This window comes from Henckelia pumila, chromosome 1 (assembly GCF_033568475.1).
Source record: "Henckelia pumila isolate YLH828 chromosome 1, ASM3356847v2, whole genome shotgun sequence".
Classification (NCBI taxonomy): domain Eukaryota; kingdom Viridiplantae; phylum Streptophyta; class Magnoliopsida; order Lamiales; family Gesneriaceae; genus Henckelia; species Henckelia pumila.
The window spans coordinates 180,305,529-180,365,524 of NC_133120.1; the positions used below are offsets into that span (position 1 = coordinate 180,305,529).

The following is a 59,996-nucleotide window of genomic DNA, read 5'->3' on the forward strand; positions in this document are numbered from 1 at the left end:
ATATCATCAGGAATATTAATGTAAAAGTCTCAACTCCATATTCTCTCGGGTTAAAGTATTTCATATATAGCTGTTTTTCACTCGTGGAGTTGGAAGAAAATTATACACTCTTTGAAAATGGCTAGTAAAGCAGACAATCAAATAACCTAATATTGAAAATAAGATAGGATGATTTACAAAGAATAAACCCATTTTTTTTTTGTTTTTTTGTTTTTTTGTTTTTTTGTTTTTTTTTTTTTTGCTTGGCTGCAAAATTGTTTTTACATAATCAAATACCTCCAATAAACTTTGAAAATGTAACATTTTTTTTTCAAAGTTTATTTATTTTTTTATTTTTTATGAGGTAAATCTATTACATTAATAATTATAGTAGAGATATTAATACTCTACATCTTTACAATCAAACTTCAAACAACTTTGCAGCCAATTTTCAATTTTTTTTTTTTCTTTTTTTTTTTTTTTTAAAATGGGTTTAATCTAGTAATCAACCATTTCTTAATAATCAATAAAAGCTTATAAGTTGTTTTCTCAATTCTTACCCCTCACTCACAAAATTTATGTGAGTAACTATTGCACTTTTACAAATTAATTCCCTCAATTATACATGTTATTATTTATTCAATCAATATCACTTTAATTATATACTCATAAAAGTTTTTAAAAAATATGTATTTGAAAACACACAATTATATATTATTTATAACTTATATCCCATCAATTATATATTTTTTATTAAATTGATAAAAAGAATAATAAATAAACATCTATACAAAAAGACTTCATTTTCTTAGTAGTTTGCAATTTAAATATATACGGAATATTAAAATCTAATCTATTGTGATAAAATGATAAATAAAAACTAATGCGTGTCAGGAGTTTTTGACTCCTTACTCTGCCATTGAAAAAGAAAAATAAATATTATTATAGAAATATATATATATTTTTTAAATTTTAAATTTTTTTTTTTTTTTTTTTTTTAGAGATAAACCCTCCCCCAAACCTGAATATGACATTGTTTTTAATTTTTTTTTTTTTTTTTTTTTTTTACAAGAAAAATAAAGAGTACATGATGAAAGAGATATCACCTGGAATTTATTGAAGATGAGGAACAAACACAAACCATTTCGTAACATGTTGAATCAATGATGACTTCAACGTCTTCTTATGAGTTGAGGGTTGGCTTCCCATCCAATTTTCTTATAAATTGGCAAATAGGGTCTTTTTTAGTCAGATTCCCAAGACCATTACCATGACGCTGCGCTTGGAATAGTTTCCATAAACGGAGAAGTTGACCTTGTACATATCCACTAGAATGCGTCTCAAGAGTCAATGAGATATCATCCAATGACTCTTTACTCAGCCCATTCTTAATGAAATCAATTTTATCTTCTCTATTTGTGGAAACACATCCCAAAGATCTGCATCGTTTGTTACAAGTCCATCTGGCACATTTATGACAAACATCTAACCCTTTTGCCCTCCTTTTCTTCGCATAGGTGCTTTTTCCTAGTCCGGACATATTTCGAACATATAAGAATTTTGGAACTTCGCCACCTTTTCGAACCTTGGCTTCAATTATAAGACGAATATCCTCCGGAATTCCTTTTTGCATAAGCATTCTCAATCTTTCACGTCTGCATTCATAAATCATTCTTCGAACTTTTTTAGAAACAGAAGAACAAATATATTTTCCATGTTCTTTGATAGCTTCTTCCATTTTGAAAATAAAGAAATATTTTTTTTTTTTTTGATCAGTTATTGTGGGAAACCAATTTAACCGACTGTAAGAGCCACGGAGTACCGTTATCCGCCACTTAACCGGGAAGTGTCCTAATTTCTGCAAAAATAAAATAAAAATATAAGTAACAATTAAGTTGGATCATATAAAGGCATAAACTCTTCATTAAGAACTTCATTTTCTATAAACGGTTTAAGTCTTTGCCCATTAACTTTAAATACATTATTATTTTTAGGATTTTCAACATCAACAGCACCATTAGGATAGACAAATTTAACAATAAATGGTCCAGACCATCGCGATCTAAGTTTTCCTGGAAACAAATGCAAGCGAGAATTATAAAGTAAAACTTTTTGTCCGATTTCAAAAGATTTTCTCATAATATTTTTATCATGAAATGCTTTTGTTTTATCTTTATAAATCTTTGCATTTTCATATGCATCATTTCTTAATTATTCTAGTTCATTTAATTGCAATTTTCTTGATTTAGATGCATCATCTAAATTAGTATTAAACGCTTTAATTGCCCAATAAGCTTTATGTTCAATTTCAACAGGTAAATGACAATGCTTTCCAAAAACTAATCTATATGGTGACATCCCCAATGATGTTTTAAATGCAGTTCTATATGCCCATAATGCATCACTTAATCTTAAAGACCAATCTTTTCGATTTGGATTGACTGTTTTTTCCAAAATTTGTTTTATTTCTTTATTTGCAAGTTCAACCTGACCATTCGTTTGAGGGTGATATGGAGTAGAAACTTTATGTGTAATACCATATTTTCTTAACAACGAAGAAAATGATTTATTTATAAAATGACTTCCCCCATCACTTATTATAGCTCTAGGTATTCCAAATCGACTAAAAATATTTTCTTTCAAAAATTTTATCACAACTTTATGATCATTAGTTCTACATGCAATTGCTTCAATCCATTTTGAAACATAATCGACAGCTACTAAAATATAAGTGAATCCAAAAGATAATGGAAATGGACCCATAAAATCTATTCCCCAACTGTCAAATATTTCAATAATCATGATTGGATTTAAAGGCATCATGTTTCGTTTTGAAATTGAACCCATTTTCTGACAATTTTCACAAGATTTGCAAAATGAATGTGTATCTTTGAATAAAGAAGGCCAATAAAATCCACATTGAAAGATTTTTGCAGCTGTTTTCTTTGACGAAAAATGACCTCCACATGCCTCAGAATGACAAAATTTAATGACACTACTTACCTCATTGTCGGGTATGCATCGTCGAAAAATTTGATCAGGACAATACTTAAACAAATAAGGATCATCCCAATAAAATTTTTTGACCTCTTTCAAAAATTTATTTTTATCTTGTGAACTCCAATGAGAAGGCATTTTATTTGTCACAAGAAAATTTACAATATTAGCAAACCAAGGCATAGTAGTAGCATAAAATAGTTGATCATCCGGAAAATTTTCATTTATTGGTATTTCATTTTGAGATGATTCAGAAATTATTCTTGATAAATGATCGGCTACTACATTTTCTTTTCCTTTTTTATCTTTTATTACAAGATCAAATTCTTGTAACAACAAAATCCATCTTATTAATCTTGGCTTAGCATCTTGTTTATTTGATAAATATTTTATGGCAGAATGATCAGTGTAAACAATAGTAGTAGAACCAATTAAATAGGATCGAAATTTATCTAATGCAAACACTACTGAAAGTAATTCTTTTTCAGTTGTTGAATAATTGATTTGAGCACTATTTAATGTTCTACTTGCATAATAGATCACATAAGGTTTACCTTCTTTTCTTTGTCCTAACACGGCTCCTACAGCATAATCACTTGCATCACACATTAATTCAAATGGTAAAGACCAATCAGGAGGTTGTAAAATAGGTGATGTAGTTAAAAGATTAATTATTTTTTTAAAAGCAGTTTCACACTCTTGAGTCCATTCAAATTGTGCATCTTTTGTTAAAAGATTTGAAATTGGTTTCGATATTATGCTAAAATTTTTTATAAATCTTCTATAAAATCCCGCATGACCCAAAAATGATCGAATTTCTTTTATCGTGTTTGGTGATGGTAAATTAGCAATAACATCAACCTTAGCTTTATCAACTTCAATTCCTTTTTCAGATATGACATGCCCTAACACAATTCCGGATTTAACCATGTAGTGACATTTTTCCCAATTTAAAACAAGATTTTTTTCTTCACATCTTTTTAAAACTTCTTCCAAATTTTTAAGACAGTTTTCAAATGAGTTTCCAAAAACAGTTATATCATCCATAAAAACTTCCACAAATTCTTCAATCATGTCACTAAAAATACTTAGCATGCATCTTTGAAAAGTAGCCGGGGCATTACATAAACCAAATGGCATTCTTTTAAAAGCAAAAGTTCCGAACGGACAAGTGAAAGTAGTTTTTTCTTGATCTTCTAATGATATTGGTATTTGATAATACCCCGAATACCCATCAAGAAAACAATAATAAGGATTACCTGCCACTTTCTCTAAAATTTGATCTAAAAATGGTAACGGAAAGTGATCTTTTCTAGTTGCATCATTTAATTTTCTATAATCAATGCACATACGCCAACTAGATGGAATCCTAGCTTGTAATAATTCTCCCTTTTCATTTTTTATAACAGTGATGCCTGATTTTTTTGGTACTACTTGTGTTGGACTTACCCATTTACTATCCGAGATTGGATAAATAATTCCGGCATCTAATAGTTTTAAAACTTCATTTTTAACAACTTCTTTCATGTGTGGATTTAATCTTCTTTGTGGTTGTTGATATGTTTTAGCATTTTCTTCCAAATGAATTCTATGTGTGCAGATTAAAGGATTTATACCTTTTATATCTTGCAAAGTCCATCCAATTGCATTTTTGTGTTTTTTAAGTAGTGTTATTAAATCTTCTTCTTGTTTTGGTAAGAGGGTAGAAGATATTACAATAGGATATGTTTGATTTTCACCAAGAAAAGCATATTTTAGTTCTATTGGCAAGGGTTTTAATTCAAGTTTTGGATGATCATTTTCTTTTACTTCTTCAAGTTCATTAATTTCTTCAAATAAATTTGATTTAAAAACATTTTTTGAATCAAAACTTTCCACTAAACAAACTTCAGATTGTTGATTTAAGTTTTCTTGGTGTATATTTTCTTCCACAATTGTTTCTATTGCATTATCATCTTCATCTTCATTAATACTTGGTTGTTTACATAAATTGAACACATTAAGTTCTAAAGTCATATTTCCAAAAGACAATTTCATTATTCCATTTCGACAATTAATTAAAGCATTTGAAGTTGCAAGAAATGGACGTCCCAATATTACTGGAATTTCGTTATGTACTTCTATTGGTTGTGTATCCAAGACAATAAAATCCACAGGATATATGAATTTATCGACTTGAACTAACACATCTTCTACGATACCTCTAGGTATTTTGATTGACCTATCGGCTAGTAAAAGAGTAACAGATGTAGGTTTTAAATCTCCCAACTTAAGCTTTTCATAAACTGAATAAGGAATTAAATTCACACTTGCTCCCAAATCTAACAAAGCTTTTTTAATTTTATTTTTTCCAATAATACATGAAATTGTTGGACAACCGGGATCTTTATATTTCAAAGTAGAATTATTTTGAATAATAGAACTTACTTGCTCCGTTAAGAATGCTTTCTTCTTTACATGCAATTGTCTTTTTACAGTACATAAATCTTTTAAAAACTTTGCATAAGAAGGCACTTGTTTAATAGCATCTAATAATGGAATATTTATTTTTACTTGTTTAAAAACTTCATAAATATCAGAATCATTTTTTTGTTTTTTATTATTTACTAATGCATGAGGAAAAGGAACATGTTTATTTATTTTATCATCAATTTTCTTAATCTTAGGACTCAAAGTATCATCTTTCTCGAAAGTATCAAGATTTTCATCCTTACTCTTTGAGTTTGACTGATCTTTGTTTTCATCACTATATGGATCATTAACTATTTTACCACTTCTAAGAGTAATAACAGATTTTACTTGATCAAATTTTTCTTGATTTTGATTTTTAGGATTAGGTTGTGGTTGAGATGGAAATTTTCCTTTTTCATGAATATTAAGTGCAGATGCAAATTTTGCAAGAGTTTCTTTCAAATCATTCATAGATTGAATGTTTTGAATATTGATAGACTCTTGCTTTTGAATGTATGCATGAATTTCATCTTCAAAATTTTTTCTTGGAGGTGGGATATAAGGAGCATAACCTTGATGATTTTGGTTATTTTGAAAAGGTTGTTGTGAAGGTTGTGCATTATTATCGTTCCTCCAACTAAAATTGGGATGATTTCTCCAACCAGGATTGTATGTTTGTGAAAAAGGATCTAATGTTGGTTTTTTAAATTGTTAACATAATTGGCTTGTTCATGGAGACATTCTTTAAATGAAGGCAAAGTAGGACAATTTTTTGTAAGATGATCATGTGTGTCACATATATGACAAACAATTTCTTGAACACTTTTTAATTGATCACTCTTTTTCATTTCTAATGACTCGATTTTTCTTGCTAAAGATGCAAGTTTAGCTTGAACATCTACATCATCTTTAAGATGATAAATACCACCCCCATTTGTTGAATTATTGGTTTTACTTGGTGGTTCAATTGAGCCTATATTATCCCAATTTTGAGCATTTTCTGCTAATGACTCCAAATATTCCATAGCTTCATTTGGGTTTTTATCTTCAAAAGTTCCATTACACATGAATTCTATCATTTGCCTATCTTTAGGTATTAAACCTTCATAAAAGTGAGAAATTATTCTCCATATTTCAAAACCATGATGTGGCATGTATTAAGTAACTCTTTATATCTATCCCAACATTGATAAAATGTTTCCCCTTGTTTTTGAGAAAAAGTTGTAATTTGTCTTTTAAAAGAGTTTGTTCTATGGGAAGGAAAAAACTTTTTTAGAAATTGTTGTTGCATTTCTTCCCATGATCTTATTGAACTTGATCTCAAATTTTGCAACCATGTTTTAGCTTTATCTTTTAAGGAAAAAGGGAAAAGCTTTAATCGAACAGTATCCATGCTACAATTTTGATCATTATAAGTGTTGCAAACCTCCTCAAATTCTCTTAAATGCAAATATGGATTTTCAGAATCTAAGCCATGAAAATTTGGTAAAAGTTGAATGACTTGTGGCTTAAAATTGAAATTAGATGCATCAGGAGGAAAAACTAAACAAGATGGTGTACTAGTTCTTATTGGATTCATATGGTGCCTAAGTGTTCTTGGTTGTTCATGTTCTTGATGATGATTATTATTATTATTATCATCTTGATTATTAGAATTATCGTCCATGTTTAAAATATTTTCAGTTACTCGAACAAGTCTACCACTTTGTTTACGACTCCAAACAATCATACAATTAAAAACAACATACTATTTACATAATAACAAAATTAAACTTAATTTATACCTCCCCGGCAACGGCGCCAAAAACTTGCTACAACTTAAATTGTAATTCACCCAAGTGTAGGTTGTCTGCAAGTAATATACTCGTGAGTACGAGATCGATCCACGGAGAGGATGTTGTAAGTTTAATTTTAGCAATAATATATTATAGATGAAAATATTATTATAAAACTTCAAATACACAAATTATAAAATTGTCAAGGTTTCAAAGGTTCATTGTTGGTTTAATTAAGATTGCTAAATAAAAATAAATAAAAGAAACTAAAATAAAAATAAACATAAAAGAACAATGAAATATTTAAACAAGTATATCATATAATATAGTTCTCACTATATTAATATCAGATTAACCGATATTTAATACATGGTACCCATAATATATATATAGATGAATAAATATAAACATAAAAAGAACAATTAAATATTTAAACAAGTATATCATATAATATAGTTCCCACTATATTAATATCCACCGATATTTAATACATGGTACCCATAATATATATATAAATGCATAAATATAAATTGACATAAAAGTAAATGTTAGATCAAATCACAATATTTTATTTAGAACAACCGGCAGAGCCACGCTATCGTCTAAATAAAATATATGACTTTATGTTAGATGCGATAAAGTAAATGTTAGTTGCGGAAAAGTAAAAGTTAGATGCGAGAAAGTAAATGTTAGTTGCGGAAAAGTAAATGTTAGTTGCGATAAAGTAAAAGTTAGATGCGATAAAGTAAATGTTAGTTCAAATCACAATATATTATTTAGAACAACCGACAGTGTCACGCTATCGTCTAAATAATATATATGACTTTATTATAAATAGATACATATATTTATAGTATATAATTATTGTAGTAATTATTGTATCATATTTGACAACAAATCAAGGTAACCACATTCAAGGTACCAAGCATTTGATGTAAATAGATAACAACAAATCATCCAAAATTATACCTACAAATAAAGATCAATTAGTAAAAATAAAAATAGAAAAGAAAAGAATATACAAAATATAGACAATCTTACTTGACCAACAATGAAACCTTTTCACCTTGACATAAAAAGATTTAGCTTTCCATGAACATGAAACTCAAGAATAAAGATAAAAGAAATTTCATATTTGAACTTGAGAAACTTGCACACTCAAACTTTTATTCTCACACACACAATATTTATTTTACAAATGAAGAATTCTCTACACTCTTGCACACTACAAAGCTTATACAACACATCTATTTATAGGCCAAATGAGAGGAAGAGTCCAAGGCTCATTAAATGTGAAATAGTAAAGTTGGTGGGTGCTTGTCTCCTTGAATGTCAATACCATGACCCAACTTTAATTGGCATGTTTGATGCCTTAGACCACCGATTCAGCCTTTCTTTTCAACATAGAACATGTAGGATATTTTGTGTAGATGTGTTTGGACAACTCATTCACCCCTTTTGGATAAAATATGAAATACTTATGATATTTTTACTCCAAGCTGGTCATAGTAAAAGTAAATCTATCTCCATTTTGATGTTTTATTATTTTGATCATCTTAATGAAGTTTTTGGAATTTCTTGTCTTCTACAAAGTTGAAGATGCCTCTTTTGTGATTCTACAGGTTTTGAGATTACTCCATTATGACCACTGTAGCTTGAGTAATTTTATTTTTACCAAACCTGCGCAAACCATAAAATACAACATTTTAGTAAAACATTTAAATATAAACACATAACACTAAAATAATACAACTTCATAATTTTAATTAAACTTAAATTTTAAAACACACTTTTTAACATATAAATAATTACAAATTTTAAGTTTCATCATGGTTCAAGCCAAACGAGCCCAGGAAACCACAATGTTCAGATCGGCCTCCATGGATGCGCAGCTAGGGTTCGAGGGAAGTGGGGTTCGGGCATGGTTTAGGAGGTGCATGGGGTCAGGGCTAGGGCCAGGTCTGGACCGCCCAGACGTGGGCTACGTCTGGGCGGCAGGGCTCCGGCCAGGGGCGGCCGGAGCAGGGCGGCAGCAGCCCTAGAAGGGCTGCTGCTCGCGGCCGAGAGCTGCAGGGAAGGGGGGTGATCGGGTTAGGGTGTTAGGGCTAGCTCCGGGTCGGGTCAAGGGACTGGGTCGGGTCTGGATAGTAGTGGGTCAAGTCGGGTTGGTCCGGGTCCGGGTTAAGTTAGTCGGGCTCGGGTATTTTTATTTTTAACTTTTAAGTTTAATTAAGTGTTAAATGGGCCTAATTAAATCCTAAAAATTTAATTGGGTTCCATTTAATTACTTTGGGTTAAATTTAATTATTGTTGTGCTTAATTAAATTAATTAAGTGAGTCCACTAATTTTTATGGGCCTTGGGGGCCCATGAGAATTATTGGGCCAGTCTTTGGGTTTTTGGGCCCATTGGGCCAGATTAATTATTTAATGGGCTTAAAAAAATTAATTGGGCTTACATATAATTATTTGGGCTAAAAGTTTAAGTTATTGGGCTTAAGTATGTTAATGGGCCAGTCTCAGTGTTAATGGGCCAGTCTCAGTGTTATTGGGCCAGATTTAAGTAATGGGCTTGAGAGTTTAGGGCCAGCAGTTCAGTACAACCCATGAGAAATTGCATGTGTCCTGAATATATATTTAATTATTTTTATGCATGGAAGTTATTTTTATATTTATATGTTAGTATGAAATTAAATTAAATATATATGAAGGACACACATTTTATTTAAGTAGATGCATTCATGAAATAATTTTTATGCATGATTTAATGTTTAAGGTTGAGCAAAAGAAAATATTTTATGTTGGAAGTTGAATTAGTGTGACAATTTAAGGGGGATTCGTCCCTATATGTGAACTATTGAAGGGCAGTTTACTGCCAATTTAAGAGGTGATTCGTCACCGCCACGTACGTTGGTTTCCACGCTGATCAGTATTTGATGTATGATTTAAGGTTACACTATGGATGCAACCATGCGATGTTAGAAAATACTTTGCTCAATAATTTTTATGTATTATGTATGATTATGATATTTAAGTTAATTTAAGTTATGTTATGTCATGATATTATTTTAAGCATGCTCATTCATGTATATGTTATGTATTAGTATTAAAGTTATTTAAATTATTTTAAATCCTTGTTATGTTAGCATGTTGGGCCTCTAGGCTCACTACACTGGTATGGTGCAGGTGAGTACGTAGAGGACGTAGTACCCACCGGAGGCGAGGACCTATGAGCGGACATGCAGTGATCCCCCGCGGCCGTCGTCTGAGTTTTTATAATTATGTTTTTATGAAATATTAAATATGTTGTTTTTTTTTTATTCGTTTTCAGTGGTTGGTACTAATACTTATTTTTATTTAAATATTTTCAGTGCATGCAAATTTTTATTTAATTGTTTAGAACAACATTTTTATTTAATGCATGACTCAGACATTTAATTTATTAAATGTTGCATTTTATTTAAGATATTTATTTTTAAATCTATTTATTCTGTGCATATATGTATGGGCATGTGTGTACATATATTTTAATTAGTATATAAAAAAAAATTCCGCAATTATTAGTAGTAGATGTTGCAGCTGGGGCGTAGGGATGGCAATTTTCTCCGAACCCGATGGAGAATCCGATACCCGACTCGAATGGAGGAGGGTATGGAGGTATTTTTTGGACCCGATTAAATAAATAAATAAATGGATATGGGGATCTCGTATATGGGTATGGAGGCGGATGTAGTGATATCCTACACATACCCGATCCGATACCCGATTAAATATAATATAAATATAAATTTATATTTATATTTATTTACATATTGATTTATATTAAAGAAATGCTAATTTTATTTTATTTATTTTTTTTGAATTATGTTAGTTGGATTTAACAATGAAAATTATTAATATAAATTTATCGCTATTATGTAGGATCATAATGTTGAGATAAATTATTTACAATGTTTTGTTATTTCTTATAATTCTTGGGTTATTAGGTTATTGATTTCTTTTATGAGAAAATTGGTGATAAATCCCCAAACCCAAACTTGACTTTGCCCTAGCTCCCTACCCATAAGATTCTTTGCAATAGCTCCCTAGGACCACAAAACTTGAATATTTAATTGTTTAATTTTTGTACTGGATTTATGCTTTTTTATGCTAAAATTTGAAGATTTTGTGCTTATTCATGGTACAAAGAATTATCCGTAAAAATGGGACTTTATGCTAAAATCTGAAGATTTTGTGCTTATTCATGGTACAAATAATTATTCATAAAAATGGTATCAAAGTCTTAGGTTAATTATCATGCTTTTCTTTGTTGAGGAGAAGATTTTTTTTTAAAAGATGACTTCAAACGAAGGTTTGAATCAAGAGGATTTTATTCATATGAAATCCTATAAACAAGTTAATCTATTCATAATAGATTACTTACAACAGGTTGTGATTAATGCTCTTAATTTTGAAGAGATAAAGAAAAATGATTTCTAACTTTCAATTTTTAGAGATTACCCCAGATTCCTCTAAACTCTCCGGAGATCTTAGAGAAATTCAAAAGACGGTACAATATTACAGCAATCAGCTGTATGAAATACCTCGGCAAATTGAAAAAATCCTTAAGAAACAAGAAGAAATTCTTGGAAACCTAAAGGATCTTCAAAATAAAATCATAAATCTAGAATACACTTCGGGTTCTAGAAAAGGAAATACAGGATGAAGGTTACCACTCTCATTTGGTACCAAACCTTTGTTACATCAGAAAGGTAAAACCAAAATGGTCCAAAAACCTTTAACCAATGATGAAATGATGATTAATCTTATAAAAGCAGTATCAGAGAAAAACACTATCTGATGACTACTTTAGAAATATTAAATCTCGAGGATCTACAAGATCTTGCAGATTATTTTGCGAATCTCAAAGTAGTAGATCTAAAAATGAATTCCCTTGAGGGTGAACAACCCATAGGGAATCCCCCAAGATATGTGGTTAAAACAGAATAACCACATAGTGAGTTCCAGGTTGGAGAAAATTCACATCCAGCAGGAACCAGATCGAGAAGGAGTAAAATCTCACTCCATCAAACTCCTTATGGAAAAAATGTTTTAGATCCAATACATTCTTACGGGATTATGTTAAACCTTGATGTTTTGGACTTCAAAAACAAAGAAGATCTTATAGATGATTGGACGTCAGCTATGAGAATAGCAGCAGGGACATTAGATCTCAATAAAGAAGGATTCATTAAACTTCTAGAAATGAGTCTAATGGGATCTGTTAAGATCGCATGGGAGATAACTATGCCAGAAACTAAGGAATCAATCTTAGCAGGAGAATCCCTTAGCGAGATTGGAGAAAGAATGGCCACCCTATTTAAAGCACAATTCATAGGGGTAGACTATTTCAATAATCAAGATAAAGAGAAAAAGAGAAGATATACTCAAGCTCTTTATAGCCTCGAGTTACATGATATCTGCTTAGTTGATGAATACATTATGTTATTCACTAAATACAGATGGAATTCGGGAGTCGAGGAAAATATAGCTATTCAGCTATTTTTTGCAAAAATGTCAAGTCCCTGGAGAGAAATGCTGATTAAAGAATATGTTCCAGGCAATCTTGATACATTGGCAAGACGTGCCTCCTTTTTGAAAGGAAAATTAGCAGAATGGTGCCATATGGCAGCATTACAGAAGAACTACAAGAAAATAAGGGGTATAAATAAGCGTACACCTTTGTGTTGTAGAGAAAATGATCTTCCAACGATCATTGGAAACAGATCACAGGGATTTAAAAGGAAGAGATTCAGAAATAATCCCTATAATAAAAAAATGAAAAGTTCTTGAAAACCAAGAACATTTTGGTCCAAACAAAAAGCCAGATCCTATAGATCAGGTAGAAGAAGTGGACCTACAAGAACATCCCCAGCAACAGGCTCATCACAAAGCAGGGGAAGAACACCATCAAGAAGAACTTAATTTCAGAAGAACTCATACAAGAGCAAGTGAAATTTTCAAGGATTGCAACTGCTGGACATGTGGAGCAAGAGGGCATATATCTACAAATTGTCCAGAAAACAAGAAAAAAGGAGTTAAACTCTTTGAAGCAACACCAGATATGGATGATGCGGTCTTCTTTCAAGATCTAGTCCAAGTATATCAATTTGAGGATATCCCCTCAGATGAAAGCATATACGAAGAAGTGATATTGTTTAGTCGAGAAGTTTCTGAAGATGAATCAGAATCAGAATTAGAGTAAAGAGGAAGTGTTTCGCCATGAAACACATGAAAGTTTGGCTGGTTCTTTAGTCAAACCACGATATCTCATAATATGGTCCAAAGGATTATGAGAGAAAACCAACATTACAGAAGTACCAAGGATTTTCGGCAGGACAAGTTGAAAGAGTCTTAGGAAACTTAGGGCTAAGACAAAGAAGACATAATTTGATTTATAAGGTATCCAAAAGGGAAATGGCGATCCCTATGGAACTAACTAGTAATCAAATTGAAATGCAGTTAATTCCCTTTGAAGAAATTCGAGAAGAATTACAGAAATTAAAAGCAGAAGTAGCAAAGACAATGTCTTGGATTCATATTGGAGCAATCCAGATTATGATCAAGGCTACTTTTAAAGAGGGAATAGATTTACCCATAGATATCGTAGTATGCGATAAAAGAATGGGGAATATACAAGATGCGGTTCTAGGAACTATCTCGGGAAATTTATGTGCAGGAAAAATTGTGGGAGTTATTTATCCAAGAATAGCCTACAATTAAGCTGATAGAGATTTTAGTCAAGCCTTGACTTTGCATCAAAACTTCAAGGAAAAAAGACTAATGAAGGAAGGTAATAGGTCATATTCTATTACGTATCAAATTTCATATGTTCTTTCTAATACTCACCATTCTGAATTATTTACTAGAAATAAGTTCATTGAAATTCCAGAGATCTTTGGGAAAGTTGCTCAAGCAATATATCCGGAAAGAATCGAGTTTCCTTTAATTCAGAAAACAGACATTCAAATTCAAGACAAACCGATTCTATACAGAGACCTCAAAATAGAACCCCAAAGGTTATCTTTCCAAGGAGACAGAATGACAAGCAGGAGATGGGACAAATCTCCTATTCAAAAAATTCCACCAGAAGAAAAAGAGTTCTCTATAATAGGAAAACTTAGATCTCCATAAGGACGGAAAGAAGTGAAAATAATATTCGAAATTACAAGTCATCGGAACTTGTTCCCTTGTAACTAGATTTACTATTTGGAAAAACGGAAAAAAGGAACTTACCAAGGAGTGATAAATATTGGAGAATTGGAAGTTCAAATCTGGGAAATTCCAGGAAAAGAAATAGATCAACTCATTCTTGGTCTAGAATTCCTGGAGGACCATAAACCATGGAAACGCCTTGAAAAAGGAATAGAGTTCATGGCAAAAGAAAAGACTTGGAGAATTCAATAAGAATTCTACGAAATGGAAAATCAAGAGAATTGGATAAGGTACAATCCCTTAATCAGATTCGAGAACTCTGTTCACAGACAGAGGAAGAAGCAACAGTTGAAATTAGTAAGTCATGAACATTTTTTACTAAAACGCATTGAAGAAGTAGAAAGGAGTAACCATACTCTACCTTCTGAGGCCTTAGGGAAACTAAAGGTAAATAGTCTTAATCGGATTACTGAGTTACAACACAGTCTGTTAAAAATGGCGGGGCCATTTAGTAATCCCTTTAAAAAATGACAACAAGTCCTTTCTCCATATACATTCCGATAGAGATGTTATATGAACAATATAAGGCTGAGTATTTTGCAGCTTATATTGACTCGGGAGCAGGAATTTGTACAGCAAAAAGAGGAGTCTTCCCTGAAGAATGTGAAGAGGAATTGCCAAAAATTGCTGGACGAGATTTCTCTCGAAGAATTTTAATTATTTGCAAAGGAATAAAACAAGCAGAGATCCTTATGGGAGGTGTAGGTCAAACACCTTGGTACAAGGTAAAAACACCACCAATCTATTTCCATGATACAGGAGCTGATATCCTGTTAGGAAATAACTCCTTACAAATGTTTAAGAAGTACACACAAGACAATGAGTCAAGAAGACTTATGTTCACTACAATTTGTGAGCATAAAATTATTGTTCAAAGACTCAAGGTTGCTTTTTATCGACAATTGCCGATAGTATTTAGCCAGCGTGGTGATAAAGGACAACTTTTTCACCCAAAAATGAAAGATCCAATAAGGTTTGGAGAAACCATGTTAAAAATAACAACAGAACAAGAACTCCAAACAGAGGATATGGAGCTTCTCAAGGTAACTCTAAATCACAGAAATATAGAGTTAGAGAATAAAGTATCTCTTGAAGATGTCAAAAAGAGGCTCAAAGAAAGTTACAACGAGCATCCATTGGCATGGTGGGATAGAAATCAACTCAAAGTCAGTCTTACTCTAAAAGAAGGCAAAGAGTATGAATTCGTCAGATATAAGCCTATCTCGATGAACATAACAGATCAAAGGGATATGAGAATAATTATCAAGGAACATTTGGACCTTGGTTTAATCAAAGAAGGAGTTTCACCATATAGCAGCCCAGGTTTTCTGGTTAGAAATCATGGTGAAATAAAAAGAGGGAAACCCAGGCTAGTTATTAACTACCAAGGTATTAATAAAATGCTAGAGTGTTCTCAAAATTTGATTGTAAGTCTGGATTTTACCAGATTCGAATGGAATAAGGAAGTAAGAAATTCACAGCCTTCTCTACTCCACAAGGACACTATATTTGAGAAGTTATGCCTATGGGATTAGCTAATGCACCCCAGATATTTCAAAGAAAGATGGATAACCTTTTTAATGATTATTTCAACTTTATGTTTGTTTATATTGATGATATTCTTATAGCATCAAAAATTATAGACGAACACGTTAAACACTTAGAGATTTTCTCTAAAATTTGTAAACAAGAAGGACTGGTTTTATCTGAAAAGAAAGCAGTCATAGCAACGAGGAAAATTGACTTCCTCGGTATTGAGATTGATGAAACTGGAATAATTCTACAACCCCATATTGTTGAAAAGGTAAAGAATTTTCCAGATAAACTCAAAGATGTAAAACAACTCCAGAGTTTTCTTGGAGTAGTTAATTTTGCAGGAATGTTCATTAACAATCTAGCAATGTACAGAAAGGTGTTCAGTCCTTTGTTAAAAAAGGGTGCTAGGTTTATATGGACCGATGACCATACTAAAGGGGTAAACCAATTAAAAGAGATATGTAAGAATCTCCCAAAAATGGCTATACCCGTAGATGAAGATGACCTGGTATTATTTACGGATGCCAGCGACGATTGGTAGGCAGAAGTCCTTACCAAGATCACTCCAGATGGGAAAATACCATGCAGATACTGTAGCGGTCTTTTTTCAGAATCTGAGACCATTAGATGGCATATCAACGAGAAGGAATTTTATGCAGTTAAAAGGGCTTTTGAAAAATGGTCATTATTTTTACTTGCTAAAAAATTCACTCTGAAGGTTGATAACACCCAGGTAAAAGCTTTCCTAAAAAATAAGATTGAATCTAAACCTGAGAAAGCTAGGTTATTAAGATGACAAGCATTATGTCAAAATTATATTTTTGATATTGTTATTATTAAATTTCATGAAAATATTCTTGCAGATTTTTTAACAAGAGATGGAAGGCAGTGACGTGGATTCCATCATGAAAATGCAGAGGCATCTCAGGGAACACCTTGGGTTGCTTCAAAACGAGTTCAACCAATTATCCATTAATGCTGAAATGGCCGGCAGGTTACAACAAGCTGATTGGATCAAAGTATCTAATCGAATTACAGGATGTATGCAAGCTCAAACACAACTATGGGCTGCTATTCAAGGGCCAATTTTGAAGGCTATAGAAAATCCATTGGTTTCTCATAAACAAGATATGCTAAAATCCTTGGTTTTACAAGAACAAGAAATACAACCATCGGTTATGAAACAAGATGTTGAGGAATCCAAAACTCAAAAAACAAGTGCTAATCTATCAATAGCCTTTGATGATCTGGATGAAGCAACAATTGATGAGGATAACTCATCAAGTCATCCCTCCGCCTCTGGGGTAAAAGAGGAAGAGATCAATCTTAGGCCCAACACTGATAAGGGCAAATCTAAGATTGATACTAATCCATCTATTATTTCTCCATTCCAGGTTTATCAACAAAGGTGGGAGAAATTGAATACAAGGAGTGAAATCAACCCGAACACTTTCAGGGTTGATGTTGCAGGAATATATCCAAGGGTTTGGCTAAAAAATAATGTCAATCCTAAAGATGTAAAACTCTGGTATGAATTTGGGGCTTTGGCCTCAGTTTATACAACGTCACCAAGCTTACCGGAGATATCACAGTTACCAAAATGGATCCAGGAAGCAGTCCAAGAAACATGGGCAAATAATGATCATTTGTCCAGAGGAGATGTGCTTGAGTTATACTTTTTTAGTGCAGCTCCAGAACCAATAGTGAAAGGATCACACGAAACCTTTCATTTCATCAAGCTGAGGAGACCTGATATAAACAGTCATAAATTTATCAAGGATCCTAAAACTGAAGAAATACCCTTGGTGTCCACTTTCGGGAAAAATGAGATTTCAACCAGAAGGGCAGGGGTATTTGGGTCTGTCTTACTGAGATGAAAAAAGTCAAGTTTTCATTCAAATTTTATCAGAATTCTGTGAATGGATCATTCCTGTTGAACATAATGACAGGAAAAACTACAGCATTTGCGGAAGAACTCTTCGAAAAAAAGAGAAACCCTTTGTGGAACAGCAAGCTGTCAGGGAGTAAATAAACTCGCCGAAAATTTTGTAACATGGCTCATATTGGACGATGGTCAGAGAATATCTGCCCAGAATGCCCAAATCAGAAGGAGCCAGAATTTGGAAAAACCTTTAGACCCCAAACGGATCGAAAGGATTTTTCCGAGACAAGCAAAGGTGGACAAGGACCACCGAAGATGCGTTTTCACAGGGGCCTACTTCAAAAGAAAAAGATGCCCCGACAACAATAAAGCAGGCATGTGAGGAGAATAAAACCAAAAGAAAGTGGCAGACATGTGATTCCTCCACTAGAAAAAGATGCCATCAATAATGGCATAAAAAATTTCAGACAGCTGCCTCGTCCACTAGTAAAAGATGCCATCAATAATGGCATAAAGAAATACAAGACAGCTGTGAGATTTCCTGAAGTTTCTCGGTGAAACGAGTGGAACTACAGCTATAAATACAGGCATTTGAGGAAGCTGAAGAGATCGATCATCCCTTCAGTTTTCTTACAAATAAATTGTTGTAATATTTCTCTTTCTATTGTATTAAGTTTTTTTTTTATGTATTTCAAGAACAAGGCTACTATGAGTAGCTAAACTAGTTGTCTTCTCCTCTTCAAAGGAGTTGATTTATGTAATAATATTATGTCTGAATAAATTTCCTAAATCTCTCGTTCTTCATGCTCATATTTTATAATTAAATTTATATACCATACGCCTTAAGGTAGAAAACGAATTAAGGCTGTGCTGGGTGTCGTTGAAGGAGCTTGTGCAGAAACCATCTGTTGCGACTGCGTGGTTGGAGTGTGAGGAGCACTTCGTAAAACTCGACAGGTATGACCCGACGACATTATGGTAAAAGAGGTATTTAAATTTAATTCATCTTACGGAAGCATGTTGGACCCTAATCTGAAGTATATCGGCTGAAAACCTTTCGTAACTAATAGTCTTGCATGGCCGGAACTGGTTCGATAGATATAACAAAACCACGTACAAATGATTAGTTTTAATTATATTTTAATTCAAATATGGGAACCACTAGGGAGTGAAAATAAAGAAAAGGGTGGGTAGAGAGTTAAGTTAAAGAGAAGTTTGGTAGTGGGGAGTTTAAAATAATTTGCCCTTCTTTTATCTTTCATTTTTTTTTCTTATTTTTCTCTTATAAATTTGATATAAAATATGATAAATAAGCATATTTTTTTCAAAATAATTCAAATTTGAACAAATGTATTTGTATGAGGTAGATAGATAAATGGGGGATGGGTAGGGTATGAATATCCGATACTCCGACGGGTATGGGGATGTGGATGAAATTGAATACCCGACGGGTATGGGTATGGGTATGGGTATGGGGATGTATTTAATAAATGGATATGGGAATGGATACGTGATATCCTACCTATACCCGATCCATTGTCATTCCTACTGGGGCGCTGCATATTTTTTTAAAAAAAAATGCACGGGTTGGTCCGGACCCTGAACCGGCGGTTAACCGGACCAGAACCGCCGGTTCACCAACCCGAAATGGAACCGGCTATGGGCGGGCCAGTTAAGGGTTGGTTAAATACCAACCCGGACCCGGCGAGTCCGACCCGTGGCCAGGTCTAATTAATACCCCTCCCCGCACATGTAAGCATTAACATAATAATTAATTGAGTTTTGTCTAGTTTGGTAGTCATGGCAGGTCTTTATCAATAGGATACACCATCTTTTCTATTTTATTAGTTGGTGTTTGTACTTATGTCTCGTCAATTGTACACATATTGACAAAAATAATCAAGGAAAAATCATGTTTTAAAATGGCCCATCTATTAATTAAATAAATTGAAGATATACTTGTGTGTTGTCTATTATTATGGATGATTGATCAATCAAAAAACCAAACTGCTTGAGATATTTGTAACTTTTATTCGACTATTTTGGAATTTTACTCCCGTTTCCTATTTACAATGAATCATTAATAATTTAGGCCATTATTTTATATCATTTTCCTTTTTATTTATTTATTTATTTTAAAACTTTTGGATTTAAAGAATAATGACTGTTACCACTTAATCTCGAAATTTTGAAATTTTACTCTCGGTTCCTATTTACAATGAATCATTAATCATTCAGCCCATTATTTTATCTCTTTTTCCTTTTTATTTATTTATTTCTTTCTTTCTTTTTTAATTATTAGATTTGAAGAAAGGTTCGTTATCACTTAATCTCGAACTCCAGATTTTGTATCGAATTAGATTTGATGTGGAATGGACTACAATCATTAATCCATCGATTAGGTGTTCAAAGGCCTTTATAAAGTACCATAAACAATCTTTACCTAATTAATTTTTACCTTAAATTAGTCTCTTTTTTTTTAAACCTTAAAGTGTTCAAAGGCCTTTACCATAAACAATCTTTACCTAATTAATTTTGACCTTAAATTAGTCTTTTTTTTTTTTTTTTTTTACCTCAAATTAGCCTATTATTTATGTCAACTTCCCGATACATCATTTAAGCAATTTTCCCTTTATTTCAATTTTCAATTTGAATGCGTATTCCAATTAAATCAATACACTTCCCATTTTTCAGTTCTAAAATTAAACAAAAAAATATAATTTAGAACTACGTATAAAACTTGTGATTTATTAAAAAATCATCAAAATTATAAAAAAAAATCAAATTACTAATATTTGGGAATTTAATAATTGTAATAAAATAATTTATTTTATAGCAGGAAACAAGCGACAAAAATGATCCAGTGGGTTCCTTGATATGATTAAAATTATGTTAACCACTAAATAATTATTATTTTATACTCCAGTAAAAAAAAATAGAAATTATTATTTTATACTTTTTCGTGAATTCCTTGATTCGAAATTGTTAAAAAAAATAAGTAACTTGACATTGCTTTCAGGAAATTACATATATTATTTAAGAGTAAAATTTAATTTGGTACACGATCGAATTATTGGTTAAATGTCAGTTGGTATACGAAATTTTGTTAATGGTTTAATTGGTACATGTTCATCGGATTCCGGTCAATTTCCGGTAACATTCATGTAAAATGTCCAATTTACCCTTTATTACAAAAAATACACATTTTATTTTTAATTTTAATTAGATATATTTGTATATTATATTTTAAACACAATAATTTTATAAGAGAACATGACTAAGAATAAATTGAAAGTCGTTCTCGGTTTTTTGGCAGACAAAAACGATGAATCTTGTTTTGAAACAAAATAATATTATTGCATTAATTAATTTGTATTATCAAAAGACTATTATACCTTTTTTTTCATTATAATTTGGTCAAAATCAAGTAGACATATATCAATTAAACCATTAACAAAAGTTCGTATACCAATTTGACATTTATGATTTAACCAATAGTTCATATACCAAATTAATTTTTAGGTATAATAGCCAAAATAATCCTGTAAGTTTGTTTGTTTTGTGATTTGATCTTGTAAGTATTCAATTTTGGGTTTTGGTCCTGTAAGTTTAGTTATATTTTGATTTTTATTCCTTTTTCATTTAAGCAATGTTTTTATAACCGGACCATTGATCAAACAGATCTAACTTAAAAAAACGGTCCAACTAATTGTGCTGTTTTAACCGGACGGTCAAATTGGAAAGTCGTTTATATAATATAATATAATAATTAATAATATATTTTAAATTATAAAAACCTAAAAAAATTATATAAATAAAAATATATATAAATATATATATATATATATATATATATTAGTTTGAAAACTGAATAACTATATAAATATATTCAAAAATATTATACACTCTAATATTAATAAATAATATTTTTAATAAAGAAAAAATTTCAAATAATCATCTATATATATAATAAATATTAAATTAAGGTTTTAAAATAAAAAAAACTAATTTTTCAAACAAAAAAAAATCGAAAAACAAATTTTTTGGTTCTTGACTAGTTCTGTCGGTTCAACCATTAAAACGATTTTTGGGAGTGTTTCGGATCAAATCAGTGACCGGTTTCGGCTCGAACCGGTCGGTATAGTCCGGTTTTGAAAACATATCATTTAATTGTTGATGTCACAACAGACACATCATCATTTCTCAATGCCACTTGAGATGCCACATCAAAATTCTATGAAAAAAAGACTAAAAACCAATTATAACTTAACTTATAGGACCAAAAACAAAAATTAAATATTTACAGGACCAAAACACAAAATGAAAAAACTTACATGACCATTTTGACTATATTTCCTTAATTTTTACTCTATTATTTAAGGATAAATGTCTAGGGAACCCAGATTTGACCGGTTAGGATTTTGAAAGAGACGTACCCTCCCTGTTTCATTTGGAAAATAGTACTTGTACACTTGAGTTATATATTGGGTTACAAACTACACATAAAATTATAAAATTATCCCTCTATTTTATTTGAAAAAACTCTTTTCAAAATACATTAAGAATAGTTATGTAATTTTAAGTGCAACGAATAACCCAAAAAGTAACCCTCTTTGTACTTGTAGCATCTCCCGTTTCGTTTAGAATAATGCTAAAGGTATCTTTAATATCGTGGATATTCGATATTTACATCGATTATATAGTCAGATTAAATCGCAAGATTTTGTGTTCAATGTATCATACAAATTTGATAAATTGAATTTTTATATTTTATATTTAATTTTCTATGATGTAAAAATTGATATACATGTAGCATCGTTGGTTTGTTTCAGTCTAAACCTAAATAAATTAGGTAACTCATCAACATCTCTTACAAATTTGGATATTCTGACAAAAAATTTCATCCACATCAAGTATAAGTCGAACTTTTTTAAACATTTTAAATGAGTACTGCACATAAATTAAAACTTGATGGAGTCTTAAATTTAATGCCTTATGAAACCCGTTGCACAATTCAAACTGTCTCGATAGAAAATTCACAACCAGACACAATCTATATTTAGAGTCAAAAATAATATTTTTATACAAGTCAAGTTAGATAAAAGTCATTATCACAAAATTAACCAATGCCATAAGAATTTTTGTTCGGATACTATTTAGGTAATAGTAACACATGAAAACATTGTAAAATAGATCCGATCAACTATTTTAAGGAGGTCATTTTCTTAAAACAATTAGTTGACTAAGGTTTTTTTTTAAAAAAAACCATTGGATCCGATCAATTTTTTTCTTCCCGCTCTCTCACTTTTCCTTTGACACTGAATTTCCATTTTCTTTTTTCTACTTATATGTTATTGGCTTTGATGAAACAAGAAACAGATTTTCACGTATATTATTATATATCCTTTATCTACGCCATTTTCATGGCACATATGTTTCAAATAATGCTTTCTTATGTGATAATTTTTCTACACATGACCCACAAAAGGCCCGATTCTTTGGACGATTGTAATCTATGATTTGAACACCAAATGTTTGACAAAAATGTCTAAAGAACTCTGCCAACCGAAGCATTTCTTTCACGTACTCTGTCTGTCTTCAGATTTTATTAAATTAGCCTTACTTTCTTGTTGGTTTTGTTTTCTTGATTTTTTTTTATGGATAGAAATCACCGGCAGCTGGCGCTGGTTAAGTGTTCGCGGCTACGGTGCAGTGAATGGTTTGTTTGCTGATTTCACAAGAGTGTGTTTTAGCTGCTTTCTTTAATACTTTTGAGTCATTAATGATAAAGGGTTTTTTCTTTTTAGTATCGTTTCATGGATAGTTGAATTTTTTAGCATGGTATCTTTGTTGAAGGATGTGTGCGTCTGATATTCAGTGAATGTAGTTTTGTCTATGTTTGGTGATTTTTCTGTTTGGTTCATATTACGATTTATAGGCTTGTCCCTGAGCTCATTTTCTATTTTGTTTTGCTTGCTGCAATTCAAATAGAGTTATAGGACTAGAGGAATCGGCCTTGCCGTTGCGTGGTGAAATCATCCTGTATAATTGTATATGCTGTTAAACTTCCAGGGGTCATGAATATATGTTATTTCAGTGGTATTTTTTCTAATTGTCCTTTTTTTTTGCTACTTTCTTTTACTTCTTTCCCTTGTGAAGCTCATCATGTTTCAATCTCGCCAAGGTCCCTAGTGGTAGGTTGCAAGAGAGTCTTTGGCTCAAGGATCTATTTCGCAACTAATACACTTATATCATGGCTTTGTTACTTAATTAGCACAGGTTTGTGATAATCATAGCATCAACTTATAACTATACAGTTTACTCCAACTGCCGACACCAGAAAATACAGCTTCACCTACCAAAACTCTGAATTGTTTTTTGGAAGAATGAGCATACTCTTAGCTAAATTTCATTTATTTTCCCCTTCTATGTTTTTGCTTTATTTACTCATAAACGCATGGAGTACTGTCATTTCTTCTTAGGCATCAATCATTATTCATCTTATTTGGAGCATTCTGAAATCTATAAGTGTCTAAGTTGCATGTGAAGCCAGAATACTTACATTGGAAACTGTTTGGCGCTATCTTCTTTAATTTTCTAGTGTTCGTGGTAGAGAGAAGGATATTTGGTGTTCTGTTTTTTTTTTTTATTTTTTTTGAAAGCAGAGGTGTTGGTTCTTCACTTCTTCTACATGGATTAGCTCTTCTGAGCTAAAAAATTATACTATTTCAAACTAAATCTTTAGCATAAAACAGACATGGTGAGGTTCTTATGCACCTGTTCTGTTCTTAACTTTTTTTGGGTATTATTTTATTTTTGCCGTTTTTCCGTCTTACTGTATTTCCTTTGAAAGATATCTGACCTTATAATCTCATGTCAATCGTGAGACTTCTCTGATTTTTCTATTGTCATCGTCAACAGGGTGTTTCGAGATGTTCCAACAGATATCACTGTTGAAGTAGATGGGGAAGCTTTTTCATTGCATAAGGTTAGCATTACTTTGTTGTCAAATATGAAATCTATGTTCTGTAAAATGCAGCTGTAGTACTTTGTTTTTGTTTTCCACGTCTGATTTTCTTTCATGAAATAGAAAAAAAGTTGGTTCCATTTTCTTATCTGTCTTTGTCCAGAAAACCTTTCTCAATGACGAGAAATGTCATTATATGCAACCCTATTTTATTAAATACATTCACTCTTATTTATTTTGACACCATTAAAATAAAATTAATAATTTATCATTCATCCACACACTACACACTAACACTTCTAATGAAATAACAAAACTTTCTGGATTTCGTATCTCGATCGGAACCAATAAAGTTTGTTTTACATTGATGTTATGGTTTTTTTCCCAACCCAAAATTTTTGTACCTCTATATCAAATGAAAAAGTGGAGGATTTGGGAGAATTTACGAATGTTGTACCCTGAGAATGACAATGTGTGTGGGTTTAACAGTTAGCCGACCTATAGGGTCGGGTATGATTATTAACTTTTATATCCTGAAAATTTTATTTTCACTCTGTGTATATTTTATCTTGATTATTGTTTTTGGGTTAAATGGATTTAGTGCTTGGAAATATTTGCTCTTCTCTAATTTCTAAATTCCATCCCATTCCCATGATTGAACTAATTTGTTTAATCTTAATTTTTAATCTGTTTTGTTTTATTTTTGGCATAAGTTTATTTGTTAAAAATTAGACATGTAAAAAAAAAAAACTGAAATTGTTTGACGGGTCTGGCCCGTTAACTTCGAGTACACGTCACGAGTCAGGGCGGGTATGTGTTTAGATTTAAACTGGTTGGGGGCGATTAATTTATGGGTCTCGAGCCCTAACGGACCCGACCCATACACAATTCATTCTCGTACGTAACTCTTGAGAGATACCCAAATTGTCCAGATTATAAATTATGTATCAAAATTCAACAAGGGGAATCAAATTATATCATATTAATTCCAGATGCGAATGCTATACGTTCAAACATGTACCAATAATTCACAATATCGACAACATTTGTCTCTGGTGCAGCACCATGTCGTTGTCCTTTTTTGCCTCTATTTGTTGGTTTTTAATTTATAAAGATAAGGGAGAGCAATACAATCAAATTGAATATTGTAATTCTTCTCTTGTTTTTCATTTTGGATAATTTTGTCATTGGTGAACTAGAAACTGTGGAATGGTTAATGAGTTTCAAGTCTTTTGTGTTTCGGATCACTTTTGGCTTTTGCATAGCATTAGTGCTCTTGTTAAGAACCCTTTTCATTAGGTAACCGTTGATAATATGATATCTGCTAGGTTGAACTAAGATGCCTGTGTTGAAAGTCATCCAACCTAAGCTGCCGTGGACGTCAGCTTGTCAGGGGTAGACAATGTTACTACACACATCAGTTCCATGAGAACTTGGGGAATGTTTATAAGTTTGAGAGTCGTTCCAGTCCAACCTAATTGGATGCCTTTTTATGTTCAGACTATTCCTTGGGATTGTGACGTAAAAATGTCCTTTTTGTCTATAAATTATCTACTTTGGTTAATTATGCAGCCAAAAAAGGCATTTTCGCCCCAACTTAGATAAGATAATATTTATCATGTTTTACTATGCATTCTCATCTCAAACAAGTAGATCTAAGTGTCTATTTGATTTAATCGTAAGATGATTTACGAATGATATATGTTAAATTTATTTGCAGTTCCCTCTTGTCTCACGAAGTGAACGAATCCGGAAGTTGGTCGCAGAACAGAGGAACTTCAATGAATCAAAAATTGTGCTTCTTAGCATACCCGGTGGGGCTGAAGCATTTGAGTTGTCAGCCAAATTCTGTTATGGTGTCAATTTTGAGATTACAGCTGCAAATGTTGCTCAACTGTGTTGTGTTGCTAATTACCTTGAAATGACTGAAGCACACTCAAAGAACAATCTTGGTTCCCAAGCCGAAGTATATCTTGAGAGTATAGTATGCAAAGATCTTCAAATGTGTGTTGAAGTGCTGCGACAATGTGAAAACCTACTTCCACTAGCAGATGATCTGAAAATTGTGACCCAATGCATCGATGCTATAGCTTCCAAGGCTTGTGTGGAGCAAATAGCTTCAAGTTTCTCACGCTTGGAGTACAGCAGCTCAGGGAGACTTCACATGAGCAAGCAAACCAAATGTGAAGGAGATTGGTGGATTGAAGATCTTTCAGTTCTTAGCATTGACTTGTACCAAAGAGTCATAACTGCGATGAAATGCAGAGGTGTCAGGCCAGAAAGTATTGGGGCATCACTTGTAAATTATGCGCAGAAGGAGTTGGTCAAGAAATCTAGCATATTAAATCAGTCCACCCTGCCAAGAGTTGATTTGGTATCAGGTGCATACGGCCATGAAAGATATATCATCGAGACAATTGTTAGCCTCATCCCAGTTGAGAAACATGCTGTTTCTGTAGCATTTCTTTTTGGTGTGTTACGAAGCGCTATGATGCTTGATTGCACAGTTGCTTGTAGGCTCGATCTTGAAAGGCGGATAGGGTCCCAGTTGGATTTAGCTACTCTCGATGATCTCTTGATTCCGTCATTCCACCATGCTGGAGATACCCTATTTGATGTCGATACTGTTATGAGAATATTGGTTAATTTTTCTCAGCAGGGCGATAGCGATGAAGACATGGATGATCTTTCTCTCTTTGAGTCTGATGGTCCTCCACCTTCCCAAACTGCATTATCCAAGGTTTCAAAACTTGTGGACACTTACCTCGCTGAAATTGCACCTGACGCGAATCTCAAATTTAACAAGTTCATAGCTGTTGCAGAAACATTGCCAGCTTATGCACGCTCTAATCATGATGGATTATATCTTGCAGTTGACAGTTACCTCAAAGTAAGTCTTACTCTGCCGGTCTATGTAAAGTTCAAAACTGTTGCCAAAACTCATGGAGGTTTAAAATTTCCTTCAAAGGCATTGTTGCTAGTTTTGAAACTACAAATTGTTTCTGTAACGGTACCAAAGCCGAGGACTGTCATATATCTTTTACACCACTTATGTATCATGAATGTGATCTGAATTATGTGTGGTGACTGTTCAACTAATGTCTTCATTTTTACAGGCTCATCAATGTCTGTCAGATCCAGATATGAGGAAACTCTGTAAATTGATTGATTTTCAGAAACTATCACAAGAAACTGGTTCACAAGCAGCACAAAATGAACGCCTTCCTCTACAATCAATAGTTCAAGTGCTCTATCATGAGCAGTTGAGACTTCGCGATGCATTATTTTGTTCCCATCCAGACGATGAGCAGAAACACATGCATCAATCATGGCGGATCAGCAGTGGAGCTCTTAGTGCTGCAATGTCTCCCCGAGACAATTATGCATCTCTGCGACGTGAAAACAGAGAGTTGAAGCTTGAGCTAGTGAGGCTGCGAATGAGATTGAATGACTTGGAGAAAGAGCATGTCTGTATGAAGAAAAATATGGAAAAGTCCATTTCTCGCAGCTTCATGTATTCTTTGTCAAAGAAGATTGGAAAATTTTCTATTTTTGCGCATAATTCTTTGTGGGGATCAAGTTCTCCATCAAAGCTTTAATAAAGAACAGAGTCTACAGGCAGACACAGCATTTCAAGAATACATTATCGGTTCTTCATCAATGTTCTCCAACTTCTAGACGAATTTGATGAGTAATCTATAAGCATGTTATGTATAATCTCTCTTATGTGTTTTCTTTTTATTTTTACTTCTCTCATGACGGCTATATGTAAAGTTCTTTGGGTTTGACGTACAGGTAGAAGGATTTACGGGTAACAATAGAAAGAAAAAAGAAGAGCTTGAAATGCTTATAAATGATAATTATTGATGTATTTATTTGCGACTTGGTTTGTTTCACAGCATGGAACAATCCTTGCTGACATGACCATGCTTATCTCTACTTTTTTTATTTTACCTTTTCCATTGCGAGTGTATCCAGCATGGTATGAACATTCCTAAAACAACACCAATGTGAGGAATTGTGTCATGAATAGGCCAGGTCGTTTACAGTCTGTCATGACTTTGGCATAATCTGGATCCTCTTTGCTTTCACTCTGACTTCAGAAGAAGAAATCTCCCTTGTATATTGGTAATTTTACCACAATGGCTCTCTTACCTGGAGTAGATAACAGATTGCCATCAAACATGCAGAACCAGTAATCACAACAGGCTATGCGAAGCTCATATGGAGGTTAAGCTTCTTCCTGACAGCACTATCCACCTTCCTTAAACAAGACTTCAACATTCTGAATGTTGGGAGATGACAACTTGGGACCTCCTGTTTTGAATCATGTGCCTTGATGTGATCCCAAAATTTCCTTCCTTGGTCTCTGTGACTCTTCCGCCTGTCTTTGCCTGAAACTATGAATAAACCGGTTAGGGGCGTCGGGATTCCTCTCGGCGTGACCCCTCCAATGCCTAAGTAAGACAGAGAAAACATGAGAGAAAGATAGATGAAACGTGGGAGAACATCATGGGGAAAAAAGTGCAGAAAACTCTCTTCCCACATTGTGTGTGTAATCAGGAAGAAACAATATATCTTTACTATTTTATTGAGGCTGAGAGTCTTAGAAAAACTGTTTTAGTGTCTTGGTCTGGATTTTCTTAATCCAAAAATACCCGTCTACTCACCACCCATGTTCTTTCTATTATTTTCAATTTACACCTTTTTTTTTATTTTTCTCCCCTTTTTTAATTCACTTCTTTTTCTTCTCAATTATATGGACATGACTGCTCTCATACAAATATATATACATAAATAATATTCATGTATTACGTCGCACACACATCGGATGTGTCTTAATTGCTAGTATATATTAAAAACTTCCCTCTGATGTAGATTGTTGAAGACATGTACCACATTATGTCGGCTCATACTTGAGAGGACAAGGTCCATGATCTGATGAGATGCGCCCATGATCTGCTGATTCTGACAAGTCCAGGATCAAGTTTAGATAGTGAGTACCTGACAGGCCCATATCCAGTAATAATTACTAGACACCAACCATCATCAATAACCTGCTTATTATCACAAATCTCGATCTAAATTCATGTGAAAAATAGATACATCCCGAGATACCATTAGATGATATCTCGGGATATATCCGAGGGCATCATGCATGTTGAAGATTTCTTTTTATTTTATTCAATAATACGGGTATAGTGTGACAAGGCACAAGATAGAATATTTTTGCAGGTACTAAAACTGATTCAGGTTGCACAGCACTCGGAAACTCGAAAACGTCAGGGTTTACAATGTAGTGTCTGGGGTGGGATTTTATGATTTTTTTTTGCTGTAATTGGTTCTCGAAAAAGCTCAATCTGCCCGCCTGCGTGCACCAGTGTAAGCACATCAGTTTGTCCTGTTGATACTATTGAAATATATTCTATATTATCTTTTGTATATTTTGTATATTATGTTTTCTTTTATTTTTCTTATGTTAAATTGTTGTATATAAACACATCATGTATTCATTCTCGAAGATATATGAAAATTATATTTTCCATCAGTTTCTACATGCTATCACGAGCCTCTGGCATACGCCACTAAAACCCTAACACAAAAAGTCGTCGCCGCATATATGGCCACCATGTAGTGACCGTCCCGGAATCATTAATTAATCAAAGATTAAGCATGAAAAATAACTTAAACGTGATAATCAGATAATCCAACGGAAACTTAAATATTTCAAACTAAAACCTACTGGCAGAATACAAGCGGTCCAAATCAAATACTACAAATACCAATGGTATTATATAAAACAACAATAATTGAAAAATGTTGTTACTTTGAAGCAAGGGTAAAATCTTGTGCTCTCTCTTATTCGTTTTGGCACTGTAGATCCAGGCTTTACCATCATATCAACGGCAACGATGTTTATTGCTTTCAACACTTTGTGGAAATTTTGGCTAGTATTGTATTGTGATCGACCAAATATTTTACGAATCATGCAATATCGATTATTTTGACCAACAATAAGTAAAAATATGGCAAATATTTCTTCAACACAGATATATTGTGTGTCTTGTAAGTGTGTTTTCTCCCTAAGAATGTTGGACAACTTTAAAAAAACATCGGGGTAAATCCTATATATTTCTCTAAAGTTTGTTGGATATTCTTTTAATATTCTATGAATATAATTGTATCCACTAGCAGTTATTGGTCTTGTAGTCAACGGGTGTTGGATACGTTCATGACACATGCTAGTCATATAATCATTTAACACAGAAAATATTTCAAAAATTTGTATCAACAAATACTCAAGGGATTCTTATACTTCTTCTTCTTATTTGTCTTCTTCCATTTCTTCATTTGCCTCATGCGTATTGATATTTGACATTTAAATGAACTTCCTGGCATAAACAATGATTAAATAAAAAAAGCTCTATGAATTCATGGAAAAAAATCACATGTATATAATCAAAATAAATTTTTTTCGAAAACAATCCAAAATTATATAAATAAGTCAAAATCTAAAAATTATCTACTAGTTCAATAACTAAAAAAACAATCCAAAAAAATATGAGAAAAAATTCAAACTCGGTAGTGTTTATGTAACGTCCCAAAATTTATTACCAAATTAATTGGCAATTAAAAATAATTATTGAGTTGGAAAAATAATTATTACTGTCAAATGAGTTATAGAGTGTATTTACAAAATACATGTGTCAATTAGTCAATGAGTTTGATTATTTTTGAATATCTGGTAATATTGACATTTTGAGATAATTATTGAGATAATTGAATTAAAAATAATTATTTATGCCAGATAATTTAATTTGAAGAAAATAATCAGTTTGGGTGACTGGTCAAAGCCTAAGATTAACTCAATTTATTTATTGGGAATTAACTGGTCTAGTTGCCAGGTCAAAGTTCGCTATTTCAGATAATTGTAAAAATGTGTTAAATTACATATTGGTGTAAAATAACACAAGAGCATTGAAATGGATCAGACCGGGTCATTTTAGGACCAAATTTTATAATATTAAGTTGTACACTCTCTCTCATGCACTAAACACCTAAAACACACACTAAAACCCTAACCCCATTCACGTCCCGCCGTCGCCGCCCGCCGCCCGCCGCCTTTCGCCGTCGATTGAGCATGCCATCTTGTAGCTCTCGTCGAGGCGGTCACAACCATACCAAGAATCATGATTTTTGGTGTCCGATTTGAAGAGCACGAAGTCGAGAATGGGGCGACACTATTCATCGTCTTCTTCGCATGTTTTGATCGGATTTTTGCTCGATTGGGTTGGTTTTTGAGTTTCTAGATGGTAGTAGGTGATGTGTAGAACATTTTCTAAGCTTGTAGTAGCTTTTTCCATCGCGTATGGTATAGATCGGAGCTCGGGAATCTCGCCGCCTCCGCCACTATAATTTGCGATTTCCGGCCGCCACGATGGTCCATTCCGGCTGTGGCCTAGTCCGTTAGAATCTTCTCGTCGAGCTCTACAACCCTGTCAAATTTCAGAATTTTTGGAGTTGTTTTGCTTATAGCCACCGCGTCGCCGCCGTCGCCGCCGCCACGCCGTCGTCTTCCCCAATTTCCGGCGACCTTCGATGTGTTAACCATTTTTGACTGGTTCAACGTGATGGATCCAAATATCCAAGTTTCGAGTCAAGATTCAAAACCGTGAAGTGGTGAGAACGCAATTAATTTTGGAAATTTTTGGTCAAAGTTTGACCAAAGTTGACCATGGTTGACTTTTGACCATTGTGTGATTTTTCGCAGATCGGAAGCTATTTGAGGATATTTAGGGGCAGAAATCAATAGTTTAGGGGTTCGAGCCTCTAGAATTGGAAGTTGTGAGATTCTTGAGTCCCGATATACGCAACCGCAACTGTATAAGTTTTCGTGTGTTTTAAACGCAAAGGCATGTTATACCCTTCCTTGCTCACACCGTTTAGATCAATATATTCACTGTTTTTATGATTAAATTGTGTTGCATTTATATGTGGATATGATAGCTCAAATTTTAACTCATGCATTATTCACGTTTTTATGTTTTGTGGATGATTTTTCTGCCATGGCTAGGTCTTAGTTGTTGTTCAATGGTTGATGGTTGGACTAGGTCCCTTTGGGTGTTGGTTTAAGATGTCTTGAACTAGTGTCGGCTAGGTGAATAGTTGGATGGTTGTAAGGATGGTCTATCTAGCGGGCAGTTCAGGCAGGGCTCGGGCGAGTGGGTTGTCCGGGTCGGGTAAAGTGTATTAGGGTCATATGTTATGTTTTGGTCCCAGATTATTTTATTTTGGGCCGAGTAATTTATTTAAGAGTCTAAGTGTTTAGTTTATTCATTGGGTCAATTTTTTTATTGGGCCTAAGATGTTCATTGAGCTTAATTTAGTTATTGAGTCTAAAATGTTTATTGTATTAAATTTATTTATTGGGCTTAGTTGTTTATTTGAGATAAAGTGTTATTTGGGCTTGAATGAATTGATTTAGTTATTGATCCAAGCTTATGGGCTTAAGATATTTATTGGAGGTTCAATTTAATAATAGAGCTAAATATGTTAACAAGCCTAAGTTGTTTAATTATTTGGTTGGGCTAAGTTCTAAAGTTGGGCTAAGTACTATTGTGTCAATCTAAGTCTGATTGAGTCATTATAAGTGCGATTGAGCTAGTATAAGTATTTTTGGGCCAGTATAAATGTTAATGAGTCAGTCTAAGTTTATGGACTTTAGTTAAGGGGCAGCAACTCGAACTAGCCAGTGACAAACAAAATAGTCCGTAAATATATATTTAATAGATGTATATATTTATTTTCATACAAGTATGATTTTTTTATGAAAAATGAATTAAATATATATTAATGGGCAAAATTTCAAGAAAATGATATTTTTAAGTTCATGATTCATGCATGTATTTTATGATGAGATAACGGGCATGTAAATAAAATATTTTTGGGAAGTTGAAGTGATTTGTGACAAACACGGGACTGGAGGTCGGGATACCGGGCCCGATGATCTTTCCACTTACGATTATGAGCCTATGGATCCCCAAAGGTTGGGTGAAGTGGCATAGGGAGTTAGGGGTACACCCCACAGGCCGCCACCACGTACGATGAATTTAGATTGATCAATCGAATTAGGTTACACTTCATTGATATGACCCATAGAAAATTATATTTATGTTTATGACATGCCAATGCTTATGTTACGTATTATGATACGTATTATGTTATGATTTAGATTACGACGTAGTTTATGCATACGATTTTACGATCATGCATGCATTAGAATCCTCAGGTTATTTTTATATACTTTATGTGCTTGCATGTGGTTTTATTTAGTAGTACTCGTTATTAAAGGTAGAGCATGCTGGGCCTTTAGGCTCACTAGACCTAAATGTTGTGCAGGTGAGTTTTATGTTATTCAGGAGGTTGTGGTCCCGAATGGTGGTGAAGACCTCTGTGCATCCGTGGCGAGCTAGCAAACCCGTGACCTTCGCCAGCTCATGTTTCAGTTGATTTAGTTTATGATGAGATACTTTATGTATTGAGCTATTTTCCGCACATGTTTACTATTTTTTTTATTAGTTTGTATACTTTTGAGATTATAGTCGTTTTAACCTGTTTGAGTTTTTAAACTTTTAAGATGAAATCGATTTTTATTATGCGTTAAATTTTATGAAAATCTATTTTAAGTATAGATGCATATATGTATGGGCATATATGTAATATTAAAAAAAAAAATTCCTTCGAGTTTTGGTTCGTTTCAGTTTATTATTAACTTATGCCCCTCCCCACAAAGCACTCGATCACTTCAATTTATAATTTATCCACTCCAAACGTTCTTTAATTGTCATTTTCAAGAAAGCCATCTTTTTTGCTCTGTTATTAAGCAAGTCAGGTACTGTGAACCGAGTGCGATTATCCAAATCTGGAACTTCCTTAATTGCATCCCAACAATTATCATCTACAACACCAATCGATTCAATCTTAGAAGCAGTCTTCTCAAGGTTACAAGAGAGCTTCTGCATAATATCATGGTCAATATGATATTCTTGATTTTAATTCAAAATCAATCCTATCTCGTTTTTCGCTCACCGAAGGAACCTCTAAGATCATTGGTTGAGAAGGAAATTGTAAGGCCCGAGATTATTTAATTTAATCCAAGATTATTTAATTTTAATTCGAGTATATTTAATTTGGGAATATTTAGAGTTTCGATTTAAATTCTAATAATCTTAAATTATTTAGGATTGAAATTGAATTAAAATAAGGGCCGAAGAACAAATTGCAAATATTGAAGAATTGAGGGGCTAAACTACAATTATAATTGAAGTTATCAGATTATTATTTGATGTATTAGCATGTGTATGTGTAAATGTCATAAGCATTCAGAAAAATTGAACAGAGGAGCCGAGATCTTTTCCTTTTCTTTACAATTTCGATTTTCAAATTGCCGTAACTTTTGATCCGATCGTCCGATTTTGATTTCGAAAATTGTTCTGGAATCCTTGCAATGAGGACTTCAATCTAGTGTAAGTTTTTATTTCTTTCGGCATGTTTTGAGAATCAAGATATGGCAGAAATCAGTATGTTTGCATATGATCATGTTCTTGAGGTGTTGTATCGTTTATTTTCAAAACGAATCGACGAACGACTATCAATTGTGTTCTTATGATTTCCAGCTTATGATTCGAGCAATATACCTGCTGATATGTGGGATTATGATGATATGTTGCTGGTTTTTATAAGTTATATGCTGATATGAGTTGAGAATTGATTTCGATGTTTTGTCGGTTACCGATTTTCAATCGCTACGCCACTGGTTTAGGTTTTGAAGTCATCTTGTTAGCCTATGATTGAGCTGAAGATCTTTTGATTGTATACTGATGCTTCTTGATCATAATCTTTACATTTCAGATTAGTTTCAAGCTCGATCAACTCAAGAAGTCCGACTTTGAACCGAAGAAGTTTTCTTGAGGTTTGAAGCGATTGTATTGAAGTTATATTGATGAGTTTGATCAGATTTTGGATTGATCATCTTGAATGAAGCTTGATATGAATGTTTTGATTTTTATATTTCATATTTTAAGTATTCAAAAACGAGAAATACGAAGGTATAAGACGACATTGCGAGTCAGGGAATTGTAACTCGAGAATGAAGCTTCTTGAGTTGTCCCGCCAAAATCACATACTTGTTTATATTTTTGATTTGATTTTGATGTTGTCGATCCATCTCAGGTAGTGGATCTTTGAGTTTGACTCGATATGATTACGATTTGATATGATATTGAATTGATTCTATGCCGAGGTTTGAGGCGACCTTATTTTCGAGTCAAGAATGACTACGATAGATGTATATCAATGTCAAGATCATTTACGAATCTTGATGGCAACGACGTTATATGAATCAATTCTTAATTGTTATATGCGTTATTTACTCTATTGTTGAGTCGATTATGAATAGAGTCAATATGATTTATTTAACACTTTATATATGTCGATTGTACTGGGAATGATTTCTCACCAGAGTTTATCCGGCTGTTGCTTTGTTTTGTATGTGTGCATGGCAACAGAGGGGGCAGGAGCTGGTCAACGACGACATTTACAGCTTGGGAGAGAGTTTAGCAATTGTGGACTCGGGTTGTAGCTGATGATAGATGTTCTAGACAACTTGTGTGAACTTCTCTCGACTGAAGTCACACTGACTGTCTTAATTGTGCTTTGATTGTTGAGCATGATTTCATTACCCATGGATGAATGATCACGAGATTTGTATTTTGTTGGCTTATATTCATTATTCATGGAGCCTTCATTATTATTCATTCACCCCTAGAATTGAATTACGAGTGAGTTGTTTTCACTTATCTAGATTTTTATTTCCAACTCATTTTGTTAGTAATGCTTGCATCATTCCGTATTAAGCAGCATTACTTGTACGTTTGTTTTCTTTCATGATCCATCATGATGAGAGTATGGGTGGATCATAATTTCAATTATTATTCCAAATTCTTGTGTAAAGAATTGGCTCGTAGCTGCATAATAAGTTTTTTGGCCGTTTGAATTTAGTATTAGTACTAGATAAAATCCTAAGTTATTGTTGTGATCCTAGGAGTAGCGAATTATCAATTATATCTAGTACTAGCGAGTAGACTGCTAAGTAGTAAATTAATTGAATAGGTTGTTTCGATATTTTTAAATAGGATCGTTAAGAGTTAACAGGAGATTTTGGTGAGCCAAATGGGTGAACAGTTACGAGATAGGAAATAGAGTTGTCCCTAGAATACTTTTGAATACTTTACTTTTGCATTTTAAGATTTTGTGATTGTCGACCGGTAAGGCTATTGCACCAAAAATAGGTACAGAATGATGAATAGAATATTCAGGTAGTTTTCTGGATAAGTTGTATATTTAGCCATTAGCGAAATACTAAGGTACTAGAGGAATACTGAGGAAGCTTATACGATCGGGTTACAAACTCTGCTAGAGGTGTCCAATTGTATACTAAGTTCTTGAAATATGAATTCAGGTTGTACATATAATAAATTTGAGAATTCTTGGATTTTCAGACTTACTGTTAAGTCTAACTAGGGATTTGAGGTATTTCTTCATACGATAGGTAAGAATTATTCGGCACTTGGATAACCATCTAATCCAATAAGTGGATAATAGCTCGTAGTATATTTTGACTTGAAGTGTAAATATGGATTACTTAGTCGTGGCACCTGAGATAGAGAAAAGTGGATAAATTCGTTGGGAAATTTTTAATTATCTTTAGAAGTGTGGTGAGTTGCAGTAATTAATAAGAGATTGATAATAATCCAGGATCTTTAAGCGTAGCGCTGCTAATAAATGGCGTAGACCTTTAGAATTTCAAAATGGATATTAATTTGTTGTCGAAGGTATCATTGTTTCGTAATATTACCGATTTGGGAATATAAGTAAGTTAACTCGTTTTGTCGATCATCATGCGATTGATGAGGGGATTGGTAATTTGTTTTATCGTTTGGGCATGCCGTAGAGAATTGTTGCGGGAGTTTGTGTCAGATCCATCTCATATTTTGAGGTCTAACGAGGTAGAATTGTATAGTCCCTTAGCTGTCCTATTTAGAAAAATTTAGTGTTTAGTCGCTAAGTAATTTAGAACTTGTGAATTTCTTAAGAGCTCGAGTTGTATATTATTTGAGTTAAGCCTAATTAGTAAATAGACGTTAAGCGTAGTTTTATTGTTAGACAGTTTTTAAGTCTTGGTCGAAGTCGACATAAATTATTTATTGGTTATACGGACTCTATTAATTGGAACTCCGACGTAGGATTTAAGGTTAGCATAATGTAGGACGTGCAATAACATAAAGATCTAAGAATTTGTAAGTTGTAGAACTTATCAGTTGCGGTATGATGACGTTTTTAAGTTTGTAAATTTAGATCGGAAGAAAATTTGAGTGATCAAAATTTCATAGAGGATAAGACCACTTGGGAAGATGCAAGAATTGTAGAGTTTCCTCTTCTTGTGTTCGAGTATAGAGGTTTAAACACATTAGCCGGCGCATGAACCCGTCGAGCTGACTTGACCACATGAGCTCGATCAAGCTTTTGATTTTGCTAGCTCGAGCTTTCGTGTTCGGGCTTTCTGATGAGCTTGATCATAACTGGTTAAAGCTCGTGCGTCCAGCCGACCACAGTGTTTTGGAGGAATCCAAACTCGAAATTTTCATTTTTGGATTTTTTTGTGTGGGCAGTTTATTGATGTAATTATGATAAATGTAAAACTATTTTTGCGTTCTTTGAAAAATTTATTTAATATAAAATTCAAAATGTTCACAAATATTTTGTTGAATGAAGGGTTCGACATATTAGTTGGCGTATTATCAAAAATTCTGATAAATAGGCATAGCACGGATGTTGGCGTAAGAATACGGAAGATAATGTGCTAGACTACTAGGGCTAATAGCATATCCGGCCCAGTGAAAAAACTAATTATCATAAAACTCTTTATAAAATTTTAATAAGATAATGTCATTGAATTTTTAAAATTTTTGCTCACGGCTCCTTTGCAACGTGTTGTAAATGTATGCACTTAAGTTTAGATATTTATGGTAGTTTAGTATTTTTTTGGCAAATGATTTGACTCTATTATCATTTTGTTTAGAATAAATACTCTTTTTGTTTTCATTAGCAATTTTTTTAAAAAAAAATACACCGTCTGTTATGACGGGGTTGGTGGACTCTTACTTGTTTATTAGAATAAAAAAAATAATTACAAGAGAGAGGGACTAGATTAAAACCTCTCGAAAAATTACAAGAACCAGACTACTAGCAGAAAAATTAAATAAAAACCGTTTTAACTCTAAGATAAGGTAGACCAGGCCTATCTAATCTACAAATCTCTTTAAGCCTACCAGTGATGTCTTGCGGATGCAATATAGCCGAACCCAGTGCCAAACCAAGATTAGCCAATTCATCCACCGCTGCATTGGCTTCCTTGTAAACATGAGATGTCCGCACATCTGAAGTCTTAATTATCCCCTGAATCTGGGTCAAAATCCAAGTGAGTTCCCAAGATGAATTGTTAGCATCCTGAATGGCTAATGCCGCCAATGAGTTCACTTCAAGCCATAGAGGAAACAAATTATACAATTTGCAAATTGTAAACCTCTGAGAATAGCAAGTAACTCTGCTTTCGTATTCGAACCAATTCCAATAGAGTCATGAAACGCAAGAACCAGCTGCCTAGTGTGATCTCTGATAATGCCACCGATCCCAGACTCAATACAAGCCCTATATTTTGGGAAAAAAACTTTAAAAAATGGACCTTATTCAATACAAAATATGGGGAAACATCTTAAAAAATTGAACCCAATTCAATACAAATAAACAAAAGCGGTCAAAAATAATACGTAGGAGGATTTATGAACTACATGCGAATGTGTTTGGAATCGAAGATGTGTGTGAATACATATTTTATAAATTTTCTTAAAAATGGTTTGACCTGTCGAGTAGGTGTTAACCAACTAAACCAAAGTTCTTAACTTTTGAAAGAACTCAAACAACTTAAAAGTACGAAAATAATTTGATAGCTTTCAATGAGTTTATATACTCAACTTAAGAAGATATCAACAAGATAAAGTATGTAACACCCAGAAATTTATCACGTAAATTCGCATGCATAACTAGGGGATTTTATAATTTTAAAATACTGTGAAAATGGGTTAAATTGTTTTATGAGTTATTATGTAAATTATGTTATTTATTTGAATGTTTTAAATATTTTTTCGTCGGCATTTAAATCTGTATGATGTGATTTATGAATTTATTTGAGAAAGTTTATTTTATGATCGCGTAGGCAGAACCGTGGACGGACGAGATGTTGTTTTCCCCCAAAATACTTTATGAGATTTTTAAGAGCCTTAAAATATTATTTTAAGGTATAATTTGAATAAAATTATGGCATTTATATATATGTATATTTATAGGTCCGTTTTTACCCAAAATAAGTCATTTTAATGATTTTTATTAATCTTTAAAAATCCCATTAATTATAATTTCAGGATTTAAGGTTAAATATCAGATTTATATTTTATTTAAGAGTTTTAAAATTCTATATGTTTAGAGTATATATTTATCCTAATTAATTATTAGTTAAATTATGCTAAATTATCTCCTAAAACCCTACCCTATTCACGTTTCTTCCTACCTAGCCGCCTCCACCTTCTTCCTTCTCCTCTCCCACGTTTTTACAGCAGAATCACTAGCCTCCATATCCAATTCTTCAAGGTTTTTAAATTAGTTTGAAGGTCCGTTCGTCCCGGCGAGCCCGATATGCGTCGTTTGCATCGTTTCTTGTAAATATTCATCAAGGCACGTTTCGAATCCATTCTTGAATACCATTTAAATCATTATACACTGATTTATGCATAAAAGATTGGATGTTGCATGTGTATGTGGTTTTGGAATAAAGATCTTCATGTTCATGCCAAGCATTCACGTTTTATTTACATGTTTGCTTGTTTATGCATGATTTTGATCCATGGGCTGTTCGAGGAGCTAACCATCGGTTTAAGGTTCAATCTAGGATCCTTAGGGTTAGTTTTGGCTAGGTGGTTCTCGGCTGGAAGGGCTGGAGCCATGCGGGTTTTGGCCATGACAGCAGATAAGCGAGAAGTGGATTATGTCGGGTTTAGGGGTCTTGGCCGAGCCCTGTAGGGGCTTGGCTCAAGCCAGGCCTAGTCAGGGGGTTGCACCTGGACCCTGGGGTGGTCCAGGTGTCGGAGCTCTGGCCATTGGTGGCCGGAGCTGGTCGGATCATGCAAGGGAGCGGGGACTGCGCAGGCAGCGCAGAAGAGCAGGAATGGAGGGATCGGCTACTCCATGCTGGGCATGGGGCTGGGTTAAAGCTGATCTAGGGTGACCAGCAGGACCCTGGGGAGGTCCTGACGACATCGCTCCGACCATGGGTGGCCGGAGCTGGGCAGTTGGAGCAAGAAAGATAGTGGTAGCGTGAGAATGCATGCGTGAGTGAGGGGAGAAATGCACGGTTGGGTTTTGGGTTTAGGCGGGCCGGGCTCGGGTTTTGGGTCTGGGTCGGGTCTAAAATGATGGGTCAAATATTTTTATCCCGGGTCTAGATTTTATTATTTGGGCTTGGGTACTTTTATTTTTATTAATTAAGAGTTTAAGTAATTAATTAATGGGTTGGGCTTGTTAAGTAATTAATTGGACTAATTAAATGGGTTTTAATAATTATTGAGGTGAGCCCACTAATTTGTCATGGGCCGTGTGATCCATGAGAATTATTGAGCCAAGTTGTGTCGGGTTGAAAAATTTTAGCGGTCTAATTTATAATTTAACGGTTAGTTAATAATTTTATTAATTTTAATTTTAAGTTAATTAATTAATGGGCCTAAATTATGTTTTATGTGTGCCCATAAGTTTTCCATGGGTTTGGGGGGCCATGAAACTTAATGGGCCAGATCAGGTTGGGCTTAGGGGTTTTTGGGCCAGTTTAGGAATTTTTGTGTTTAAGTCTAGTGGTCAGCAGCTCGAACAAGTTCTTGAAAAAATAAACGTTCGTAAATATATATTTAACTCATGCATGCATTTTTATTAGATATATAAGTATGATTTTTAAGAAAATAAATTAAATATATATTTACGGGCAAATTTTCATGAAAATAAAGAAGTAAGTGAGAATTTTCAAATTCATGCATCATGTAAGAATTCTTATGATAATTTTAAATTCATGTTAAGAAAAATATATTTTTATGAAAGTTGAAGTGAAGGTGGAAAGTGATGTGGTTGGAGGCCGGGATACCTGGGCCCGGTGACCTTCCTAATGATGTTTATGTATGATGAGCTTATGGATCCAGCTGAGAGGGCTGGTGAAGTGGCAGCACAGAGGTGGAAACCCCACCGCTGCGTACGTTGGTTTTTAGATTGATCAATCGTTTAGTATGAGTTCACCGACATGGATACGACCTGTTGAGAACTAAGAAATGATGATAAGTTATTTTATGAGATTTATTAAGTATAATGATATATGTTTAGCATGATGATAAATCAGTATAATTATTTTATTTCATGTTTATATGCATATAATTTTAAGATCATGCACATATATTTATATTCACGTATTTCATATGATGTGTGCTTATGTGTGGTTTCATTTTATTATGTAAGGATAGAACGTGCTGAGCTCTAGGCTCACTATATTTAAATGGTGCAGGTGAGCAGAATGTTAATGAGGATAATGTGTTCCCGACTGGCGGCGAGGGCGTATGAGTTTTCAGGCGGCTAGAATCCCGTGACCATCGCTCAATTATGATATTTATGTTGAGATTTAATATACGTATTTTCGCAAACGTTTCATTATTTTTAGATTTTTCAGAGTATGCTTGGATTTTAGATTTAATTATTTATTTTCTAAGTTTGCATGGATTTTGTGTATAATTATTATTTAGGAATTTTATTATGGAATTTTTATAAATTATTATCTAGTAATTAATTTTAAGTATTTAATTGCATGCGTATAGTTTTATTGTACTTATTGTGTTTATGTATATTAAATTAAGGAAAGTTATTTTGTTTAAGTAATATATATATATATATATATATATATATATGGGCACATATATATTTATATTCATTATTTTATAGTTAGAGAGTAAAAAAAAAAATTCCAGTAGAAGTTTTAGGACGTTTCATTTGGTATCAGAGCCAGGTTCCTTGGAGGGTGACTAGTCTGCTTCTCGGAGCTCAGAAGCCGCACTGCCAGTCTGTAAGTTTTAAGTGTTTTAAATTATGATTTATGCATGGGACACAGGAGATATATTTTTGATGATTTATGAAAATGAGAATTTAAAGTTACGACAGTCTTAAAGTCAAAAATATTAGTTATACATTGCGATTTACGTGGGGAAATATGTGGTGGTGCAGTATGCCTCCTAGACAGATGAACCGACGCGGGAATCCTCCAACTCCTCCTCGCAAAATCCGCTCACAGCACTGGAGCAGGCCAATGCTAATATGATGATAGGAATCAGTGCATTGCTGGAGCAACAGGCAGCACGACCCCGACTTTCACACGACGAAGACGTTGCAGAACGGTTCCAGAAGAAGGGACCGAAGGAGTTTTCTGGTGCCACTGATCCACTCGTGGCTGAGGGGTGGATCCGTTCCTTGGAGACCATATTTGCTTATATGGGACTCACTGATGCCGATAAAGTAAAGTGCGCGATGTACAGGATGAAATACGATGCAGCCCTTTGGTGGGAGGGCGCAGTTCGAGGTGTGAACCCACAGACTTTGACGTGGGAGGAGTTCAAGTGGATGTTCTTTGACAAATATTTTATTGAGGATGTGCGCAGCCGAATGATTTGGGAGTTCATGAGTCTCCGGCAGGGGGACAAGATGGTGGTTGAGTATATCAAGCAGTTCGAGAGTGGGTGTCATTTTGTGCCCCTGGTTGCTGAAAGTGCGCAGGAGAAGATGAGACAGTTCGTCGATGGGCTTAGGGCAGACATCAAGCATGATGTACGCATGATGGACGTCACCACTTATGAGGCAGCGGTGAGTAGGGCACTACGATCCGAGGATGGTAGGAAGGAGATCTTGAGGGAGCAGCAGAGGAAAAGGCAGTTCCAACCATCGTACCACGAGTCGTATCCACAGCAGGATGCAAAGAAGCAGTCCACTGGGCCGTGGAAGGGCCCAAATCCATCGAGACAACAGGGAGCTATTGTTCCTCGTGCAGTAGCACTACCTCTTTGCCAGAAATTCCAGAAGCCCCATCCAGGACCGTGCATGAAGGGATCAGGCATGTGCTACCATTGCACGGAACTGGGACACATTATGCTGCACTGTCCCAAGAAGAATGCTGCCGGACGAGTCTATGTGATGCAGGCGGAGGAAGCAGTACCGGATACTTTGCACATCATGGGTAATTTTATTTAACGCATTAAATTTGTCGCATTTGGATTTCTCGATTAGGAACTACACGAGGAAACTTGTTCTTGCCTAGAGTTCGTTTCAATTTCGAGGACGAAATTCCATTTAAGGGAGAGAGAATTGTAACGCCCAGAAATTCATCACGTAAATTCGCATGCATAACTAGGGGATTTTATAATTTTAAAATAATGTGAAAATGGGTTAAATTGTTTTATGAGTTATTATATGAATTATGTTATTTATTTCCATGTTTTAAATATTTTTCTTCAGCATTTAAATCTGTATGATGTGATTTATGAATTTATTTGAGAAAGTTTATTTTATGATCGCGTAGGCGGGACCGTGGACGGACGAGATGTTGTTTTCACCAAAAATACTTTATGAGATTTTTAGAAGCCTTAAAATATTATTTTAAGGTATAATTTGAAGAAAATTATGGTATTTATATATATGTATATTTATAGGTCCGTTTTTACCCAAAATAAGTCATTTTAATGACTTTTATTATGCTTTAAAAATCCCATTATTTATAATTTCGGGATTTAAGGTTAAATATCAGATTTGTATTGTATTTAAGAGTTTTAAAATTTTATATGTTTAGAATATATATTTATCCTAATTAATTATTAGTTAAATTATGTTAAATTATCTCCTAAAACCCTACCCTATTCACGTTTCTTCCTACCTAGCCGCCTCCACCTTCTTCCTTCTCCTCTCCCACGTTTTTACAGCAAAATCACTCGCCTCCATATCCGATTCTTCAAGGTTTTAAAATTATTTTGAAGGTCCGTTTGTCCCGGCGAGCTCGATACGCGTCGTTTGCGTCGTTTCTTGCAAATATTCATCAAGGCATGTTTCGAATCCATTCTTGAGCACCATTTAAATCATTATTCACTGATTTATGCATAAAAGATTGGATGTTGCATGTGTATGTGTATTAGAATAAAGATCTTCATGTTCATGCCAAGCATTCATGTTTTATTTACATGTTGGCTTGTTTATGCATGATTTTGATCCATGGGTTGTTCAAGGAGCTAACCATCGGTTTAAGGTTTGAGCTAGGGTCCTTAGGGTTAGTTTTGGCTAGGTGGTTCTCGACTGGAAGGGCTGCGGCCATGCGAGTTTTGGCCATGACAGCAGATAAGCGAGCAGCGGCTTATGTCGGGTTTAGGGGCCTTGGCCGAGCCCTGCAGGGGCCTTGGCCGAGCCATGCAGGGGCTTGGCTCGAGCCAGGCCTGGTCAGGGGGTTGCACCTGGACCTTGGGGTGGTCTAGGTGTTGGAGCTCCGACCATTGGTGGCCGGAGCTGGTCGGATCATGCAAGGGAGCGGGGACTTTGCAGGCTGCGCAGAAGAGCAGGAATGGAGGGATCGGCTGCTCCATGCTGGGCTTGGGGCTGGGTTAGAGATGATCTAGGGTGACCGGCAGGACCCTGGGGAGGTCCTGACGGCAGCGCTCCGGCCATGGGTGGCCGGAACTGATGCGATCATGGATGGCTCGCATGCTGATCAAGTGGCTAAGGATCCGTTGAAGATGTCAAGAGGACCAGTTACGAGGGGTCGAGCTAAGAAATTCAAAGATGCGCTTCAGTCATTGATGGTGAATTGTCAAGAAGGCATTGGGATGCTTGAAGTTCACTTTGAAGGATGTTACAATGTTATTGAAGTCCAAAGAAGTCAAGAGAGCGGAGAAAATGACAAAGAGAATACAAAAATAGGCAACACAACTCGAGACGCATGCGCGCCCGTGCCTGTCTGACGCGCGCCCACGCCTCAGCCGAGTGTTTTCAAGAATTTTGGACAACGTTCTATGTGCGCTCGCGCCACTTCCGACGTGCGCCCACGCGTCATTCCAGAGAGACATGCGCGCCCGCGCCAAACTACGCGTGCCCGCGCCTCCAAATTTTACACACAGTTTGGCGTGTTGTGTGTGTGCGAGACTTTTTGATATTTTGGCATTATTTTCTATATTTTGAGTCTTTTAATTATACTAGAAAACTTTCTAGATGATATCTTTGATATCTTTAGATTATATTTTGCATTATCTTTTATCTTTGATTGTAAACTATAAATACTTTTGTTTATTTCATTAATAATAATTCAGATTCAGTTTATACAAAAAATATTGAAATTATCTTAAGAATTTTATTCAAAGTTTTGCTTTGCTCTTCAAATCAAACTTTTTCAGTTTAATTACTTGGAAGCGTTTGTCGATTGTTTCTTACTGAAGATTGTCAGATACAAGTTATCTGAAGGTTTTCTTTGGTTTCAATTGTTGTGGTTTCTGTTGTTAATCGTACCGTCGATTAAAGGTGAAAATCCAAAACTCTATCAATTTTTACTTGTTTCAAAGATTGGGAAAACTTTGGGTCTTTTGTTTATTGATTAGAGGGTGCGATTCAAATTGTAATCGTGTTTGCTAATCTTACACATCAAGATTCATATCATTTGGTATCAGAGCCAAGGTTTTGAATCAAGTAAGTATCTATCTTCATCTATCTCTGTTCTTCGCGTTCTTCGTTCTTCTTATCCGTTCTTCATCGTTCTTCGTTGGAATATTTCCTTCGTCGAATTTCTGTGTCGTTTCTTTCAAACTTGTTATCCAAGTTTCGTGTCTTGTGTTACAAGTTATAAATCAAAAAAAAAATTCAAAAATTCAAAAAAAAAAAAAAGGATTTCAAAATTGGTGAGAAAAAAAAAGTGAAGAAAAGTAGCTTGTGGCCAATTCCTTTGTCTTTATTCATCCTTGAAGCAAGTTAGAGTCAAATTGTTCATAAAAAATCATTTCTTGTGTTTGTGCAATCTTTGTGGGTTAATTTTCAAGAGTCTAAAAGTTTTTAAATTTGAAGTTTGAATTTTATTCTACAAAGCAAAGCTTTTCCATAAATTTGAGTGAAAAAAAAGGAGTGATTGAGTGATTCGTTTGGAGTGAACTGTGAGAACTTGTGTGAGGAATTTATTACTAACGATTTTCTTGCAGGTACCATGAATCCTAATAAAGATGTTAGTGAGATTGTGAACCATGGAATTTCTAAGGTTCAAATGGATGCGTTGATAGGGCAATTTACTAGAGTGATGAGATCGGAGTTAGAACCTCTCCATGAGCGGATGAGTAAGCTGGAGGAAAGTAGTGGTAGTGGAAGGAAAAATAAAAATAGGAAGGGGAATGATTTCGAAGATGATGAGGAAAGTTTTGATGAGAATTGGAATGAGGAGATAAGAGTACATGGGGGTAGGCATAGGCGAGAAGCGGTGCGAGAAAAATATACGGAGAGTAGTAAGGAGGATGGGAACATCAGTAGTATTAAGATGAAAATTCCATCGTTTCATGGAAAATCTGATCCGGAGGCGTATCTGGAATGGGAGAAGCGTGTGGAGTTTGTATTAGATTTCCATCACTATTCTGATCTTAAGAAAGTGAGGTTGGCAGTGGTTGAGTTTGTAGATTATGCATTAATCTGGTGGGATCAATTAGTAACCACTAGAAGGAGATGTGGAGAGCCATCTATTGAGGCGTGGGAAGAGATGAAGCGTATCATGAAGAAGCGGTTTGTGCCTAACCATTATTATCGTGAGATGTACAGGCGTCTACAAACTTTGAAGCAGGGTCCAAGGAGCGTGGAGGATTACTACAAGGAGTTGGAAATCACGATGATCCGGACCAACATTGAGGAGGATCATGAAGCTAAAATGGCCAGATTTTTGTGCGGATTGAATAGAGAAATCCAAGACCAAGTGGACTTTCGCCATTGTTTAGATTTGGATGAGATGGTGCAGACGGCCATGAAGGTGGAACAACAGCTCAAGAGAAGAGGAGCTGGTCGATTTCCTTCAGGTGGAGGATCTTCGACTTCTTGGCGTCCAAACGTTGCAAAACGAGAGGACAACAAGCAGGTGTTCAAACCAAAACCTGACACCAGATCGGAGACACCAAGGCAAGTGGTTAAAGGTACAACTGAAACTTCTAATACTCATTCTAGAGATATTAAATGTTTTAGGTGTCAAGGTATTGGCCATATCTCTAGCCAATGCCCAAATAAGAAATTGATGATTGTTAATGCTTGTGGTGATGTGGAGTCAGAGAGTGAGGAGGAAAGTTATGATGAAATGCCTGCGTTGGTAGATCCTGATGATGAGGATGGGTTTGAGGCTATTGTTGGTGAGTTATTGGTGAGCAGGAGAGCGTTACATACACAACCTAGGGAAGAGGGAGAGAGCCAGAGAGAAAATTTTTTCCATACTCGTTGTTTTGTAAAGGAAAAGGTATGCAGTCTTATCATTGATAGGGGTAGTTGCACCAATGTAGCTAGTTGTGAACTTGTGGAAAAATTGGGGTTATCACTTTTGAAGCATCCTCAACCATATAAATTGCAATGGTTTAATGACTGTGCGGAGGTGAGAGTTAATAGGCGAGTTGTGGTGCCATTTACTATTGGCAAATATGTTGATGAGGTCTTGTGTGATGTGGTCCCTATGCAAGCGTGTCGCATTTTATTGTGTAGACCATGACAGTTTGATAGGAGAGTGGTTCATGATGGCTTTAAAAATAAATATTCGTTTGTAATGAAAAAAGAGTCCATTGTATTGTTGCCTATGACTCCAAAGCAAGTGTTGGAGGATCAAATGAAAAAGAAAAAAAGGGAAGAGGCCGAAAAAAAGAGTGAACAAAATAGTGAGATGGCCTTAGAAAAAAAGAATGATGAAAAAAAAGATGAAAAAAAAGTTGAGCGAAAAGAGGCTGAAAAAAAATATATCTAACCCAAAAGAGTGAGTTGAGAGATGTTATGAATTCTCAAATTTCACTTGTGTTGATGATTTATAAGGAGGTACTCCTTAACACAAGTGATATAGCCAGAGATCTTCCGAGCGTTGTTGTTTCTCTATTGCAGGAATTCGACGATTTATTTCCGGAGGAACTACCTCAAGGATTACCACCTTTGAGAGGAATTGAGCACCAAATTGATTTGGTACCCGGGAGTGCATTGCCGAATCGTCCAGCTTATAGGAGCAATCCGGAGGAAACTAAATAGTTGCAACGACAGGTAAGTGAGCTTTTAGATAAAGGTTTTGTGCGTGAGTCGATGTCACCGTGTGCTGTACCTGTATTGTTAGTACCTAAAAAGGATGGATCTTGGCGTATGTGTGTTGATTGTAGAGCTATAAATAACATTATCATTAAGTATAGGCATCCTATTCCTAGACTTGATGATATGTTAGATGAATTGCATGGTGCTTGTGTGTTTAGCAAGATTGATCTTAAAAGTGGTTATCATCAAATTAGGATGAGAGAGGAAGACGAGTGGAAAACTGCATTTAAAACAAAGTATGGGTTGTATGAATGGATGATTATGCCTTTTGGTTTGACTAATGCACCTAGTACTTTCATGCGTTTAATGAATCATGTTTTGCATGCATATATTGGGAAGTTTGTGGTTGTATATTTTGATAATATATTGGTATATAGCAAAAACTTAGATGATCATGTGGAACACTTGAGAGTTGTTTTAATCACCTTGCGTGCTGAACATTTATATGCTAACCTAAAGAAATGTGTGATTTATACAAACAAACTCATGTTTCTTGGATTTGTTGTGAGTGCACAAGGTGAGAGATTTGAATAAGAGAAGGTAAGTGTCATCCGAGATTGGCCGACACCTACATCGATTGGTCAAATTCGGAGTTTTCATGGTCTTGCGAGTTTTTACAGGAGATTCGTGAAGGATTTTAGCACATTGGCAGCGCCTATGACTGCGGTCATCAAGAAAAACGTTCCATTCCATTGGGGCGAGGAGCAAGAGAAGTCTTTTAATATCATTAAGCAAAAGTTGATTAATGATCCTTTACTTGTTTTACCTGACTTTACTAATATGTTTGAAATCGAATGTGATGCATCAGGTGTAGGGATTGGAGGCGTTTTGATGCAAGGGGGAAAGCCAGTTGCGTACTTCAGCGAGAAGTTGAGTGGAGCGTCTTTGAATTATCCTACCTACGATAAGGAGTTTTATGCGTTGGTGAGGGTACTCGAGACATGGCAGCATTACTTGAGGCCAAAAGAGTTCGTGATTCATACAGATCATGAGTCCTTGAAGCATCTCAAGGGACAGCAAAGGTTGAATAAAAGACATGCCAAATGGGTAGCGTTCATAGAAACTTTTTCTTATGCAATCAAGTACAAGCAAGGTAAGGAGAATGTAGTGGCGGATGCATTGTCACGAAGGTACGTGCTCTTAACTACTTTAGATTCTAAATTTTTGGGGTTTGAGCATATGAAAGAGTTTTATGTGAGTGATGTTGATTTTGGTGAGATTTATGCGTCATGTATGCGTGGTCCAAAGGATAAATATTACTTGTATGATGGCTATTTGTTTAAAGAGGATAAATTGTGCATTCCTAAGTCTTCAATTAGGGAGTTACTTGTTAGAGAATCACATAGTGGTGGTTTAATGGGGAATTTTGGTGTGGCTAAGACATATCAAATTTTGCATGAACATTTTTATTGGCTGCATATGAAGCATGATGTTGAGCGAATGTGTGAGTAGTGTGTGACTTGTAAGAAAGCAAAGTCTAGATCACAACCACATTTGTTATATACTCCACTTCCAGTACCTAACGAACCTTGGGTAGATATTTCCATGGATTTTGTTCTTGGATTACCTAGGTCTAATAAGGGAAGGATTCTATTTATGTTGTGGTTGATAGGTTTTCAAAAATGGCACATTTTATTGCATGTCACAAATCAGATGATGATTCGCATGTTGCAGATTTGTTCTTTAATGAGATTTTGAGATTGAATGGCATGCCTAGAAGTATTGTTTCTGATAGGGATTCTCGGTTTTTGAGTTACTTTTGGAAAACACTGTGGTGTAAACTTGGAACTAAGTTGTTGTTTTCTACTAGTTGTCATCCACAAACTGATGGACAGACTGAGGTAGTTAATAGAACTTTAGGGACATTGTTGCATTCTTTCATTAAAAGAAACTTGAAAAATTGGGAGGATTGTTTGCCATTTATTGAATTTGCTTATAATCGTAGTGTGCATTCTACTACGAATTATTCACATTTTGAAATCGTGTATGGTTTTAACCCATTGACCCCGTTGGATTTGATGTCATTACCTATGAGTGAAAGGGTAAATATGGACGGAAAGACAAAGGCTGAGTTTGTGAGAAATTTGCATGACAAGGTAAAAGCAAACATCGAAAAAAAGAACTTGCAATACACAAAGCAAGCAAACAAAGGTAAAAAGAAGGTCGTGTTTGAACCCGATGATTGGGTTTGGTTGCATTTGCGGAAGGAGCATTTTCCGGAGAAGCGGCGTTCTAAGTTGTTACCTAAAGGCGATGGACCTTTCCAAGTCTTGGAGCGGATCAATGACAATGCTTACAAATTGGACATGCCAGGTGAGTATATTGTCAGTGCTACTTTCAATGTTTCTGATTTGCCTCCATTTGATGTAGGTGATGATCAAGATTTGAGGACAAATCCTTTTCAAGAAGGGAAGGATGATGCGATCATGGATGGCTCGCATGCTAATCAAGTGGCTAAGGATCCGTTGGAGATGCCAAGAGGACCAGTTACGAGGGGTCAAGCTAAGAAATTCAAAGATGCACTTCAGTCATTGATGGTGAATTGTCAAGAAGGCATTGGGATGCTTGAAGTTCACTTTGAAGGATGTTACAATGTTATTGAAGTCCAAAGAAGTCAAGAGAGCGGAGAAAATGACAAAGAGAATACAAAAATAAGCAACACAACCCGAGACGCATGCGCACCCGCGCCTGTCTGACGCGCGCCTGCGCCTCAGCCAAGTGTTTTCAAGAATTCTGGACAGCGTTCTATGCACGCCCGCGCCACTTCCGACGTGCGCCCGCACGTCATTCCAGAGAGCCATGCGCGCCCGCGCCTCCGAATTTTACACATAGTTTGGCGTGTTGTGTGTGCGCGAGACTTTTTGATATTTTGGCATTATTTTCTATATTTTGACTCTTTTAATTATACTAGAAAACTTTCTAGATGATATCTTTGATATCTTTAGATTATATTTTTCATTATCTTTTATTGTTGATTGTAAACTATAAATACTTTTTTTTATTTCATTAATAATAATTCAGATTCAGTTTATACAAAAATTATTGAAATTCTCTCAAGAATTTTATTCAAAGCTTTGCTTTTCAAATCAAACTTTTTTAATTTAATTACTTGGAGGTGTTTGTCGATTGTTTCTCACTGAATATTGTCAGATACAAGTTATCTGAAGGTTTTATTTGGTTTCAATTGTTTTGGTTTCTGTTGTTAATAGTACCGTCGATTAAAGGTGGAAATCCAAAACTCTATCAATTTTTAATTGTTTCAATGATTGGGCAAACTTTGGGTCTTTTGTTTATTGATTAAAGGGTGCGATTCAAATTGTAATCGTGTCTGCTAATCTTACACATCAAGATTCATATCAGAAACTGGGCAGTTGGAGCAAGAAAGATAGTGGTGGCGTGAGAATGCATGCGTGAGTGAGGGGAGGAATGCACGGTTGGGTTTTGGGTTGAGACGGGCCGGGCTCGGGTTTTGGGTCCGGGTCGGGTCTAAAATGATGGTCAAATATTTTTATTCCGGGTCTAGATTTTATTATTTGGGCTTGGGTACTTTTATTTTTATTAATTAAGAGTTTAAGTAATTAATTAATGGGTTCGGCTTGTTAAGTAATTAATTGGACTATTTAAATGGGTTTTAATAATTATTGAGGTGAGCCCACTAATTTGTCATGAACCGTGTGATCCATGAGAATTAATGGGCCAAGTTGTGTCGGGTTGGAAAATTTTAGCGGTCTAATTATGATTTTAATTATTTTAATTTTCTGTGATTAATTGGCTAAATATTATATTTTTCCCGCGCATTGGAATTTATTATTTTTAACTCTTTGCGAAAATTAGCATTTTTAATTACCCGACTAGTAAAATCAAATTTAATATTTTAAATGAGGATTTTTAAGCTTGTATTTTTATTTAGTGCGGTTTAAATTGTAGTCCTAATTTATTTATTGGTTTGACATTTTTTTAGTGTAAAGCACTTTTTCCTAAATTTCTTAACACTTTCATTTCTCTAGGGTTACCTAATCTAGCACTTGAATTCAAGATTCAATCCTAGCCACACATCCACACACACACAAAACTCACACAACACATGCACACACACTCACTCAACCGACTTGCCCTGTTCTTCTTGGAGAGAAGTAGCGGCTCCATTTTCTTCTTCATTACAAGCTTCCATCTTCACTTCTTCTCCGGCAAATCAATCCTAACCAAGCTGGTCGAGATTTCCCCTGTCCTTGAGCTCGGTTTAGCTCCATTTCCAGCTCGACACCAGCCCTACTTCCAGGCTTCAGCGGCCGTAACAACAGCTTGCCATTTCGTTTCTTTAATTTCTAATCTAGGAAAAGATATGGATTCCTTGTTTTCCCTTGTAGATTAACTTATATTATGTGTGCATTTCATGTCATTTTTTAATTATATCTATGCATGTGCCCTGTTTCTTTTTTTTTTTTTTTTCTTTCTCAGAAAATTTTTGGAGTTCGTGCTAGCTGGGATCGGTTACTTGATTACTATGATTATTGTTGGAAATATGCATTTGATTAGTGTTGCATGAAGGTCTTGTGGTGATCAAAAAATTTCAGTTTCTGTTGTCACAAGCGTGAGTTCTAATGCCCAGTTTTCTTCATGCCTTGTTGCTCAAAATTTTAGATTGATTGTTCTTAGCATGACTGGTTCGAACAATTCCAAATTTTCATGATGGGTGTTTGAAATTTCAGAGTTGTTATCTCAAGAATAAATTCAAATGTGTACAGAAAATTTTACAAGCATGTGTTCGATTATTTTCCAAAATTCTTCATGGCATGTTTGGTTCGGTTGTTGAGTGGTTTGATTGTGTTGATTTGGATGGTGGGTTAGGAGCTACCATGGGTGAAATGTAGTTCACATGGTGGTGTTAGGAAGGCTTGGAGTTGAGCTTGGTATTGTTTTTGGAGGATGCATTCGAAATTTGAGTTGTAGGGGTCGGTTTTGGATGGTGGTTAGGTGCTGCCTTTGAGCTGGGTTTAAGGTGATTCAAGGTGAGTGGTAGGGGCTGGAAATGAGGTGGTATATTGGTCTTGGTCCTAGGATTAGAGACTTGGAAGATTGGAAGATATATAGCTAAGTTTTGATTAAGTTTGGAAACAAGTTATGAGCAGATTTTTGTAAAGTGAGTGGGCTGTCCGGAAATCGATTTTTAAACAGGGGTTAAACTTGGTTTTTGGCCAAGGGCTCGGGTCGGGAATTATTCTAGGATGTTGGGAATATGTTGGTCCAAGCGGAAATCAATTCGGTTAAGTTTGGGGGAGTTTTAGATTTTTAAATGTTAAGGTGCAGAATTTTGTTGAACACAAAGGGGCTGCTGCCCGGAAATCGTCCTTTTGAAAAATGATTGCTTAGGAAATAAATTCCGATGATAACTTCTCTACTTAGTTCTAAGTGTCGTGGAGTCGTGGTTTTAAGCAGAATCCTTTTTTGATTAAGAAACGAGCAAGTTAAAAATTTTACGGGCTAACCGCTTAAATTAGTCGTAAGTGCAAATTATGGGTTAAATCTTCCATCCTTTGGTTTAGTTCCTAAATCATCATCCCGATCATCCATGTGTGAGTTATATGCATGATTATTGATTAATATTTACATGTACATCATATTTACATATGCATGCTAAGTCTCATATTCAAGAATGAAAGGAAAAATATTTTTACGAACGAAGTGATATGATTGTGACTATATTTATTTACGTGTATGTGTGGGGTTGGAAGACGTTCTGGCCTACCTTACCACCTGACGTGTATGTGTGGGGCTGAGAGATGTTTTAGCCTTCCTTACCAATTATTTACGTGTATGTGTGGGGTTGAGAGAAATCTTGGCCTCCCTTACCAAGTATGGGCAAGATGGGTTGGAAAATACCTGACCTCCTTGCGGCATAGTGCACTGCAGCCATGATCATGATCGAAATCATAGAGTAAAAATTCAAGGATCTGAGTTCAAATATTTATGACTATGTTACAGTTCAGTTATTTAGTTATTTATGTTCGACTTAGCCATTCATATGTTTCATTCATGTTCACTTCATTATTTAAGAAATCATTTATTTAAGTTAAAGGGGCGCAAAACAAAGTATTTTATTATCAAGATATTTTTTTCATCTGCGTGTGCTTGTATTTACGTAGTACTCGTTATCCCCCCCCCCCCCCCCCCAATATTCTTTATGAGTCTTTTAGACTCACTACACTTATTGTTTTCAGGTGATGACTACTACATTGAGGCTGAGGGGCAGGATCCCCTGGGCAAGGTCACCGGTGGTGCAGGCCCTTGACCGACATGCTATTAGTTTTTCCCCCAAAAACTCTGATGTTGTCTTTTTATTTATGAGTTCAAATATTTTCATACACTGTCAGTTATTTGCAGGAGGTGTTTTCCCTGCTTTAGGATATTTGGTCATGTAATCTTAACAGTGTTTGTTCCGCAACTATGTGGGATTTATTCCCCTTTTTCAGATTCTATGTTATCATATTTGGATTTCTTCAGGTGTTTATTTTATTTGATTTGAATTGCTGAGCGTGTCAGTTTAGCTTATAGTTGAAACGACCAAATATTCTAAAATAACGTATGCGGAAAATATTTTTTTTATATAATACTAAGTAAAATACATGTACATACATGCCCATACATATATGCACAAAATAAACAGATTTAAAAATAACATAAATAAAATGCAACATTTCTTCCTTGAACATCTGAGTCAAACTTACTAAAAAGACCGTCAAAACAATTAACTTAGAAGTTTTCATGCAATAAAATTATTTAATGAAAATAATACTAAAATTCACCACTGAAAAGACCTAAAAGTAATAAATAAGAAACAGAGTTTAAAATTCTTGAAATATTCATGATGACTCAGACAACGGCCGCGGGGGATCACTGCATGTCTGCTCATACGTCCTCACCGCCGGTAGGCACTACATCATCCTCTACATACTCACCTGCACCATATAAGTATAGTGAGCCTAGAGGCCCAACATGCTAACATAACAAGGATTTAAAATAATTTAAATCACTGGAATACTAATACATAACATATACATGAATGGGCATGCTTAAAAATCATGAATCATAACTCAAAATCTTGCTTAAACTTGATCTTAATTATAATCATATAATACATACATAAACAATGTTGAGCATAACTTTTTCTAACATCGCATGGTCATATCCATAGTGTAACCTTAAACTTAAATGGTTCGACTGATCAGTCTCTTAAAACCAACGTACGCGGCGGTGACGAATCACCTCTTACTGGTAGTAAACTACCCTTAACATATGGGGACTTGTCCCCCTTAAATTGTCACACTACTTCAACTTCCAACATAAAATTATTTTCTGGCTCAACCTTAACATTAAATCATGCCATAAAAATTATTTCATGAATGCATGTACTTAAATAAAAAGTGTGTCCTTCATATATATTTAATTTAATTTTCATAATAAATAATAAGTACTTGAAATAACTTCCATGCATAAAATAATTAAATATATATTCAGGACACATGCTATTTTTTTTTCATGGGATTGTACTGAACTGCTGGCCCTAAACACTCAAGCCCATTTACTTAAAAATCTGGCCCATTAACACTGAGACTGGCCCAATAACTCAACTTAACCCCATTAACTTACATTTAAGCCCAAATAATTAATTCAAGCCCAATAAAATATTTCTGGGTAGCCCACTTAATTTAATTACTTAATCAAGCCCAATTAAACACTTAAACTAAATAATAACTTAAAAATAAAAATACCCCAGCCCGACTAACTTAACCCGGACCCACTAGACATGACCCATGACTTATTGGACCCGACCCGGACTCAAGACCCGACCCGGACCCAACTTAAAAACCATAAACCCGAACCCTTACTTCCTTTTCCCAATTCTGTTCGGTCTTGCGCGCAGCAGCCTTCCATGGTTGTTGCCGCCGTGCTCCGGCCGCCCCTGGCCAGAGCACCACCCCATACACCTAGCCCACCTCAAGATGTTTCCAACAAGGTAAGAACCAGCCCAAACCATTACCTACAGCCCTCACACGAAGCTCTACACCATGGCTATTCTCTATTCGCGGGCAGGTAGGAGCAGTGGCAGCGTGTTCGATCGTGCCACTCGCTCAAACCACCAAAAATCATGAAACCACTTGCAAAACTTAGCCCACATCTAGGGGTTTTCAATGCAACAAACCTTACCCAAAACCATGCCCGGAGGAGGGAGAACGAAGCATTCTCCCACAGCCCCAGAACCTGCGCGAGCCACCCATGACAGAATTCGATTTGTTTCGTTCCAGCCCTTCTCCAACCTTAACCGATCGACTAGCCCAAGTCTAGGGACCCTAGGACATCCATGAATCTTGGCCTAGCAGCCATACATGCCCATGCTAAAATAAAAACGTGAGATGATGAAATAAAACCCAAGCAAACCATGCGCTTACAAACAAAAGTTCGAAAATTCAATCCATGTTTGTGCAAGACTTTGATCGAAAATTCTCCTGATGCAAACACACACATACAAATATACTTACTGAAAAGGTGCAAAATAAAGGAAGGAAACATGTCTTGCACCGTAGAATGAAAAGAAGAAGGCGTAGATGACGATTCTGGGACAACGGGGCGATGACAACCAACTTGGAGCTTGAAAAATCGTTCAACAATGGAGGCTTGGAGCTAAAACCGACTGAAGAAGATGAAGGAGAGGTGGGGTTGGCGGCTGGGAGTTTTGAGCGTAGGATTTTGGGGTAGGTTTAGGGTAATTAGAATAAAATAAGGTTTAGGATAATTAAATTAAATAGAAGATGTTATATATATAAAATATACAACTTAAAACTCCAAATAAAAGTTAAAAAAATCTGATAACTAATTAAAATCCCGAAATATTAATTTTAGGGAATTTTAAAGGTAATTTAAAGTCAATATTTTGGCTAAATTTGGATAAAAACGGACTTCTAAAAATATAAAATTAAATACTGATAATTTTGAGGAAATAAAACTCAAAATAATATTTTCGGGCTCCTAAAAGACTCATAAAATAATTTGGGTAGAAAGTTGTCATCTCGTCCGTCCACGGTCCCGTCTACGCGATAAAATAATTAAATTTTCATAAATCATGAAAATCACTAATTATGGGTTAAATGCTTAAAAATAACTTAAAACATGCACAATTAATTTCACATAATTATTTAACCCATAATCTAAAATTCTAAATAAATAAAATCCCTAATTATGCATGCGAATTTACGTACTAAAAATACTGGGTGTTACAATTCTCCCCCCCCCCCCCCCACCTTAATTTGAATTTCGTCCTCGAAATTAAAGTACTTACCCAAACAACTCCGGATAGCGAGTCCTCATGTCTGCCTCGATCTCCCAAGTAGCTTCCTCCTCCGAGTGATTCAGCCACTGGACTCTGACCATCGGTATGACCCGCGCCCTAAGTCTCCGCTCCTCCCTAGCCAAGATCCGTACTGGCCTCTCCTCATAAACTAGATCAGGTGGCAACTGCAAGGGCTCGTAATTCAACACATGCGATGGGTTAGAGAAATATCTCCGAAGCATGGATACATGGAAGACGTTGTGCACTGCTGCAAGCCCTGGCGGTAGTGCTAATCGGTATGCCAAAGTGCCAACTCTCTCCACGATCTCAAATGGCCCAATATATCTCGGATTCAACTTGCCTCTGCGTCCAAATCTCATCACCCCTTTCATAGGTGATATTTTCAGAAACACATGATCACCTACTGCGAACTCCAAATCTCGTCGTCGAGTATCTGCATAACTCTTCTGACGACTCTGAGCAGTCCTCATACGATCCCGAATCTGAGTCACAATATCAGCTGTCTGCTGCACGATCTCAGGACCCAGTAGAATCCTCTCTCCAACCTCATCCCAATTCACAGGAGATCTGCATCTCCTCCCATACAATGCTGCATAAGGAGCCATACCTATAGACGAATGGAAACTGTTGTTATAGGTAAACTCCACTAATGGCAGTCTAGTCTCCCACGAGCCCTGAAAGTCAATGACACAAGCTCTCAGTAGATCCTCGAGAACCTGGATCACTCTCTCAGACTGACCATCTGTCTGGGGATGAAATGCTGTACAGAACAAAAGTCTCGTCCCCAATGCTATGTGCAGACTCTTCCAAAATGCGGATGTGAATCTCGGATCTCTATCGGATATAATGGACACATGTATGCCATGCAATCTAACAATCTCCTTGATATAAAGCTCTGCATACTGTGTCAAGGAGTAGGTAGTCCTCAACGGCAAGAAATGAGCTGACTTGGTGAGTCTATCCACGATCACCCAAATAGCTGTGCTCCCTCTGTTACTCCTCGGAAGGCCAACTACGAAATCCATCGTGATGTTCTCCCACTTCCATACCGGAATGGGTAGAGGATTAAGCAGCCCTACTGGACGCTGATGCTCTGCCTTGACCTGCTGACAAGTCAAGCACTCTGATACGAATCGTGCGATATCACTCTTCATGCCGGGCCACCAATACAAAGTCTGCAAATCCTTATACATCTTCGTACTTCCTGGATGAATGAAATACGGAGATGTGTGAGCCTCTGTCAGGATCTCAGTCCTCAGCTGATCAATGTTCGGGACACACAATCGACCACT

General features: G+C 35.0%; 1 protein-coding gene across 3 annotated transcripts; it reads left to right on the forward strand.

Annotated features, from left to right (window-relative positions):
- The first annotated feature begins 23,137 nt into the window (after positions 1–23,137).
- LOC140891088 (BTB/POZ domain-containing protein At5g48800-like) lies at positions 23,138–28,715 on the forward strand. Of its 3 annotated transcripts, XM_073299381.1 has the most exons (5): positions 23,138–23,591; positions 24,794–24,860; positions 26,560–27,579; positions 27,662–27,729; positions 27,956–28,135. In XM_073299381.1, exons 1-5 carry the CDS (start codon positions 23,530–23,532, stop codon positions 27,984–27,986), a joined length of 1,248 nt encoding a protein of 415 aa, XP_073155482.1. In that variant the 5' UTR covers positions 23,138–23,529; the 3' UTR covers positions 27,987–28,135. The 3 variants fall into 3 exon arrangements, with proteins under 3 accessions (XP_073155482.1, XP_073155466.1, XP_073155474.1); XM_073299365.1 differs by having other exon boundaries at positions 23,140–23,591; positions 26,560–27,729; positions 27,956–28,715; XM_073299373.1 differs by lacking the exon at positions 23,138–23,591 and adding an exon at positions 23,956–23,971 and having other exon boundaries at positions 26,560–27,729; positions 27,956–28,715.
- The last annotated feature ends 31,281 nt before the right edge of the window (positions 28,716–59,996 follow it).

Bases quoted from the DNA above. Each gene is read 5' to 3' on its own strand.
- LOC140891088 (XM_073299365.1), top strand. From the start codon at position 23,530: ATGGATAGAAATCACCGGCAGCTGGCGCTGGTTAAGTGTTCGCGGCTA. The intron at 24,861-26,559 runs GTTAGCATTACT...ATTTATTTGCAG, and splicing joins AAGCTTTTTCATTGCATAAG to TTCCCTCTTGTCTCACGAAG. The intron at 27,730-27,955 runs GTAAGTCTTACT...TCATTTTTACAG, and splicing joins CAGTTGACAGTTACCTCAAA to GCTCATCAATGTCTGTCAGA.